Source organism: Equus przewalskii, chromosome 6 (genome assembly GCF_037783145.1).
Source record: "Equus przewalskii isolate Varuska chromosome 6, EquPr2, whole genome shotgun sequence".
NCBI lineage: Eukaryota > Metazoa > Chordata > Mammalia > Perissodactyla > Equidae > Equus > Equus przewalskii.
This window is the reverse complement of record NC_091836.1, coordinates 4,661,040-4,731,667: the sequence shown is the minus strand read 5'-3', so window position 1 is coordinate 4,731,667 and position 70,628 is coordinate 4,661,040. Positions and strand designations below refer to the sequence as shown.

The following is a 70,628-nucleotide window of genomic DNA, read 5'->3' as shown; positions in this document are numbered from 1 at the left end:
ATAAGTGCATTTCATAATTTCTAGGAGGATATGCCCTTTGGAACAGTGCAGTCTTTCAATGTGGCACAAGACGTGGTTACCAACAGATCCAAATTTATCTTTAGTTTCTTTGCAATAGAAAGCCAAAAGGAGATAAACCTGTGTTCAGTCATTAATGTTTTAGTATATTATCTTGTCTGGAAAAATGATTTAGGTATTCAATGACTGTCCATTATTTAGTCTGACTTAGCAGAAACTTTGATCTTATTTACATTTATTTTAATGACTTGTTTTTAACAATCATGCTTGGATTAGACATTAAATAGCCAGCCACCACCTCATGTTACTTTCTTGCTGACAAATTTCATAACACAGACAGCACGAGCCCACTTGACAAGTGGACTCAGGCAGAGAGAAAAGTTGCAGATTTACGTGACACCAAATATTAACAACTCTGAATCTGGTTTTCTGTTTTGTTTTATTTTATTTTTCCTTTTATTTATTTTTTATTATTATTTTACTGAGGTCACGTTGGCTTATAACATTGTGCAAATTTCACGTGTACATCACTATATTTCAGTTTCTGGATAGACTGCATCGTGTTCACCACCAATAGGCTAGTTTTTATCCATCACCATACATATGTGCCCCTTTACCCCTTTCACCCTCTAATCACCCCTTTCTCCCTTGGTGACCACTAATCTGTTGTCCTTATCTAGGTGTTGGTTTGTTTATCTTCCACATGCGAGTGAAATCATACGGTGTTTGTCTTTCTCTGTCTGACCTATTTCACTTAACATAATACCCTCATCGTCCATCCATGTTGTTGAAAATGGCATGATTTTGTCTATTTTATGGCTGAGTAGTATTCCATTGTGTATACAAACAACATCTTCTTCACCCATTCATCAGCTGATGGGCACTTGGGTTGCTTCCACATCTTGGTTATTGTGAATAAGGCTGCAATGAACATAGGGGTGCGTAAGTCTTTTTGAATTATTGATTTCATGTTCTTTGGATAAATACTCAGTGGTGGAATGGCTGGATCATATGATATTTCTATTTTTTACATTTTGAGAAATCTCCATACTGTTTTCCACAGTGGCTGCACCAGTTTGCATTCCCACCAGCAGTGAATCAGGGTTCCCTTTTCTCCACATCCTCTCCAACACTTGTTATTTCTTGTCTTAATTACACCCATTCTGATGGGTGTGAGGTGATATCTCATTGTAGCTTTGATCTGCATTTCCCTAATAATTGGTGATGTTGAACATCTCTTCATGTGCCTGTTGACCGTCTGTATGTCTTCTTTGGAAAAATGTCTGTTCGTATCCTCTGCACATTTTTTGATTGGGTTGTTCATTTGATCGAGTTGTACATGTTCTTTATATATTTGGGGAATTAACCCCTTGTCAGATATATGATTTGCAAATATTTCCTCCCAGTTAGGGAGTTGTCTTTCCCTCTCATTGATGCTTTCCTTGGCTGTGCAGAAGCTTTTCACTCTTATGTAGTCCCATTTGCTAACTTTTTCTTTTGTTTCCCTTGCCTGAGTAGACATGGTTTTTGAAAAGATATTGCTAAGACCAACGTCAAAGGATGTACTGCCTATATTTTCTTCTAATCATTTTAATGGTTTCAGGTCATCCTTTCAAGTCTTTGATCCATTTTGAGTTGATTTTTGTGTATGGTGTGCGAAAATGCTCTACTTTCTCCTTTGTCAAAGATTAGCTGTCCATAGATGTGTGGTTTTATTTCTTGGCTCTCAATTCTGTTTCATTGTTCTGTTTGTCTGTTTTTCTGGCAGTACCATGCTGTTTTGCTTACTATAGATTTGTAGTATATTTTAAAGTCAGGGAGTGTTATACCTCCAACTTTGTTCTTTTTCCTCAGGATTGTACTGGCTGTTAGGGGTCTTTTGTTGTTTCATATGAATTTTAGCATTCTTTGTTCCATTTCTGTGAAAAATGTCATTTGGATTCTGAATAGGATTACACTGAATCTGTAGATTGATTTAGGTAATATGGACATTTTAACTATGTTTATTCTTCCAATCCATGATGACAGAATATCTTTCCTTTTCTTCTTTGATTTCTTTCAATAATATCTTATAGTTTTCACTGTATAGGTCTTTCCCCCTCCTTGATTAAATTTATTCCTAGGTATCTTATTCTTTTTGTTGTGATTGTAAATGGGATTGTATAACTGACATCTCTTTCTGGGGGGTTATTATTAGTGTGTAGAAATGCAACTGATTTTTGTAAGTTGATTTTGTGCCCTGCTACTTTCCTGCACTCGATTATTTCTAATAGTTTTTTTGGTGGATTCTTGGGGTTTTGCATATACAGAATCATGTCATTCACAAATAATGACAGTTTCACTTCTTCCTTTCCAATTTGAATCCCTTGTATTTCTTTTTCTTGCCTAATTGCTCTGGCTACAACTTCCAGCACTATGCTAAGTAAGAGCAGCAAGAGTGGGCATCCTCGTCTTGTTCCTGTTCTCAGAGGGATGGTTTTCGGTTTTTCACCACTGAGTATGACATTGGCAGGGGGTTTGTCATATATGGCCTTTATTATGTTGAGGTACTTTCCTTCTATACCCATTCTATTGAGAGTTGTTATCACCAATGGATGTTGGATCTTGTCAAATGTCTTATCTGCATCTATCGATCATGTGGTTTTTGTTCCTCATTTTGTTAATGTGATGTATCACATTGGTTGATTTGCAGATTTTGAACCATCCCTGCATCCCTGGAATAAATCCCCTTTGATCATGGTGTGTGATCCTTTTAATGTATTGTATTCAATTTGCTAATATTTTGTTGAGAATTTTTGCATCTATGTTCATCAGCGATATTAGCCTGTAATTTTCCTTTTTGTGTTGTCCTTCTCCGGTTTTGGTATCAGGGTAATGTGGCCTCATAAAACGAGTTAGGAAGCATGCCATCATCTTCAATTTTTTGTAAGAGTTTGAGAAGGATAGGTATTAAATCTTCTTTGAATGTTCGGTAGAATTCACCAGGGAAGATGTCTGATCCTGGACTTGTGTCTTTTGGGAGGGTTTTATTACCATTTCAATCTCTTTACCTGTGATTGGTATATTCAAGTTCTCTATCTCTTCTTGATTTCGTTTTGGGAGGTCATATGATTCTAAGAACTTATCCACTTCTTCCAGGTTGTCCAATTTGTTGGTGTATAGCTTTTCATAATGTTCTATTATACTCCTTTGTATGTCTGTGGTGTCCATTGTAATTTCTCCTCTTTCATTCCTGACTTTATTTATTTGGGTCTTCTTTTTTTCTTAGTGAATCTGGTTAATGGCTTGTCAATTTTGCTTATCTTCTCAAAGAACCAGCTCTTCATTTCATTGATCCCTTCCATTGTTTTTTTAAGTCTCTACTTTGACTATTTTGGTTCTGATTTTTATTATTTCCTTCCTTCTACTGACTTTGGGTTTTGTCTGTTCTTATTTTTCTAGTTCTTTTAGCTATAGGGTAAGATTGTTTATTCGAGATTTTTCTTGTTTCTTGAGGTAGGCCTTTATTACTGTGAATTTCCCTCTTAGTACCACTTTTGCTGCATTCCATCAGTTTTGGTATGTTGTGTTTTAATTTTCATTTGTCTCCAGGCACTTTTTTATTTCTCCTTTGATTTCTTCTTTGACCCAATAGTTGTTAAATATGTGGTTTAGTGTCCACATGTTTGTGACTTTCCCAGTTTTTTTCTTGTAGTTGATTTCTCATTTCATAGCATTGTGGTTGGAAAAGAAGTTCAATAAGATTTCAACCTTCTTAAATTTATTGAAGCTTATTTCATTTCCAAAACTATGGTCTATCTTTCAGAATGATCCATGCACGCTTGAGAAGAACGTGTATTCTGTTGTTTTGGATGGAATCTCTCTCTATACATCTATTAAGCCCATCTGATCTAGTGTTTCATTTAAGGCCACTTTTTCCTTGTTGATTTTCTGTCTGGATGATTTATCCATTGATATAATTGGGGTGTTAAGGTCCCCTATTGTTACTGTGTTGTTGTCAGGTTCTCTCTTTAGGTCTGTTAATAGTTACTTTATACAGTTTGGTGTTCCTGTGGTAGGTGTGTATATTTTAATAAGTGGGTTTTCTTGGTGGAAGGTCCCTTTTATCAGCATATAATACCCATTTTTGTCTCTTGCTATCTTTTTTTTCCTGAAGTCTATTTTGTCTGATATAAGTGTAAGTACATCTGCTTTGTTTTTCTTAGCATTTGCTTGAAGCATCATCTTCCATACCTTCACTTTGAGCTTATGTTTGTCTTTAGAGCTGAGATCTGTTTCCTGGAGGCAGCATATTGTTAGGCCTTGTTTTCTAATCCATCCAGCCAATCTTTGTCTTTTGATTGGTGAATTCAATCCATTTACATTTAAAGATTTTTAAAATTTTTTCCTTTTTCTCTCCAAAGCCCCCTGGTACATAGTTGTATATTCTTCGTTGTGCTTCCTTCTAGTTGTGGCATGTGGGACGCCGCCTCAGCGTGGTTTGATGAGCAGTGCCATGTCTGCGCCCAGGATTCGAACCAACGAAACACTGGGCCACCTGCAGCGGAGCACGCGAACTTAACCACTCAGCCACGGGGCCAGCCCCTCCATTTACATTTAGAGTGATTATTGATCTATGAATGCTTAATGCTGCCATTTTATTTTTTGTTTTCTGGTTCATCTATATTTCCATTGTTTCTTTTTCCTTATATTTCTGTCTGTCATTTCAGTTTGGTGGTTTTCAATGATTGTTTTCTGTTTTCTCTTTATTTATGATTTGTGACTGTGACTTTTCATTTTGTGGTTACCATGAGGTTTGTACAGAAGATCTCATAGACGATGTAGTCCTTTTTCTGATAGCCTCTTATCTCCATTAGCCTATGCAGGTTCCATCTCTTTCCTCTTCCTCTTCTATGTTTTTGTTGTCACAAATTATTCTTTTTTGTGTTGTGGGTTTGTGACCAAATTGAAATGGTTATAGTTATTTTCAACGCTTCCTTTCCCTTGATACTTTGTGCTATAATTGTTTACTAACCTCATTTGACACAGAGCTGCAATTTTCTGATTCTCTCTACTTACCTCCTTCCCCAAAGCTTTGTAAATCTTTGCCTTTTTGTTTCAGGTAGGAGGGTTCCTTTTGACATTTCTTGTATGGCAGGTCTAGTGGCAATGAATTCCCTCACATTTTGTTTGTCTGGGAAAGTTTTTATTTCTGTCATGTCTGAAGGATAATTTCACTGGATAGAATATTCTTGACTGATAGTTTTTGTCTATCAGTATTTTGAATATATCATTCAACTCTCTTCTAGCCTGTAACGTTTCTGCTGAGAAATCCACTGAAAGCATAAAAGGAGTTACTTTGTAGGTTATTTTCTTCTCTCTGACTGCCCTTAATATTTTTTTATCATTGGCTTTTGACAGTTTTAATATTATATGCCTTGGAGAAGGTCTTTTTGCACTGAGGTAATTAGGAGTTCTATTAGCTTCATGTACTTGCATGTCCAATTCCTTCCCCAGGTTTGGGAAGTTCTTAGCTATTATTTCTTTGAATAAGCTCTCTTCTGGTTCCCTCTCTCCTCCTTCTGGAATACTAGAATCCTCATGTTACTTTTCCTGAGTCAGATATTTCTCAAAGAATTTCTTAATTTTTTAAAAAAACTAGTTCTTTCTCCTCCTGCACCTGAATCATTTCTAGGTTTCTATCTTCGAGCTCTCACTAATTCTCTCCTCCATACGGTCTGCTCTATTTTTCATGCTTTCTACATTATTTTTTCATATCATTAATTGTGTTCTTCATCTCCAGAAGTTCTATTTGTTTTTTTTGTTTTGGTTTTGGTTTTTTATGTTTTTTAGAGTTTCAATCTCTTTGGTGAAGTACTCCTGCTGTTCATTAATTTTATTCCTGAGCTCACTGAACTGTCTTTCTGAGTTTTCTTGTAACTCACTGAGTTTCTTTATGACAGCTATTTTCAATTCTCTGACAGTTAGAATGTAATCTTCTGTGACTTCAGGTTTTGTTTCTGGAGAGCTGTCATTCTCCTTCTGTCCTCTGTTACTGCAGTCTTCATGGTGTTCAATGAATCGATCCTCTAATGGTGCATCTGTGGGAGTAACCACCTGTCTTATTTGGGTACAGTTTTGGTTACTTTGGTTCTGAGCTTCTTCTGATTGTATTTGAGAGGCTGCCCTTTCCACCCTCCACTGCCTCTGCCAGAGGCATTGTCAGTGCCCTCCTTGTGCCACTTGTGCCTCTGAGGTTTCTGGTGCCTTGCTGCTTATGACATTGCTGCAGACTCAGGTGTTGCCATGGGGGTCACCAGGCTACAAGCACTTCTGCTGCTTCTGGGGTCAGCTGGGTCTCGTGTTCCTCCACAGGCTCTCAACAGGCTAAGATGCTGCTGCCCTGTGCATCACCTGCACTGCTGCTCCCAGGTTGTCTGGGGATGCTGGTTTCACTGCTGTCAGGAGTGCTGGTTTCATGGGGCACTGTTGCTGCCAGGGACCCAAGAACCCAGAGACTTGTGTGTAGTCCCTGCTGCTGGTGGAGCTGGCGTTGGGGGTGCTGCCACTGGGGGCTGGGTCACCAGCTCTGCTGTGGTTCCTGAAGCCTCTGGTCACAGGTTCCACCTGTCACCACTGGGTGGGGGCAAGCCTGCTTTTTCTGCCTCCACCACATCTGCTCACGGTCAGGCAGGCTGAAGCCAGCCACTGCCTCTCTTCCACTCTGCCAGAAGTTGCAAGAGACTGGAGAGCCTGCCACTGTCTCCTCTATGCTCTGCAGGCAGTCACACAGGGCCAGGCCACCTGCTGCTGCCTCTGCTCCATGCTGCTGGCAGTTGGGCATGCCTGGGTGCCTGCTGCCTCAGCTCACCGTCACTATATGAGGGTCTGCACCCTGGATTGCTGCTGCTGAGAGAGAGGGAGTGGGCTGCCTCCCCTGGTTCCACTGCCTCCTGGGAGTCCAGTCCACTCACCTTCAGATGTATAGATGCATGGATCTCTCAGGCATACTGTTATGCAGTGTAGGGAATCCTCTGTTCATCAACGGATGTGCGATAGAGTTTGAGATCTCCCCCTACAGCCCTTCCTGACTCCAATTTAGTTAAGGTTGCTTTTATTAATTTCCACAGTAAATTGACCAAGATCACACAGCTAATGCATTGACAGGAGACTAAGGACACAAAACGTGGGCCATCTGGTTCCAGAGCTGCCCTTTACCTCTGCGTGCACTGCCTCTAGACTCTGTGCAACCAAATATCTCCACCTTGCCCCCATTTGCTCTGTGAAAGTGGATAAGTGGCTTAACCTCTCTGTTTCCTTATATATAAAATGGGGGCCCTGTAAGGTCCTTGAGGATGAAATATGATAATGAATGTCAGCACTCAGCACAGTGCCAAGCAACATAGCCTCACTTTTCAGGGACTGTCCCTGAATCGAGGAGTGACCTCAGGTTAAAGACGCACCTGTGCACACACCTGGGGGCAGGCTCCCAAGATGCATTTCCTCCCCTGCCCCACCTCACCCTTTAACTAGAGCACCCAGAACCCCTTTTGGAGCTCTGAGAAGCTTTATTCGGTGGGGGCTGCAGGCATGGCAGAGGGCTGGGGAATCAGGCCACGGTCAAGGCTTCCTGCCAGCGGAAACAAGTCTAACTGGGGCCCAGATGAATAAATAGGCCATCCAGCCAAAGAAGGAAGTGGGGAGGCATTGCAGACTGAAGAAGTTATGAGAACAAGGCAGAGAAGCCCAGAATAACTCACAGGTCCCTCTGCCAAACTGGCTGGGGCCAGTGGGAGGGCGAAAGCAGCTAGCAGAAGCCTAAAGACGAGCAGACACACTTGGACTCCATTCCAGGCCCATGGGAGACAATGAAGAGATTAAAGCAGGAAGGGACATGGCCATGCAGGGTGGATGTTTTCCTCCACGTGCATGCTGGTGTAGGCAGAATCATGGCCCCGAAGATGCCCACATCCTTAACCCCAAAACCTGTGAATATGTTACATTACATGACAAAAGGCACTTTGAAGGTATGATTAAGTTAAGGATGTTAGAATGGGGGATTATTCTGGATCAATCGAGTGGTCCCAATGTCATCACAAGCATCCTTATAAGAGGGAAGAGGGTCAGAGTCAGAGAAGCAGATGTAATGATGGAAACAGAGGCTATAATGAGGCCCTTTGAAGATGGAGGGAGGGGCCATGAGCCAAGGAATGCAGGCAGCCTCTAGAAGCTGGAAAAGACGAGGAACAGATTCTCCCCTGGAGAAGGAACACAGCCCTGCTGACACCTTGATTTCAGACTTCTGCACTCCAGAGCTGTAGGATAATAAATAGGTGTTTGTGGTTTGTGGTCATTTGTTACAGTAGCAGTCAGAAACACATACCATTTAGGAGCACAAACTCTGGAGTCCGGCTGCCTGGGTTCCAATCCCAGCTCTTACCAGCTAGAGGATCCTTGGGCAAGTGACTGAGGCCCTCAGTTCTCTTCATCGGTAAAATAGAGATAGTAATAGCACCTACAGCATGCAGAATAAACAAGTGAAGATACGAGAAATAGACGAGATGCTGTCGCTGAGCCTCATGGCGGTGTTCACTGTCACGAGCGCGTACTCACGTATTACACATCTTCATTTTGTAGAAGGAATACAAAGGTGTGTTTTAGAAAAGAAAAGCCCAGTTGCTGTGGATGAACTGGAACAGGACAGTCTACAGAAGGGAGGCCAGGGAGCACGGGGATGGAGAGAAGGATGGGCTGGGAGAGGCAGTCCAGGGGGTGGTGACGGCTGGACACAGGGGGTGAGGGAGCGAGAGGAAGAGGGGACTCTGGTTTGGAGGCCTGGTGGGGCTGCCACCAAAATAAGGCAAGAGGGAGGAGGAGCAGGTGTGCGTAAAAATAAAAACATGGTTCCAGCATGTCCAGCGCTCACTGTGTGAGGGGCACCATGCCTAGCATTCTGCTTGCCTGATGCCACCAGTTTGTCATCTCAACCCAGAGGGAGGTTCCGTGGCTGTGAATTTCCAGTTTACAGATTAGAAACTGAGGCTGGGAGACGGCAGAGCTGGAATCAAAACCTCTGCCCCCAGTGTCCCCCAGGGTGGGGGGTCCCCTGGTGCCCAGGCCTCTGGGGAGTGTGCATGAAGCAGGGGAAAGGAGCCATAGGACAGATAAATCAATTCACCCAGGTCAAGGTGACCAGAGAGTTAATGAGTAATGAGAGGGAAGGGGAGCCCAGGCTGTGCAGTGGGAGGAGAGGGGCCCTGGTTGTGGGTCCTGGAGGGAAATCTCAGGAAGCAGTGTAGCAAGGACCCCATCCTTGAAATGGGGGGCTTGGAGGGAGGGGAGCGGTCCCTGCTGTTCCCAGGCCTGGCAGCATCTCTGTGGGGAAAGGACGGGGGCGGGGGTGTAGCAGAGAGATTATTGCACCTAGGCAAGGGTGAGGTGGGGAGGGGGGTGCCTGGCCTCGCCATCTAGAAATCATCCCCACTTCCTTCCCCTTATCCTCTCCTGCACCCCAGCTTGAGTTTTCAGACAAAATACAGGGCACCCAGTTGCATCTGAATGTCAGATAAATAACAAATGCTTTGTTAGCATAAGTGCAGCCCAGTTATCCCATTTGGCAACGCAGGCAGCTCCCTCTGCACCCTCCACGCCCGCCAGCCTGCTGACTGCAAGTCCCATCCCCTAAGCCTCCTACTTGCCTCCCCTGCTGGCTCGTCTTGCCCAACATCCTCCTCCCAAACATCTGGGCGCAAATGCACATCCCCCAGGAGAAAGCCATGAAGGATTCCTCCTGCCGCCTTCTTCCCTCCCCGGGGGCCTTACTCCCCCTTCACCTCCACCCCTCTAGTCAGTGACTGGAAGTCGGGGCCAGGACCCTTCCCAACCTCCACCACCACGGGGCATCTTACTACCTACTTCAAGTTTCAACGTTTTCGGAGAAGACAAAATGAGCACTGCCGTTTGGCCACTCCGAGCGGCCAGGTCTGAACTGTGCACAAAGAGGTGGCACCTGGGCCTCTCCCTGCCAGGAGGAGATCAGGTGGATCTGCTTCTGCCGAGGTACGTGGTGTGACCCCTCACAGCTGAGCTGAGGAAAGCATCTCTGCTCCTTTAATCATCAAAACAGCAGAAACCATCCTCAGTCCCATTGTTCAGAAGGATCAACTGAGGCTCAGAGAAAGGAGGAACCCAGCCTGGTGGGGAGACAGAGGCAGCTGGAATTCCCTCTCAGGGTTGTCAAACCACACAGCCCAAATGCTGAAGGTTATAATGAGACCAGGAAATGGGGTGGGTTTTAGGGGTGCTATGGGAGAGGAAAACAGAGGAAGGTACCAGCAGGTACCACTACCCACCCACCTCACCCCCATCCCCCTTTTCAGAAGTTGAATCCCCACCAATTCTGCAAAGTAAGCAGGTGTTTGCATTCTCTCTCCTCCTCTTTCAAAGAAAGGATGTTGCAATCAAAGCAGACAGAGGCCAAGTTTGTTCTATTTCTCCAGGCCTCCCCCACTCCAGGCATGAGGGCAAGGCCAGGAAAACAGCCTGGTTTACAGGAAATCAGACCAGTTCCCCGTGAACCCTTTGATGGGGCTTTGGAAACCAGTCCTCCAGGGATCAGGGGTCCCCACCCCCATCCCATTCTGCTCCTATGGCCGGACTTCACACACCCCCTACCCCAGGTGCACAGCCTTCCTGGGAATCAGAGAGATGCAAATGAAAACAACACCGGGGCAATGATCCATAGCTTTGCAGTGGGGAAATGCAATTTCCTGCAGGGCTGGCGAGTATGTAAATCAATGCAGTTAGGGAGGGGAATTCAGTGGTATCCAGCAAGATTACTAATCTTATAAACTTTGACCTAGGAATATCTGCTTTCATGGCAATAACAACTCTGTGAAGTCTGCGCTTTTATAACCCCACATTACGTGAGCGAACTGAAGCTCAGGTGGCTATCAGTAGCTTGACACCTCTGTTAAGTGTCAGAGCTGGAAACTGAGGCAGGCTCAAGATGACTCAATGGAGAGTGCATGGTTTGCAACCACGGAAGTCTGTCTGTCCGGCAGCAGGAAGCTGGTTACTCACACCATGTAATAGGAGGCAGGTGCCTGTAAGAACAAGGAAGCTCTCTGCAGTGAAATGAAACAATCTCCAAGATATACTGTTTATGAAAAAGCAAGGTGTAACCCAGGGAGGCCAGGAAGAATAATAGTATTGGAGCATACTGATAGTTGTTTGCAAAACTTGTGAATGTTTCTAAACGCATTAGATACCCATGCAAAGACACTCCAGATGTGCTTACATGGTGCCTCTGAGACCTGGATGGCTGGCAACAAGAATGGCAGAACGATTACCTTTTCCTGTATATCCACTTTGACCTTTTAGATATTGAACTGTATGAACTTATTAGCTACTCACACACAAAACATTAGATACAATTTATAATAATAATATCATAAAAGAATGTTGATTTAAGAAAGATACAAAAGCTAGCAATGGGGACTTTCCTCAATGATGACTTGCTTTAACCATCATAGCTACTCAGGCATCTTGAGAAGGGTAGGTAAAGGGAGCTCCAGGTTCCCCTTGCCCTAGGAAACACCCTCACCTGGGTAGGGACTCCTACACATACTTCAAAGCCCAGCTGAAATGTCCCCTCCTCCAAGAAGCCTTCCCCGACTCTCCAAGAAGCAGAGTTCTTCGTCTCAACTGGGGAAGACACTCCATGGGGCTAGGAGCGTCTGTGCTGGACTCTGTCCCCTGTCCTCAGCCTAGCATGGAAGTGAGACTCTAGCTACCAGCCAAGAGATGGACACATGGGAAGAATTTGGTTAATAAATGCATGGTTAAAAGTGGACGGGAGGCCAGGCCCAGATACCCGAGGTGGGGGGCTCTCTGGCCCTCACTATTCCTCCAGCACAAAGGGGATGTGACAGGAAGAGGTCCCCGTCCACCAGCTGGCCTTGACCCTGAGGGAGTCCAGCACAGGGGCAGTTCTGTTCATGCTGCAGGAGGACAGGCCCTCAGGTTATTTACCCCAGGGTGTGCCTGCCCCAGGCATTGAAAAATTTAAGAAATGGGATTGAGAAATCTGGGGCAGTCCCAGGGAAGAGGGGGGGGACGGGGGGTGGAGGGCTGGGCTCAAGGGGAGAAGGAGGCGGGCACCAGATAAGAGGAGGCTTCCAGAGGTCTCTGCTCACTCCTCCCCGTCCTCTCCCTCAGTCCCTCCGTCCCTCTGTCCCTCCACGGTCCCTGCACCATGGGGCCTGCCTCGGGTCCCAGCCTGCTGCTGCTTCTGCTGAGCAGCCTCCCCCTGGCCCTGGGGGACCCCCTGTGAGTAGTCCCGACCCCACCCCCATTAAGGCTGCTTCTGAGGTGGGAGTGGGCATTTGTGGGGAGCAGCCCCTTCAGAATTCAGGTGCATTGGGGTGTCTGTGGCTCACGGGTCAGGATGTTTATGAGTTGGGGCTGCCTGTGAGGTCGAGAGCTTGTGGAATTCAGGTGCTGTGGGACGGGGGTCGGGTGTTATAGAACCGGGGGCCTGTAGGTCCAGAGCTTATGGGGTGCTCAGTGATACTCCCGATGGGGTGATTGGGAATCTCAGAGACCTGGACCTCACAGGATTTGGGAGCATCAGCATTTGCAAGCTTAGGGATCTGCTGTTTGGTTTTTGTCGACTGGGGGGTGGATGTGGTTGTGTTTACAAGCTTGGTCTGCTAGAGGCTTAGGTTTAGAGTGTTTCTGGATTTGGGGTTTAGAGGTTCAGAGCATGAGGTGTTGGGCATGTAGAGGGTTGGGTGTTTAGAGACTTGCGGGAGTTTGAAGGTTTAGGGGTTAGGGCTCCAGGACTGTGGGCTTAGGCAATTATGGGTTTGGAAGTCCAGAGTCTTGGGGAGTTGCTGGTTAGGCTTTGAGGTTCAGGGGTCAATGGAATCTGCAACCCCTGGCTGTCGCAGGTCCTTGGAACCCTCCAGGACCAGGGGCCGGGCAGAGCCCCGGGGACAGCGCTGACTCCGATGAGCTGGAGTGTCGGTTCCCTGGGACGTCAGCTCCACCCCCATACCCCACTCTGGCAGGTTCTCCATGATCACCCCCAACATCCTGCGGCTGGAGAACCAGGAGATGGTGGTGCTGGAGGCCCACGAAGTACAAGGGGACGTGTCTGTCACTGTCACCGTCCAAGACTTCCCGGCCAAGAAGCAAGTGCTGTCCAGCGAGAAGACCATACTGACCAAAGCCAATGGCTACCTGGGGACGGTCACCATCAAGGTGGGAGCACACTGGAGCCCGGACCTACTGACACCCCCCCCCTTCTCTGAGACCCTCCCCCTGCTAATGCATTCCCCTCTGAGACCCACCCCTCCGAGCCCCTCTCCATCTGAGCGCCTTCCGTTTCTGAGCCCTCTCTTCCTTCAGCGCCCTTCCCATCTCTAAGTCTCTCCTCTGAACCCCACCCTTTCCCATCCGACCGTCTCTGAGCCCTCTTCCCCTTCTGAACTCCCGTCCTCTGACCCCCTGTCTGGTTCCCTCTCCCCATCCCCCTCTCGGATCCCTACCCCATCTCCCAGATCCCCTCCCCCCATTCCCCAAACCTGGGCAAACGGGGGAGACCAGGAGGGATGGCAGGCTCTGTTGTGAGGCGGGGCAGGTGTGGACCCAGCCCAAGGTCCAGAGGCTGGACCCGGGACCCGGGGCCCTGAAGCAGACCCCTAAGGATGCACTGGTCCTTGCCTAGATCCCGGCCAGCAAGGAGTTGAGATCAGCAAAGGGGCAGAGTTTCGTGACTGTCCATGCGTCCTTCGGGGGCACCACGGTGGAGAAGGTGGTGCTGGTCGGTGCTCAGAGCGGGTACCTCTTCATCCAGACCGACAAGACCATCTACACCCCAGGCTCCACGGGTAAGGGGCTGGAGGGTGGCTGGAGAGGGCGGGGGCAGGCGCGTGGGGAGAGGCAGGGCCTCACCATCTGTCCCTTCCTCTCTTGCCTCCTCCCAGTCCTGTATCGGATCTTCACCCTTGACAGCAAGCTGCTGCCCGTGGGCAGGACCGTTATCGTCAGCATCGAGGTACCAACCAGCCAGGGCCCTAAACACACCCGGGCAGAGACTCGGGAGAGACAAGACATGGAGACAGAGACAGAGACACTGGGTCAGGCACAGCAGCAGAGACCCAAAGGCAAAGAAACACATCGAGGCACAAACAGGGGGAGGATCAGAGATGAGGCAGGGACCTAGGGCGTGGAGTGATGCTCCCACCTGATTCCAGCTCTAGATAAACCCCTGGTCACTGCCTGACTCTGGACAGGTCTCTTCACCTTCCTGAGCCTCAGTTTCCTTATCTGAAGATTGGGATAATGACAAATAATAATAGTGCTATATAGTCTGTTCTGCCTACTGCAGCCAGAGTCAGCTCCCTCTCTTCTCTTCCCACAGCCCTCCAGGACTCCCACTTCCCTCAGGGTAAAAGCCCAAGTCCTCCTCAGGGGCCCCCCAGGCCCTACCCAACCTGTCCCGTCCCCTCCCTGCCCTACTCTCCCCCCTATCTCCCCCTCGCTCCATCAGCTCCAGCCACATGGGCCTCCTCACTGTTCCTCCAACATGCCAGCCAAGGTCCTGCCTCAGGGCCTTTGCACAGGCTGATCCCTCTGCCCAGAAAATCCTCTTTTTCCAAATAGCCACACAGCTTGCCCCCTCCCCTCCTTCAAGGTGAGGCCTCCCTGAGCCCCTTGTAAAATTGTAAAAACCCCCTACACACACACTCACACACCCCACTCTCCTCCCTTCCTGCCCTCTCCTGGCACCCTATAAACTGGATTCCTTCATTTCTTAACTGCCCTCTCTCCCAAACTCCACTGAACCTAAGTTCCATAAGGGAAGGGATTTTTATCTGTTTGTTCAGGGCCTTATCTCCTGAACCCCACACGGTACTTGGCATATAGTAGAGCTTAGTAAGAACTTACTGGAAGAAGGGAGGGAGAGTGGGAGGGGAAAAGGGAGGGAGGAGGGATGTCCTCCTCATAGGATCTTCACGAGTATTTGTTGAAATCATGCAAAGTTAACAGGGACCATGTTCTGATGGCCATGCGCTGGGTTTGGGGGCTGGTGGGATCCCTGGAGAACAGAGAACACACACCCCATCTAAAGGCACCGATCTGCCTAGCTCTAATTAGATGTCACCTTGTGCCATCAGACATGCATTATCCACAGATATCCCAATTTCCAAGAGAAGCCAGAAAACCAGATTTTTACTTGGTGTCTGCTGATGTCTCACCATTGACAACAATGAAGTAATATGTGTATTAGGTGAAACCACGCAAAATTGCTGTTCTTCTTTTTTTTTGTGCGTGAGGAAGATTGGCCCTGAGCTAAAATCTATTGCCAATCTTCCACTTTTTTTTTTTTATCCCTCCTCAAAGCCCCAGTACATAGTTGTGTATCCTAGTTATAAGTCATTCTAGTTCTTCTGTGTGGGATGCTACCACAGCATGGCTTGATGAGCGGTGCGTAGATCCACACCCAGGATCTGAACCAGTGAACCCCAGGCCACCGAAGCAGAGGGCATGAACTTAACCACTCAGCCATGGGCCCAGCCCCTGAAATTGCTATTCTTATGGGTCAAAAAGCTGAATGTAGGCACTTCTGTGTGGCTTAGCACACACTGCATGCTTAGCCCTGGGTCCAGCAGAAAAGTAGGTAATAAATGCTAGTTATTACTTGAATTCAGAGAGACACAGGTAATAATGAGCTTATATTAACTACGTTCCAAGTCAGTGAAGTAGGGGCTATATTTATCTTCTTTTACATTGAGCACAAAGAGGTGAAGTAACTTGCCCCAGGTCACACAGCTTGTAAGCGGCACAGTGGGGATTTGAACCCAGGCTGACTGACTGAGGTGCATGTTCTTAACCAACGTCCCTGTGGTCAGGACACAAGGAGAGTGCCCTACACAGAGAGGGAGAGGAGAGCCAAAGGGATAATGTAAAGGGCCACACCCCTCCCTGTCTCCCCACAGACCCCCGATGGCATTCAAATCAAGCGGGACTCCCTGTCTTCTCACAACCAGTTTGGCATCTTGCCCTTGTCTTGGAACATCCCGGAGCTGGTCAAGTATGTCCTGCCCTCCAGGAGGGGGTTCAGGGCCCCCCCAGCCCGGGCTGATTGGTGGGGGGCTGCCGGGCCCGGCCGGATCACTCGCCTGCCTTCTCCGCAGCATGGGGCAGTGGAAGATCCGAGTCCATTATGAAGACTCTCCACAGCAGGTCTTCTCCGCCGAGTTCGAGGTGAAGGAATATGGTAAGAGGATGAGAGACCCGGGCGGGGGTCCGTCAGGCTGGGCCCAGAGCCGGCCCCCCACCACCACTGTCTGTCCCCCCACAGTGCTCCCCAGTTTCGAGGTCCAAGTGGAGCCCACAGAGAAATTCTACTACATTGATGATCCGAATGGCCTGGAGGTCACCATCACGGCCAGGTGAGGGGTTAGGGGTGGGGCCAGGTGAGAGGCCAGGTGAGGGGACAGGTGAGAGTCAGGTAAGGGACTGGATGAGGGCCACATGAGGATGAGCTGAGGGGACAGGCGAGGGACCAGATAAGGGGTGAGGTAAGGGCCAAGAAAGGGCCAGGTGAGGGTGAGGTGAGAGACCGGGGGCTCTGGGTCAGTGCAGGTTTGGGGCAGAAACTCACCTTTTCAGGAGGGAAGAATCTGAGACTGTCCTCACCTTGCAGGTTCTTATACGGGAAGAATGTGGATGGAACAGCCTTTGTCATCTTTGGGGTCCAGGATGGTGACCGAAGGATTTCGCTGGCCCAGTCCCTCACCCGTGTTGTGGTACCTGACAGAGGGCCCCTCTGAACCCCTCCCTCCCATCTGAGCCCTTCTGCTCCCTGAGCCTTCATTTCCTCCCCCAGATCGAGGACGGCACTGGGGAGGCCGTGCTGAAAAGAGACGTTCTGCTGAATGGGGTACAGCCCTCACGAGCGGATGCCCTGGTGGGGAAGTCATTGTACGTGTCTGTGACCGTCATCCTGCACTCAGGTGAGGCCCGGTCTGAGGGTGGAGGCCCAGCACCACCATGTGGTCCTGTCTGAGAGGGGAGGCCCATCTGAGCGAGGAGGGGACCGAGAATGAAGGTGGGGTCCAGTCTGATAGGGAAGGCCAAGTCTGAGGGGGGAGGCCCAATCTGAAGGCAGGGTCCAATCTGAGAGAGGAGGCCTGGGCCTGAAGGGTGGCCAGGACCCCATCCTCATGGCTGGCCCCCTCAGGCAGCGACATGGTGGAGGCGGAGCGCAGCGGGATCCCCATCGTGACCTCCCCCTACCAGATCCACTTCACCAAGACGCCCAAGTTCTTCAAACCAGCCATGCCCTTCGACCTCATGGTGAGACCCAGGATGGGGCTGCACCCCCCACCCTGCTCCTGAACTCTGGCCACACCTCTGGTTCCGCCTCAACCCCCTCCACCTGCCCCTGCACCCACAGGTGTTCGTGACGAACCCCGACGGCTCCCCAGCCCGCCGCATCCCCGTGGTCACCCAGGGCAGCAATGTGCAGTCGTTAACCCAGGATGATGGCGTGGCCAAGCTGAGCATCAACACCCCCAATAGCCAGCAGCCCCTGACCATCACTGTGAGTCTGCGCCAGCCTCGGGACCCTACACCGGGGAGACGGGGACTTTATTGGTACAGCAGGGTCCTGTCGTTTGTACAAAGGGATCCTGCCATGTGCACGGTGGGGGTCCTTTTATTTGCATAAAGGAGTCTTGCCATGCACATAGAGGTGTTTTCTTTGCCGTAGAGGGGCTCCTGTCTGCAGAGTGGTGTCCTGCCATCTGCCTAGATATCTTATAAGGACCCTTGTGACTACATTTGACGCACCTGACTAATCCAATATGATCTCCCCGTGTCCAGATCTTCAGCTCAATCCCATTTGCAAAGTCCCACATTCCCAGGTCCCAGGATTAGGATGGGGACATCTTTGGGGGACCCACATGCATCCCTCTTTCCCTGCCCAGGTAAAAACAAGGAAGGAGGGTATCCCGGATGCCCGACAGGCCACCAAGACCATGCAGGCCCACCCCTACAACACCCTGGGCGGCTCCGGAAACTACCTGCACCTTTCCGTGCCTCGCACGGAGCTCAAGCCTGGGGAGACCCTCAATGTCAACTTCCACCTGCGCACGGACCCGGGCCAGGAGGCCAAGATTCGCTACTACACCTACCTGGTCTGTGGCTTCCCAGAATCCCCAGCCCCTCCTCCTCGCTTCTCCAGCACCCCCAGGAGCACTCCCCCATCCTGGATCCCCTCCATCCTCCCACCCATCTTCCCCATCCTTATGCCAACCTGCCCCCCCAGATCATGAACAAGGGGAAGTTGTTGAAAGCAGGACGCCAGGTGCGAGAGCCCGGCCAGGCCCTGGTGGTGCTGCCCCTGACCATCACTACGGACTTCATTCCTTCCTTCCGCCTGGTGGCTTACTACACGCTCATCAATGCCAAAGGCCAGAGGGAGGTGGTGGCCGATTCCGTGTGGGTGGACGTCAAGGACTCGTGCGTGGGCACGGTGAGCTTCCCTGCATCCCCCTCTCTCTGCCCATCTTACGACTCTCCGCCTGGCCATCCTTTCTCTGTCTTGTGCCTCTGGCTCTGCCTCTCTCCAGCCTTCTGAATCCATTTCTCTCCAACGTTCGCAGAGTTTCTGCCTCTCTCTTCTCCTTTTCCATCTTGTTCTTTCTTCCTTTTCTGATTCAGTCTCAGTATCTCTTTTGCTCCCAGTTGTCTCTCTTTCCTTGCCTTTCTGCCTGATCCTGGTTCTGTGCATCTCCCTTCTTCTCTCTCTGTCTCCACCTTTCTGTCCTTCCAGCCCAGCCCAGGATCTCCTCTGTCCTCGGCTGACTGACACGGGGGCCTCACAGGACTGACTTTACCCTCCCCCCTCCACCCTCCTCACAGCTGGTGGTGAAAGGTGGTGGCAAGGAGGAGAAGCAGCATCTGCCTGGGCAACAGATGACCCTCAAGATAGAGGGTGACCGGGGGGCCCGAGTGGGGCTGGTGGCTGTGGACAAGGGCGTGTTTGTGCTGAATAAGAAGAACAAGTTGACACAGAGGAAGGTACGCCCCACAAAACTGAGGGGTGTTGACAATGGTGCAGGCAAAGAGGTGGCTTTGGGCTGAGGTGAGATTGGCACTGGGGAGAACAGATGAAGTGGGTTTAGGTGAGGGTTGAAAGAAGAGGTGAGAATGGACATGGACATAGGGATATGTTGGTGGTCAGGGTAAAAATGGGAATCTGAATGGTCAAGGGTCCAGGTTGGAGATGGTCATGGGAATGGACATGGCTCTATGCCACGTAGTCTGGAACCATCCACTGTGGACGGCCAGGGACCGGGATGAGGATGGAGGTGGGTTGGATGGACATGTTAGTGAATTGGTGAAGGCACTGTTGGCCTGGCCTCATGCTCCCCTTGACCCCCTTCCCACCCTGCAGATCTGGGACACAGTGGAGAAGGCAGACATTGGCTGCACGCCCGGCAGTGGGAGGGACTATGCCGGCGTCTTCATGGATGCTGGGCTGGCTCTCAAGACCAACAAAGACCTGCAGACCGCCCAGAGGGCAGGTGAGGATGCGGCCAGCGCTGGGCCAGGGCAGGACCGTGCCTCCACCTCTCAGATGCTGAGGCATGTTGAGGGCAGGACTCTGGGCTCAGGGGACCCCAGGTTCAAGTCCTGCCTCCACCACCGTCTAGCAAGTCACTTCTCTTACTGAGATGGAGCCTCAGTTTCTCCACCTGTCAAATTGGAGCAGTGGCATCCTTACCTCACAGCCACTGTGAGGAGTAAGCCAAGGATGTCCAGTAGGTGCTTAATCCAGCTTGTTCCTGGTCCCCCTGCCCCCCAGATCCTGAGTGCCCGAAACCAGCCGCCCGGCGACGCCGCTCCGTGCAGCTCATGGAGAAGAGGATGGACAAAGGTGGGACCCCTCTGCTGGCCCTCGCCCGCCTCCCGACCCTGGGCCTTGCCCATCAGGATCCCAGCCAAAGAGGGAGGAAGGGAGGGCCGGGCCCTGAGGCAGTCCTCCCCGGGGTCTGTCCTGAGTTCCTCCGGCTGTGAGTGGGGTCTGTGCCCCTGCAGCGGGCCAGTACAAGGATAAGGAGCTGCGCAAGTGCTGCGAGCACGGCATGCGGGAGAACCCCATGGGCTTCTCGTGCCAGCGCAGGGCCCAGTTCATCCTCCACAGCCAGGCGTGCGTGAAGGCCTTCCTGGACTGCTGCACCCACATCACCCAGCTGCGGCTCCAACACAGGCGGGATTATCCCCTGGGCCTGGCCAGGAGTGAGTGACGGGGGCCGGGGGAGGAGGCCCTGTCTGATGGGAGGGAGGAGGCCCTGTCTGATGGGGGAGGAGGCCCTGTCTGATGGGGGGGTGGAGGCCCTGTCTGATGGGGGAGGAGGCCCTGTCTGATGGGGGAGGCCCTGTCTCATGGAGGGGAGGAGGCCCTGTCTGATGGGGGAGGAGGCCCTGTCTCATGGAGGGGAGGAGGCCCTGTCTGAGGGGGGAGGAGGCCCTGTCTGATGGGGGAGGAGGCCCTGTGTGAGGTTGATTCATTACCACCATGAAATTCTCAGACCCCATTCAAGTTTCATCAGTTGTTTTGGTTTGGACTTTTATAGGAAAAAGACGGGGTCCAGAAACACAGGTTGCGTTTAATGTCAGGGTCTCTTTAGTTTCCTTAGATCTGGCCCATCCCTAGCACTTCTTCGTCTTTCTGTGACTTCCATGTTCTTGATGTACGTTAAGTATACAGGCCAGATATTTCGGGATCACCCCGCAACTTGGGTCTGTCTGATGTTTCTTCATAATCACATTCAGGTTTTGCCTTTTGGGTAAGACTATCACAGAAGAGAGATTATGTCCTTCTTGGTGCATCCTATCGTTGACGTTGAGGCACATGGCACCAATTTGTCCCGTTATTGCTGATGCAAACCTTGATCTCTTAATTAAGACAGGGTCTGCTGGGTTTTGCCATTGTGACGTTCCTCTTTCTTCCTTTATAGGTTTTTTTTTTTTTTTTAGTGTTTTTTGTTTTGTTTGTTTGGGTTTTTTTGCTGAAGAAGATTGGCCCTGAGCTAACATCTGCTCCAGTCTTCCTCTATTTTGTATGTGAGCCACCGCCACAGCATGGCCACCGATGGGTGGTGTAGGTCTGCACCTGGGATCCAAACCCAGGCCACCAAAGTGGAGCATGCCAAACTTAAACACTAGGCCACGGGGCTGGTCCCCCTTATATAGTTATTTTTTAAAATTTCTTTTAATTATCAGATCACGGCAAGATTTAAGCCCAGGGAGATTTTCCCCAAAACCTGTTTTTGCTTAGCATTTAAGATAACAGATAAGGACTCCTTACATGGTAATGCATGATTTTTTTGTGCACACCTCTATCTCTTTTTTCGGCTTAGAAATAAGCAGCCGCCTGTCCAAAGCAGCCATTGCCAAAATGGACAGATATTTCTAAATTCTTTTAGCCAAAAAACTAGCACCCCTTCCGTCCTCCCACCCCCAAAAAAGACACAACGATTCCCAACACACATGAGCAAAGTACACTACCTTCCACCTTTTTGCAAATTATACTGACTTAGGCATGCTGCTTTCCATTCCAGTGACCCAGAAACTCTTTTTGACAAAGATAGAAAGGGCTACTGGGAAAGGGAGAGAAAACCTCTGACCTACTGGGATATGGTTTATAAGCACATGGATGCTTTTTTCCCCAGCTTTGCACAATTTCTTTAGCCAATTCGGGGTGACAGAGGGTGGCTTACATGTTAGCACCCCAAAGACACTTGGATAGCTTATTCTAGAGTATGAGCGGGTATAGCATTTACGGAATCCTACCTACTTTGTTGTTAGGGAAACCCAGAGACAAATTAAAATCTGTCCATCATTTCTTGAAGAAAGCTCAGCCAGTGTTGAATTCTACCCCAGCCTGACTTTGCTTATTGGCTGATGGTATCGAGCTGGCTTTTAAAGGCTGTCATCTCCTCAGCAGTCTACATCAAGTCTGGGGAATCTCTCAGTTACTTTCAGGATCGATATGACCATCAGACACAGCGAGCCTGGTGTTGGGGGCGGGGGTGGGGAGCTGTGCCACTTTTCGAGGTGCACACAAATGCTTTCATTCCTTTGAAAATCAGAGGGGGAAAAAAAGGGAATGTAACCCAGCCTGAATTATTTTTGCTGTTACAGCAACACACTTGTAAAATGTGATTCATTTTTATTTATTTGTTTTTTTTCCTGAGGAAGATTCGCCCTGAGCTAACATCTGTTGACAATCCTCCACTGTTTTTGTATCTGGGTCACCACCACAGCATGGTCACCCACAAGTGGTGTAGGTCTACTCCAGGGATCCAAACCCAGGCTGCTGAAGTGGAGCGTGCCAAACTTAACCACTAAGCCACGGGCCCAGCCCCTAAAATCTGATTTTTAATATTTTTTTTATGGAGGAAGGATCCCCCAAAATCAAACATGCCTGGCCCCCCCCAAAAGTCATCATACAGCTGTGGGTGTGTTCCCCTACTAAGAACCCCTCCAGGGCTGCCGAGATGAATATTTAAGGGCACAGTGGGGAAAGTGGGTCTGTTGTAAACCCAGATTGCACCCCCAACCTTCGCAGGTGACCTGGATGAAGACATCATGCCAGAAGAGGACATCGTTTCCCGAAGCCAGTTCCCTGAGAGTTGGCTGTGGACCATAGAGGAATTAAAAGAACCAGAGAAAAATGGGTAAATCTTGAGTACCCCCCACTTCAATCCACCCCTGGGCCAGCTCCTATCAATGCCCCAGACCAGATTCTTTAATTTGCATGCACCTCCAATCCCCCCTCTTTTCTGGAATCACTGTGGAACCCCACAGTCCAGCCCAGAAAAACCAAGAATGTTGCTACCTACATGTGCTCCCTTCCAACTGGGCCCTTGGGGCCCCTCCATACCAGCTGTCCCCCTCCACTCTGCTCGATGCCTTCTCCTGATGTCCCCTTCTCTCCCCCATCCAGAATCTCCACCAAGATCATGAATGTGTTTTTGAAAGACTCCATCACCACTTGGGAGATTCTGGCTGTGAGCTTGTCGGACAAGAAAGGTGAGGGAAGGTGGGGGCCCCGACCTCAGGAGGCAGGGCCCCAGGGATCCTGGGCATTTTCTCGTCCCACCCTGACAGAGCCTCTGTTTCTTGGTGGCTCGTCCCTTGCCCCCTGGTTGCTGAGGGGAGTCAAGAGTCTAGAACTGTGGGTGACGTAGTCAGTGCTTTTTGTAAATAGATTTTCTTTGTAAAGGAGTTTTCGTTTCACAGCAAAATTGAGTGGAAAGTATACAAATTTCCCACATACTCTCTGCCCCCGCCGCCGACACACACACACATGCACAGCCTTCCCCACTGTCGACATCCTGCACCAGAGTGGCGCAATTGTTACAATCAAGGAATCTACATGGGGTCATTGTCACCCCAAGTTCATACTTGACATGACGGCTCAGTTGGTGTCATACATTCTATGCATTTGGACAAATGTGTAATGATTTGTATCTACCATTACTGTATCATACAGAACAATTGCAACAACAAAATCCTTTAAGGGGGTGATGTCGACGTGAGAGTGGGTTAAGCGATTAAGAAAAATAGGAGAGGAAGCAAGATGCAAAGAGCTATTGAAACATTAGTGGTCAGATTGGGAAACAGGCCAAAAAGGTGTTGCCTGTCCCACTCGCTGCTGACAGCTGGATGTGAGACCTTGACAAGCTCTGGCCAAATGCGGTGTTTTATAGAAGAGGAGAGAGTTGGGTGTTGAAGGCGATGCACTGATTTTGTGTGCAAAATATAAGTGGGTGCCAAAAAACTCAGCCATCAAGAGTTTACTGCAACATATTTTTAAAAATCAAAGCAAATGCAAAGGAACCCATGATGAACAAAATATCCAGTTTTTAAATAGAGTTCAGCACCGCGCCGAGCCATATTGGGGTCTGAGGCAAGAGAGAAAAGGTGTGCCCCATATGCATGCTTTATGTATATTTTAAAGGTTAATATTTTTCAAAGCATTAAAGTAGTTGAAAAAATGTTGAAACATGAAAAAGCAGGTATATCAAAGCTCGCAACAGTAAGTATAAATATTTTATTTATATCAAAGTCACTATTTATTATACTGTATTATAATTTTGCTTAGTTCTAATTTATAATAAATTATACTTTACTATCATTTTACTTTCCTGGCTTCAAGATTTTCTGCTTCTTTGCCTGTCTTGTTTCTAATTGAAGGAATTGAAATTTTCTGACAATTCCTCTTGAGCAAGTGATGAGCTCAAATAAAGTCATATACATATAGGTTTCTTTTTGCCTAGGACACCAGTACAGCTCAGTATGGTTCTGGTTTGTGGCTCCCATCCCTGTTTCAAGTCAGAGCATCTTTATATTTCCCTGCTGGATATTTTCATATATTGAGGTCTGTGTGAGGATCCTTGCTGGTTGAAGCATGTGCCCTGGAGCAGTAGCAACCTGATAAAGTAGCTTTACCTGAATTTGGTTAGAAATTCGGAATCTTGGGCCCCACCCCTGACCTGCCAAATCAGAACCTGCATTTTAATATGATCCCCGGGAGATTTGTGTGCACATGAAAGTTGGAGACGTTCTGCCCTGCACTAGCATTTCTCGACCTCATCACCGATGTCCTTCTGGGCTGGATTGTAATTTGTGGTAGGATGCTGCCCTGTGCAATACAGGATGTTGAGCAGCATTCACGGCCTCTACCTGCTAGATGCCGGTACCCATTCCCCAAGTTGTGACATCCAGAAATGTCCCCAGACATTGCCAAATGTCCCCTGGAGGGGCAGAATCCCAAAGGGCCCTGTGGTTTTAGAATCTGCTCTCTGTGCCTTTGCGACATCTTTGCAATATCATTGTCTTGCCAAGCACTGCGGTAACGCTCTACATCCTATCTCACTTAATGCTCACAAGAACTCTATGAAGTTGGTACTATTATTCTCTAAACGAAGGTACTGAAGCCAGGGAAGGAAGGTGACTTGGTTCATCCAAGACCACCAGTCGATGGCCCTTTCAAGAAATCAACTTTAGAGCTTCAGAATTTTAGCATTGTAATCGATGGAACTTGGAAATTTTTCATCTCCTGAGCTGTTAGGAATTGAAGAGTCAATAGGATTAGAAGTGGGGAGCTTCCTAAGCTCAAGGGCTTGGGTTCCAACCTCAGGTCGTCCCCTGGGCAGCTGTGTGGGCTGAGTCAAGTTGCTCAGTCTCTCTAGCTCATCCATAAAATGGGCATGAGACAAATAGTACCTACTCAAAGCGTTGTTGGGTGGATTTTATGAATTAATACATGTAAAACCCTTATAATAGTGCCTGGCACATTATTAATGTTTAATGAATGAGCCATTATTATGATGATGATTGTTATTGGAGTCAAATGTATTTTAGAGTCCAAGGGCAGATGCCTTTCAGAGCTGCATAGATACTTTCTTAAATAATACAAATCATGCATCAGAATCGCTCCTTTTTTAATTAATAGATTTTATTAAACAGTCTTAGGTTTACAGAAACAATTGAGGAAAAAGTGCAGAGAATTGCCATATACTCCTCACTTTCCCCAAGTTCCCGTATCGTTAACTCCTGTTTGCATTAATGTAGCCCATTGGTTACAATCGATGGGCTAATATTGATACGTTGTTATTAACTGGAGGTGACAGTTTAGGGCTCACTCTTGGTGTTACATTCTGTGGGTTTGGACAAATGTATCAGGACATGTACCCACTGTTACAGTATCACACAGAAAAATTGATTGACTTCCTTAAAAATGACACAAATTGGGTGTCAGACGTCAATGCTTTTTAGTTCTCTTTCCATCCTTCCACCTCCTTCCAGAAGAAAAACTAAGTCTGGTGCAAGGATGCTATCACCTCCGCTCCAATTCTTGTTTAACCCCTTTTATTTATTTATTTTTTAACAAAGAGAGGGAAGAGGTCTAGCTTTCTGCAGGCAACATGAACTAGCCAGTATTTAACAAAATTGTTTTGTTTTCCTTGGGGTAACCTCCTATTTATGGCACAGGAAGCTGGGTTTCTCATGTACCGTAATGATACCATGTTAAATTTGAGTTTAAAAAATGTAAAAACAAATTGTTGCTAAGGAAGGTAAATAGCACCAGTGACTATAACAGACCTTGAGGGTGATGAATAAATGGCTGTAGGTTGGAGAATAGGGATTCTGTTCATGCCTCTGGTTATTATTTTCTTTCACCATTAAATAATAAGCAAAAGGGTTGGCCTGGTGGCATAGTGGTTAAATTTGTGCTCTCTGCTTTGATGGCCTGGCATTTGCAGGTTCCTATCCCAGGCATGGACCTACACATCACTCATCAAGCCATGCTGTGGCGGTGTCCCACATACAAAATAGAGGAAGATTGGCACAGATGTTGGCTCAGGGCCATTCTTCCTCAAGGAAAAGAGAGGAAGATTGGTAACAGGTGTTAGCTCAGTGCCAGTCTTCCTCAGCAAAAGAAAAAAAAGAATAAACAAAGAAATTATTATTAAATCAATAGATTTCTTAGTGTAACATTACTTTTAATGTGATAGTGGTTTTGTAAGTTTCACTTGCATCAACACTTTGCTCTAATTTGATCTGGTAACTGTTGTATCACAAGTAACCATGTTTGTAGCATCATTTTTTCTCAAGGCAGGTTGGCACTTTCCAACAGAAATATAATGTGAGCCATATATGTCATTTTAAATTTTGGGGGAGGACCATAAAAAAAGTAGATGAAATCACTTTTAGTAAGACATCTTATTTAACCCAAATATATCCAAAATATTATCATTTCAACATTTGTAAAAATTTACAAAACCACTATGACACTAATAATAATGTTACAAAAATAAATCCATCAATAGTTAGGAATACCCTATTAATATCTCAAAATTATGAATGATATATTTTACTATTATTTGTACTAAGCCTTTGAAATCTGGTGTGTGCTTTATACTTACAGTGCATCTCAGTTAGGATTGCTAACTTTTCCTTGGGAAGACTTTGATCCATATTTTAAGATTCGTAAAATTTACAGTTGAAAAAGTAGCTCGGCATACTCACATTGTCTGAAACTTACCTAAAAGTTTGCAATCACTGAATCAAGCATGATTTTAAAAATGGAGATATAATTCACATGCTATAAAAGTGACCCTTTGAAAGTGCACAATTCAGTGGGTTTTAGGATATTCACAGTGAGCACTGGTTTTTAAGTTTAAATCTGATTAATTAAAATGAAATAGAAGGAGTCCAGTGTCCGCTCAAGCTAGCCATATTTCAGAAGTGCCCAGTGACCAGGAGGGACTTGGGGCTTCCCTTCTGGGGAGCACAGATGTGGACCCTTCAATGATGCCTTCTTCCCTCCTGCACATCTATCTATGAATAAAATCACAAAGAAAATGAGAATCACTAAATCACGGAAACTCCCAGCCACCATCCCCCTCTGTGATTTACCACCATTAACATTGTTTATAGTCTACGGGCTCCTTTTTCAAAGACAGGCTGAGCTTGAGACAGTTCCCGTGGTCAGGGGTAAGCTCTGAGACTCTGGGGCGGGGGGGGGGGGGCAGGAAACTTGGACTCAAACTCGGACCCTGTCCACCCCATCCATCCCACACCCCTGACACCCCGCGTTCTGCTTCCACCTGGGCAGGGATCTGCGTGGCTGACCCCTATGAGGTCACAGTGATGCTAGACTTCTTCATTGACCTGCGGCTGCCCTACTCTGTCGTGCGCAACGAGCAGGTGGAGATCCGAGCTGTCCTCTACAACTACCGGGAGGCAGAAGAGCTCAAGGTGGGCCCTGCGACAGCAGAGGCACGGTGGGGGGCTTGGAGGGGGACCCACGGCACGTGCCCCTGGCTTGATACTCTCTGCCCCCGGCAGGTGAGGGTGGAACTGCTCTACAATCCAGCATTCTGCAGCCTGGCCACCTCCAAGAGGCGCTACCAGCAGACTGTGACCATCCCGCCAAAGTCCTCGCTGGCTGTGCCTTATGTCATTGTGCCCTTGAAGACCGGCCTACAGGAGGTGGAGGTCAAGGCTGCCGTCTACCACTACTTCATCAGCGATGGTGTCAAGAAGACCCTGAGGGTCGTGGTGAGTCCTTGGGGCACCTGTTGCCCCTTGTCCTTCAGGAAAGGCTGCTGTCCTCCCCGTGCTGTCAATCCAGTTTGGAGACCCAGGCTCTGAGCCACCAAGAATGTCCAGCTTAGGAAATTTGGGAGTCCTAGAAAATCGGAAGCAGGGCCAGGATTAGGGTGAGCCAATTCTGGGCATGGAATTTTAGGGGATGCCAAAAGGTCGGTAATAAAGACCAATAATATATCTTTTTGTTAAAATATATTTTAATATCAAATATGATATTTTGTGACACATTTCAGTATAGGAGTTTTCTTTTGACTTTAAAAATCTTGGGAAAACATATTTTACAGAACAAACTTTATAAAGCAATAATATACGATGCAAGAACATAGAAAATTTCTATTTTTACCTATGAATTTACCCTTAATAATATGTTAACAGTTAGGTCTACTATTTTTCACAGTGTGGAACACTTTCAAATAGAACAAGAGATAAAATCATCAATAAAAATGTCTCATCATGTCTTACTGATATTTTAAAGCAAAATGTGTGATCATAAGCAAGATCATATTTTAATGCAATATTTTAAGAAATCAAAATTAAGGCCAAAATATGCGCAACCAACAAAATATTAAACTTTCCAATAGAGGCAGGATCTGACAGTGTCAAGTGATGCCAAACTGGAGTCCGAAGCAAAAGGAAAAATGAGTGCCCCCATAGATGGGCCTATGTGTATTTTTTTTACTGATTAATTTTTCCCCAAAATGTTAAAGTAGTTGAAAAAAATATTGAAACACCAAAAACCAAACATATATAAAATCGATGGTGTGATTTTACATTAAAATGTTTTATTTATACCCAAACCAGAATTTATTATAATTTTTCTATCCTGGCTTTCAGGGAAACAGATTCATATATTTCCAACTACTTTAATGTTCTGGGATAAAATTGGCCATTAAAAAATACCTAAAAGTATTTAGGTTTATTTAGGGACACACTTTTTCTTTTCCCATCTGGCTCCAATATGGCTCAGCATATTGGGAGAATTTCCAGCAGTGTCCACGAGTCTGCATGGCCCAGCTTCCAAGAGCCAGTGTGCCCCCCACCTCCCCTTCTGCCCTGGTAGCTTGAAATCCATCATGGTGGGGATATTTACACCATGGAAACTGACAGCACAAGACATCAGCATCTTTTCTTCCTGCAAACGTGGATGTTAAATATTTACCAGCATGCTCCTGGAGGAAAATCAGTCTGCAGAGGAAAGTCTGGGCATTACTACCAGGTGAAAGGAGAAGAGGTTCTCAGAAGGCAAAAACAGCTGCTGTCCAGCGTGGAGTTTTGTCTGTAGACACACAAGAGCTTGAGTTGGGCCTTTGATGCTAATTAAGATGGCCCCTGTTTTAATTGAGTGCTTACTATGTGCTAAGTACTTAAGCACATTCCTTTACTTATCTTCATTTTCTTTTTTATATTTTTATTTATTACTTATTATTTACTTATATTTTTGCTTTTAAAATTTTTTTTTGAGGAAGATTAGCCCTGAGCTAACATCTGCCACCAATCTTCCTCTTTTTGCTCAGGAAGACTGGCCCTGAGCAAACATCCCTGCCCATATCCTCTGCTTTTTATATGTTGGCCGCCTGCCACAGCATGGCTTGACAAGCGGTGTGTAGGTCCGCACCCAGGATCCAAACCAGCAAACCCGGGGCCGCCAAAGCAGAATGTGCAGACTTAACCACTTGAGCCACCAGGCTGGCCTCCCAAAAAATTTATTTTACTTTTTAAAATTTATTTTATTTTTATTTCTATTTTATTAACCCCCATTGAGAGGCAGTGGGCTAAAAACAGACTCTGGAGCCAGACTACAAGGTTCAAACCTCAGTTCTGTTCTAGTAGCTGTGTGACCTTGGGCGAGTTACTTTACCTCTCTGTACCCCAGTTTCCCCATCTTTAAAATGTGTGTGATAATAGCAATATCCTCTTCATTGGGGGGTGGTTGTGGAAACTAATAAAAGAAACCTTAACTAACTTGGAGTCGGGAAGGCCTATAGGGGGAGCTCTCACGCCCCATCACACATCATCAGTTACTCCAAACAGGAAGAGACATAAGCTTGCATCTTGCAAAGGAAGTTAAACTACTTTCCTGGTGAAGGAAGATTTCTCTCCCCACCTGGCAACAGCTCAGCCAATGAGAAAGACTGCGGCTCAGCCAATGAGAAACGCTGCAGCCCAGCCAATGAGAAGCTGTTGCCACCCTGAGCTGTTACTTTCCTCCAATGGACTTTCTTTAGGGCAGCCCCACCCACTCCCCTATTTCTCTGTAAAAGCAGCTCCCTCCTTTGTTTTCTGCATTTGTCTATGGTTTGCCATAGCCCACACATCCTCGATTGCAATTCCTTTGGCTTTTCCCAAATAAACTCATTTTAAGGGTAAAATAAGTGACAAATTTGCTGAAGTTGACATTGTGAAGATCAATTGACTTAACATGAGTAAAGCTTCTAAGCACAGAGGAAGATTTCAAAAAGGTTTTCTTATTTTGTTATTAATTTCTGATTTAATTCTCATGACAACAGCATGAAAGTAGGTGTCTGTGTTGCCTCTTCCTTATAACAGAGGCACAGAGAGGCAAAGCGACTGGCTCCCAGTGACACAGCTAAGACAGGGCAGATGCCACCATGTCTCTGGTATGGTAATCCCAAACAACAGCACTCTGCTGACCATCTGTCTGTCTGTCTGTCATTTCATTCACCTGATCCCCACACCATCTAGCCGGAAGGAATCAGAGTCAACAAAACCGTGGCAGTTCGCACACTGGATCCAGAACACCTGGGCCAAAGTGAGTCAGCCATGGGCGAGGGCATGGGACCTGGGGGGTGGTGCAGGGTGGGGTGGGGGGGGGGCTGGTGCCATCGGAGTCCCCCGTTCGTCTGGCAGATGGAGTGCAGCGAGAGGAGGTCCCTGCCGCAGACCTCAGCGACCAAGTCCCAGACACGGAGTCAGAGACCAAGATCCTCCTGCAAGGTGAGATGCTCTTGGCCCTGAGCCCACGGGGCCCAGGAAGGTGTCAGGGGGGCCATGGCCCCAGAAGGGAACCCAGTTCCATCTATTCCGGGGATACCTAACCACCGTGCTTGCCTCTTTCGCTTCAGCTAGAACAACTTCTCCCTGATCTGTTTTATAAAAGGTTCCAGGCAGTATTTAGCTCAGAAAATAGCTTTTGCTGATGAAGATGTTTAAATGAGAAGCTGTATAGTTCAACAGCAAAAATTCTGGAACCAACTGCCCAGGAGGGAGGACTGGGGTGAGAAGGGACAAGAAGGAGCTGGAAAGGCACCTTGCAACCTGTGAGCTGTAAGGTTCTGAGGAGAGACCCTTGGTTTCCTCATCTGTGATGGGGGAAAATAATAGCATCTATATCAAAGGGTTGTCAGGAGGATTAAATGAGATACTATAAGGTGTTCTCTTAGAACAGAGTCTGGCAAATAGCGTTAAGCACATATGAGTAGTCATGACTGTGGTTACTGGAATGAATTTACTAATGGTGTCACAAGACGACCCCAGACTGGAGTGCGCCTGTGAAGTGAAAGCCCCTGCCCCCACAGAGGCAGACCCCCCCGCCACTCCAGCCACTCAGTCCTGCAGCTCCGCCTGCAATCACGTGTCCCTCAGCTGTCCCTGACCCCTTGGCCCTGGCTGGTCGGAGCCTGGGAACAGCGAGGGCAGCCTGTCCCTCCTCATCCCACCCCACACCAGGGTGGGACATCTTGCCTGAGCACCCACCTCCTACCCGGCTGCAGGGACCCCGGTGGCCCAGATGGCAGAGGACGCCATCGACGGGGAGCGCCTGAAGCACCTCATCGTGACGCCCTCGGGCTGCGGCGAGCAGAACATGATTAGCATGACGCCCACGGTCATCGCAGTGCATTACCTGGACCAGACCGAGCAGTGGGAGAAGTTCGGCCTGGAGAAGCGGCAGGAGTCCTTGGAGCTCATCAAGAAGGGTAGGCGCCCTCAACCCTCTTGGTGACCACCCCCCCCACACACACACACCAGCCCCGTCTTTGAGCTCTGTGCTCCCTGAGACCCCGCCCCCTATCCAGGCCCCACCTTCCTCTGAGAGCTCCTCCCCCTCCGTCCTCTGAGACCCCGGCCCCTTTGAGCCTCATCTCAGAGCTCCCTCCCCGACTGAGGCCCCATGGCCCCTGAACCACTTTGAGAACCCTCCCCTCTCTGAATCCCGCCTCCTCTGAGAACTCCTTCTCCTTCCTCTCTCTGGCACCGCCCCCCCCACCCCCCGTCTAATTCCCTCTCCCCTTAAGCTCCCCCTTCCCCCCAGATACGCCTCCCCTGAGCCCCCTCTTTCCTCTCTGAGCCCCTGTCCTGCCCCTCATAGCATCCTTGTCCCCTCTCTAAACCCCTCCTCTCCCTGTCAACACCGCACCAGCCACCCCCCTCCTCTCAGCCCCCGCTCCTCTCCCAACACTTCTCCCTTCCCTGCAGGGTACACCCAGCAGCTGGCCTACAGACAACCCAGCTCAGCCTATGCAGCCTTCCTGAGCCGGCCGCCCAGCACCTGGTGAGACGCGTGGTCAGCTTGCCCATCCTCGGCCTGAGCAGGGCCCGGATCCTGGCCTCGGGTAGTCTAGGCGGCCTCGCCCACGCAGCCCTGTGTGAATGGATCCCTCCACCCGCAGACCCAAGGTGCCCGCTGGCTGAGTGACATGCAGTCATCAAGCTTTAAGCACCCGCTGCAGGCAATACCCGGTCCTGAGCTCCAGGAAGGGAAACGGGCCCCACCCCTCTCTGCTCATTGGTTGGCTGGGATGTCAGTCTCTGGCTCCCAGAGCCGATTGGCTCATGCTCTGTACCCACCCCCAGGCTGACAGCCTACGTGGTCAAGGTCTTCGCTCTGGCCTCCAACCTCATCGCCATCGACTCCCAGGTCCTCTGTGGGGCTGTCAAATGGCTGATCCTCCAGAAGCAGAAGCCAGATGGAGTCTTCCAGGAGGACGGGCCCGTGATACATCAAGAAATGATTGTAAGAGGCAGGGATTCAGGCCAGGCTCCGGGAGAGGGGCATCTGAACCTGATAGGATGGACAGGATAAAGACTCCCCCAACGGCCCACTGCCCAATTTGCTGTGTGTGTGTGTGTGGTGTCGGGGAGGTGGGGGCTGACAGGGAAAGAAAGGAGCCGAGAGTGTCACTCCTCCTTCACAAACCAGAAACCTGCAGGGTCCAATGCAGAATGAAAGCCCCCTTGTTCCCCATTGCTCTTAAACACAGACACAGAACTCCTTAGGGCCGTGAAGCTCCAAGTGTGGTCCCCAGGCCAGCAGCATCAACACCATCTGCAAACTTATTAGAAACACACATTCTCAGTCTGGACCCCAGATGCAGTGAATCAGAAACTTTAGGGGCGGGGTCTAGCAGAATTTTAACAAGCACCCCAGGCAATGTGTGCTTAAGTTGGAGAACCCCTGCCTTAGCCTGACCTTCCAGGCTTCCAGCCTCATGGCCTTGCCCCGTCTCTCTACACTCCATCTGTGATGGTAGGAGCCTTTCTCTCTCCAGTCACAGGGCCTTTGCACATGCTGATCCCACTGCCTGGCAGGCTAACCCCTGTTCTCTTTCAGAGTTGACTCCTACTCACCCTTCAGATTGTGGCTCCATCTGTCATCTCTCAGGGACACCTTTCCTAACCTCCCCAATTGAGTCATATTCCCACTGTCCATTCTCACTGCCTCATCTGCTTCTCCTGCACAGCACTCAGCAGTTTGTAATTATGTATCTGTTGATAAGCTGGTTGGTTCGTGTCTGTCTCCCCTACTAGACAGGGAGTTCTGTGAGGGCTGAGGCTGGCATCTGTTTTTGTCCACCATCATATCCACAGCCCCAGAAACATTTGCAGAATGAATGAATGAATGAATGAATACTAAAGAGTTTGGCCCACCTGGGGAGGCACTGGGGAGAGACCCAGGCCTGCTTTGAGCTGCTGATCCTACAAGGGAGTTGGTCAGCATGCAAGGATACGCCAGTGACCCTATTTTTGCTTCCTGCTCCCCACCCTAGGGTGGCTTCCGGAATGCGGAGGAGAAAGACGTGTCCCTCACAGCCTTTGTTCTCATCGCACTGCAGGAAGCTAAAGATATTTGCGAGGGACAGGTCAACGTGAGTGTCCCCCATTCTCCCCCTCCCTCCCCTCTTCTACCCAAAGCTCGTCCACCTTGAAGAGTGAGGTGTTGCATTCTCGTGATTTCCAGTCCTCCTCAGTGCAATAACAGCCACCATAGTGGCTTTAATAATCCATAACATTTATTGAGTAATTAGCACACTCATCTAACAGCTTCACATGTTTAAGTTCTTTGTAATCCTTCAAACAGCCCAAGAGCTAAGCTACTCTTATTTTCCCCAGTATACAGATGAGAAAACAGAGACACAAAGAGATCAAAGTCCTTTCTTCCTGCTTTACCGTTTTCAGAGAGGTTTACCCAGTTTCAGCAAAAGCCCCTTTAGCCTGCTTTCCACATCACTCCTACATGAGCAGTACATTTGTGTCTCTGCTGTTTCTCTAAGGAAAATTCAGGACACAGAGCTATAAAATGTCAAGACTATTTCCTCAGTCTAGGGGATCTTTCAGGAGATTTTTCAAAGGGATCCATGACCCTAAAAAGAAATTATTAAAAATATTACCTCATCACTGTCCCCTTTTCCTCTGATTATGTTTTTGAAGCAGAGAAGCTTGGAAAGATGGGTTTCTGAGAGTCTGTGTTTGCTCCATCTGCTTCATCCTGGGGTTTTGAGAGAGGGTTGTTTGACCTTTAGCTTCCCATATGGGGAACTTGAGGATCCCACCTCCATCCAGTTGCTTCTCCCTCCTCAGGCCCCCAGAAAAGAGATGGAGGGAAGGAGGCCCTTGAGGAGAAAAGCAAATGCAGGGGCTGATATCTTTAATACCCAAGAGGGATCTGGGGCTTTCTGGTTCAAATCTTGCAGATTGGAGAGAAATTATGGCAGAAAAGAGACACAGCTGACTACACCTGTGGGATGAGACAAATCTGACTTCAAATCCTGATTCTCAGGCACTCTCCTTCACTGTGCCTCAGTGTGTGCAACTGTAAAATGGATATATTAATCTTTGTATTTTTGAGGACCCTCTGAGTTGTCCTAGATGTAACACACATGTGACCTAGATTTTGCAAAAATAGATGTGGATTTATTTTAAGGATCAGAGAATTTATCAAGTGCAAAGAGGAAAGTGGCCTGAGGGACTCTGACAGGATGCTGTGTTCTCTCCTGTGTCATTCATTCCCTTTTGCCCTATAATTCAGCTTTCCCTGTCACTCAGCCTGCCAGGTAGGACATGACTGCCTTCCTTGGGGAAATAGCCAGACCAAGGCTAGAGATTTCAGATTCCCATGGAAGGATTCTGATTGGCTCAGCCTTGGTCAGGTGATCACCCCTGCACCAATCAGCTGAGGCCAGAAAGTAGGTCTCAGTTGTCCAATATGGCTGCTTCCATGGTTGCCATGTGAACGAAAAGGAGGAGAAGAAGTTCCTACAGAAGTCAAGGGTAGATGAGGGGGAGACAGCTTGGCAGGCAAAAGGACTAGTTTCTACTACAACATAGCAACATTATGTTGCTGCACAAAATTGGGGTTCTGTTGCCTGATGTGCATAACGAGCCAATTATTATGACATCTGCTTTTGAAGTGTCTCTGTTGATGTCATTGGGGGTTCAGGTATCTTTCTGAGTGATTTACACAGTAACAGGCATGAATTTCTCAAGTTTATATCAACTTTCCCAGCTTCAGTTTGCAAGGCTTCAGGAAAAATGATGGTTTGAGCTCTCGTTGATTCTAAATGAAAAGGATGGGAAAAATTGAAAACATTAGTTTGGAGATTTGTAGCCAGATATTGAGGAGAGTGGGAGAATTCAGGATCCAGTCTAGTTTACAGATAGAAAACAAAAATATCAAAGACAATTAACAGAACCAGAATCTAATCTCCATAAATGTGTACTATAGTTTTTATTGAAACATAATTTTTCTCTCTAAAATCACCCTCATTTGTACCAAAGGTAACGAAATTAAAGCTAATTGTTTTGCAGAATGTCTAGTTTCAATAAACTTGGCCCAATTGTTTACATACATACAGAAAGAATAATAATTGTCATATAGGCTCTTTTAAATCTGCTTTGCTGGAACTTTTCATAAGCAATCTCAGATTGAAATTTAAAGACCTCTCACAACCAGGAGACCCAACCCAAGGACTTGTCATCAGTCTTCCTGCAATACCTATAGGTTTGAGTGGATTCCTCTCTTCTCTTGATGTTCCCCAAAATATCCTGAGGTTCTTGCACCTTCCAGGAAGTGACCTTCTTTACTCACCTGGTAAGGTTGCTAGGAACCCTGTAAGCAAGGTACCAGGCCAGTATTTCCAGGTTGCTTTTTTTGTCTCATAAAGTCAATCCTGTTCCTTAAATCTGTTTGGTCATATCTGAGTCTATGTATGTTTCTCTCAAATATGACATTCTAGTCAAAGACTTGGTAATATAACCAATGTTTCCAATTGTGTCCTGTTATAAGGAACACAGATTCTTATTGAACTTATGCAAATAACTATATTGCCATGAAAATAAGAATATTCACTCATCAAGGGTTTCCAAATTTTGGAGGGATCTAGTAGGGAGAAAGAGATGAATATTTTAATTCTGGTTAGAAAGGTATAATTTACCAAATTGCTATGTATAAGTCATAGCTTAAGAGAAACGAGAAAAATATTTCCTTAAATATGGAAAAACAAAACATTAAAAAATCAGCAATATTTCAAATGAAAAGTCATAAAAATTATAACCATCCTCATCAGTTCATTCAATCCCATGTAATCAACTCTTGATCTTGATCTTCTGCTAGTAGTTTTATGAGGCCATCAGCTTCTCTGTTAGAATTCTGTGATTTCTTACCCAGTTTAGTTTTGTACTCTGAAAGTTTATCAGACACCTGTATTCTAGAGTAAGTGTCAGGGTCCTTTCCATGAATCTTTCTGAAGATGAAACATATTTGCAAAAGTATCAGAGTAAAGCAATAACTGTCTGCAAATGACAGAAAACTTAAAAATGGCAATTGACAAAGAAATTTGGTTATTTCTGTGACATATAACATTTGAAAATAACTAGAATTATGACTTATAACCAGGACAGATCAGAATTTTGAGAATGTTGTATAATTTTTTAAAGTTATATTAATAACATTTAACCTGCACAATATAACCTAAGAAACGTTATCATCATTTATTTGACAATGCTTCCCATGTAATTTAACACACCAAATAAGCCTACTTAGTTTAATATCTCCCTCTTTATACAAAGAGAGAATACATTCTTTGAGAAGTCCCAGGGCCCCATTGGAAATTCTCAAAGTTGCTTTCATGTCAAAAGAAAGACTTTATTTAGGATTTGAATTTGGGGGGAAGTTTGTCAAAAATATCAAAAGGTTTAAAACACTTGGTCAAATAGGATCTTAGCTCACTGTGAAACAGTGCTTAGTTATTTATTTAACCAAGGTGACAACAGAAGATGTTTAAGGCAAGCATACAGAGTTAAACAGTTAAAAAAAAAAAAAAAAACCTTAGTTTTCTTAATAGAGAGACCTCAGCTTTTTAGAACATAGGAAGTTATTTTGACAAAACATAGAATTTCCGTCTTAGGTAGATTTACTCAAAAATAAAGAAAAACCTTTTATAATCTCTCTGTCAAGAGTGGACTAAGAGCCCAAGGATAGGAGAAAGAAAATCAAATTTTAATTTTTCACCAGCTTACTTTTGACGTTAAAAACTTATCCACTTAATTAACTTCGTTTTGATCTTAGCCAGCTTGACCATACACAAAACTCTTTCCTTGTGATTTCTATTCCACAAACCTTCTATAACTTTCTTTTTACATTCAGAATTTGTCCCATGCCTTCTTTCTTCTCTTCTAGTACTTTAGGACAAATTTATCTTTCTTAACAAAACAAACAAAAATATCTTCATTCCTTGAATCTTCTTTACTAAAACATACATCTTACTTTCCTTAATTTTTTTATATATTGACATCCTGTGGAATGTCAGGTCCACAAGTACTGTCTAGAAACATGTGCTCTCTCATAGAAAATTTCTCAGCATGGCACAAAATATGTTTATCAGTAAATCCAAGTACTTTTCAAGTTTCTCTGTGAAAGAAGCCAAAAGGTAGATAAATCTATGGTTAGTAATTAATATCAAATATTATATCTTAGGTAGAAATGACCTAGATACTCAATAAATTTTATCTTTAACTTAATTTAACAAAACTCTAAGGTTTTAAGTTACCAAAAGGTTTTGGAGTTATTTTAAGTACATACACCATAATACAAAATTACTATTAAAAATTTACCTGAAACTTTTATCTTTTTCACATCTATTTAGTTTCTTGTTCCCAATAATTATTTAGATTGCCTATAAAACTTAATGAGACATTAGGCAAAATCAGCTATCATTCTGAGTTATTATTTTTGCTAATGAGTTTTGTAACAGAGATAACATGTCTGTATTATATCCAGTGTTGATAACTCTGAAAACATATTTATTTTAATCAATCAACAAGCTTAAGTAGGCTTTCATTTACCAAAGATTATTTTATATCATGTTAGCTTGAAAAACATTAGGGTTAGTTTCTATTACATTTATGTAAGTGCTTACTCTAAGCCAGTTGAACACAGCTCTTTTAGAAATACCATCTGGATGTAAAAATATCATACGTCTATAAGATATATAGACACACATACACAGAGATTCCACAGCTGTTGTTTTAAAAGTACTGCAATGAATCAGATCACCTGATTACTAGTTATGAAAGCTCACTAGTTATGAAAGAATAATTGAATCCAAATTTTGTTTTAAGCTTTTTCTTCTAATATTTTTCCTAGATTTTGGGTGAAGGCACTCTTGTGGCCATTTTTCTTTCCTTTTTTCCTTTTTTTCCCCCTTCAGTCTTAGGAATTGGTGATGGGCTAGATAACAGCTGCCAGAGAGGTTACAAGCTTTTTGAGATAAAGGAAATGGGTGGAATCTGAACTTCCTCTAGAATTGCATTTCCAGTCTTGCAAGACTTCTTTCAAGGACAGTTGCTGCTAATTCCTCAGAAATTGGGTTGTAACTTAAATGAAATTATGGGTTGATCTGCCTGTTCAACCACATCATTCCTAATTTGCTTCTTTCTCTCTGGGTGCTTAGTTTTATTTTAACTTAGGGAAGAAAGCCTTGAAAAATTTCTATCAGGCTCTGAACATCAGCTTCCAGTTTGGCCAAACTTCTGATCATAAGTTGCTAAATCCTTTCAAAGATCTTTTTCAGGTTTCAGCCCAGACAAACAGTAACTATGCCTAGCAGTATTAAACAATTTCGGTTACCTTTGATGTAGCAGTTTTCCAGAAAATCTCTGAGTCTTGTTAACTCTGGGAGGGGCTCATTTGGGGCGCTCCTATGAAGGTTGATCACAGGGGTGGCTATAAAGCCATGACCTAATATATTTTTCTTTTAGGTACATTTTATAACTGAATTTTTAATTAGCTTTTTGCAACAAAACTTTCCATAAGGTTACTTTGGAATTTTGAAGTCTTTGCTTTTAACGCACTTCTTAAATGACCTTATCTAATTAGAACATTCCTTTTAATGGTCAGTGTAATGCCCCTGAGGCTGACAGCAGACTGGTAGGACCCTTAACCACAAAAGGGAGTGCAACCCACATCTCTGACCACAAAATGGGGTGCAACTGCACTTTTGTCTGACCGTATTTTGGGGCCTCCAACCTGACAATTATTAAGCCAAGCCCTCAGGACGTGAAACAAGCTTGGTAAGATTTTGCAGTTCTTTGTAAATATTTACAGCTTCTGGGATCTTTAGGCTTTGAACAATTGTGCCAGAAGGTCGAACACTAGACTCTTGAAAGATTACGAACTTAACCACTTGGCCACGGGGCCAGCCCCTAGACTCTTGAAAGATTAAATGTTTTCCTTATTCCTCGGTTTGGAGGTTCAAAAAGAGCCCAAAGTTGCTACTGCAATTTTAAATTATCCTGAGTTATCTTTCCAACCATCTGCTGTTACTCCCTTTTTACGGGATTTCTCCAGGGTGGCTGAAACAAACAAGGTAATTTCTAAAGAGAGTTTCTTAGATCACTGAGAAACTCAGTCCCCAAACAGAAATTTTAACAAATAAAACAGTCAGAAAATAGACAAACACAAGCAGACACAGAAATCCAGTATTCTGGGACTCTCACCCAGAGTTCAGGATTCTAACCCAATCCTTGAGTGCTCCAGCAGCTGTAACCCTTTTTTATTATCTTCTTTGGAGTGTGGCTCGAACCCACACTTCCAGCCTTGGAACTTCTTTTTTTTTTTTTTAAGATTGGCACCTGAGCTAATATCTGTTGCCAATCTTTTTTTCTTCTTCTTCTTCTTCTCCTCCCCCTCTCCACCTCCTCATTCTTGTCCTCCTCCTCCTCCTTCTCCACAAAGTCCCCTAGTACATAGTTGTGTATTTTTAGTTGTAGGTCCTTCTAGTTGTGGCATGTGGGACACCACTTCAGCATGGTTTGATGAGCTGTGTCATGTCCACACCCAGGATCTGAACCGGTGAAACCCTGGGCTGCCTAAGCAGAGCGTGCAAACTTAACCACTCGGCCATGGGGCCTGGCCCCCTGGCCTTGGGACTTTAACCCAGCAAAAATCTCCCCAACAGGGACTCTAACACACAATTCTGAAGAGATTATTAGGCAGTTTAGGCTCAGGCACATTTTAACAAGTTTACTTACCTGAAGATGTCTGGTCCAGAAGCTGTTTCTTCTCTCAAAAGAGAAAAGAGTGCCAAAGGGCCTGGGGCACCACAGCGGGAAACAGAAATCCAATTGGCCAAGCCTCCAGACAAAATTGTCTAGGCAGATGCTAGGATCAGTGAAAAGACCCACAGGCCACCAGGGACTCCATAGCCTCAGGCGGGTGGTCACAGGACCTTGTCCCTTCATGGTCACCAAAATGGTTACAGCACAAAATTGGGGTTTTCTTGCCCAATGTGCATTAAGAACCAGTTATTACAGCATCAGCTTTTGAGAAAAGAAAAGGCTTGATTGCAAGATCAATGTGCAGGGAGACAGGAGGCATAAGCTCTCATGTCTGTCTCCCCGATCCAGCGCTTGGGGCAGAATTTATGGGATGAAGGGCAGGGTGGTCTGAAGCGTGGAGTTAGATGACTGGAGGTAAGGAGGAGTCAGGTAATTGATCTGCATAAGCGTAGTCAAGCTTCCTGGCTCTCTATAGGACGCATATTCACAAAAGGATGGTGTTAGTCTGATCTTAGGGTGGATTTTTCAACCCCTTGACGTCAAAAGGGTCATTTATGGGGCATTTGCACAGACCCAGTTGATAGGTTGGCGGTCTCAGCCAGCCTAAACCGGACAAGCGGTCATGTCTCAGTTCCTGTACACTATCTCTCAATTACTGTGTCACTAAGATGGGGTCAGTTGAACTGGTCTTGGAGGGCCTGTGGCTACAATTATAACGGAGCATGGCACAGGCTGCAGAACGAGACTGCTGGAGTCCAAGTCAAGAGTGCTGGAACCAGCTTGCAAAAGCCAACTGTTAATTTCCAGGAATTTTACAAGCGGGTTGTTGAACACAATCATTATTAAAAATTAAGCGGTATGAACTTACAGTTAAATAAATTAAACTATAAGCGTTAAGCATTAAAATCCAAGATAATAAACAGTTAAAATGCATCACTTCCTAACTGTTTTACTGGCTTTTATCATTACCTATGCTCATGAGGTTATTTAGGTCTATTGTATCCGTATGATGGAAATCCTATATAACACTCTGCTACTGCCCACCTCTTCCCAACTCTACATTCAGTGATGCCACGTTGGTAGGTTGAAATCAGCCATGGTGGTATTTACACCATGGAAATCAGCAAACACTACAAATGATGTCTTCCTCTGCCCTTCAGCTCTCTGGATCTCAGTATTCTCATCTGTGCAGCAGGGATGATAATGAAAATAATACTTACCTCTTAGGATTTTATGATGTTAAGTGAGTGGATATATGACTGGCACGTATAAGTACTGATGATGATGATGATTATGATGGTGATTGGGTAAGACATGTTCCCAATGGTGTGCTGAACCTGCTCATACAAGCTCATGAGCACCTATTTGGTGTATCTCTTCCCCACTCCATGTTCAGGGAAGTCACATTTGATAGCTTGAAATGGGCCATCGTGGGAGTATTTATACCACGGTATTTGGCAATCTATAACCACCCCTTCCACCACTGAAGAGCTGGTTGTTAAACATTTACCAGCACACCATGGGGTATGTAGACTCCTCCAGGCACATTGTAGGGACTCAGCAACAAGGCAGGTCACAGTGGTTAAAATGTCTGCGAAACTTCAAAAATGGACACATCCAAGACAGGTCCCAAGGACAGAAACCATCCTGGTGCCCAGAAAGTCGTGCTTGTGTGATCCTTACCAGCTCCCTGTGGCAGCAATGCTTTCCTCATGAGAGTACTCTATCCTTTTTCTTGTAGAGCCTGGCACGCAGCATCATTAAGGCAGGAGACTTCCTTGAAGCCCACTATAATAACCTGCGGAGACCATATTCTGTGGCCATTGCTGGCTACGCCCTGGCCCAGATGGGCAAGCTGGAGGACCCCCTCCTCAACAAATTCCTGAGCGCAGCCACAGGTGAGGGGCAGCCTGGTGGGATAAAGAGGGGTGCATGGCTTTGGTTTGAGGGTGGCGATCTTGAGGTGGGATGCATGGCTCCAAGCTGACCTGGGATGGAAGCCAAGCTGGAATGGATGGTTGTAAGGTGTGAAGTCCTCATTGTAAGCCCCACAAGAATGTCCATCGCGTCATCCATTCAACAAGTGTGTGTTGAACACTTGCTGTGACGCAGGAGCAAGGACATGGGTTCTGATATCAGACTGACCCAAGTTTAAATTCCACTCTGCCACATTCTCACTGTGTGACCTTATACAAGTCACTTAACCTCTGTGGACCTCATCTTAAACTGATATCTACATCAAAGGTGGTTGTGAAGATTAAATAAATAATGCAGGTGGTAGGGTCTAGTACAGAGTAACAGCTCTATAGCTGGTGTGCTTACTACTGTTAGTATTGCTAATAACATTTTCATTATCTCAAGGGTAATTAGGATTAGATAAGATAATGCCATAGGGAATTTAGCACAGTGCCTGGCACACAGTGAGTGCTTAAACATTGGTCCGGTGATGACATTGTGTCAGGTTTACACTCACTGATGTAACATATCTGAATGTATACTGAAGAGATTTGACACAACAGAAGTTTGTTCCTTGATGTGGAACGGTACTGTGTGTCTTCCAAGTTGGAAGGCAGCTCTCCTCCACACAGTGATGCAGAGATCCAGGCCTCTTATCTTTTCATGGCTCTGCCACCCCGGGGCCTTGGAATCCATTCCATCCAGGCAGAAGGAGAAAGAGTCAGAAGGATTGTGCGAGGTAGGTGGACCAGGCATTGAAGTGGCCCCATCACTGCCGTGTACATTGCGTTGACCAGAGCTCACTCGTGCAAGCCATACCTACCTGCAAAGACTTCTGGGAGATGTAGTCCAACTGTGGGCCCAGAAAGAGGAGATAATGGTTCTTGATAACAGTCTCCTCTTCCCTGCGTACTTTCTTAGGCACTTGGGATATCATGGTGAATACAGCACAGCACCTGCCATCATGGACTCACACTCCAGTTGAGGAAAGAAATGAGTTAACAGATTTCTATAGAGCATCATAGTGCTGGGATGGGAGAAGCACAGGATGCTTTGAGAGATGGAAGGAAGGGCCTCACTTAGTCTTGGGGTGCCATTGAAGTTGAACTGTGCAAGATGAGTGAGAATTAACAGGAGTAGATGGATAAAAGTCAGCCCTGGTGGTCTAGTGGTCAAAATTTGACTCTCTCACTGCCACAGCCCAGATTCATTTCCCAGTCAGGGAACCACAGCACCATCTATCAGTTGTCATTGTGTGGCAGCTGCATGTTGCTGTGATGCTGAAAGCTATGCCACTGTTATGTCAAATGCCAGCAAGGTCACCCATGGTGGACAGGCTTCAGCAGAGCTTCCAGATTACGACAGACCAGGAAGAAGGATCTGGCCACTGAATTCTGAAAAATTGGCCATGAAAACCCTATGAATAGAAGGGGACCATTGTCTGATACAACACCCGAAGATGAGAGGATGGCGCAAAAAGATCAGGCAGGGTTCTGCTCTCCTGTACACAAGGCCACTAGGAGTCAGAATCGACTCAATGGCACTAACAACAAAAATGGAGAAAAGGTGCTCCAAGTAGAGAGAACAGAATATGCAAAGGCCCAGAGGTAAGAAGGAGCATGGAAAGTTTAGGGAATCTCCCATAGATCAGTGGGGCTGAAGTTCGGCATTCAAATGGAGGGGTGAAGGGTGATGAGGGAAGAGAGTGAGGCAGGAGCCGGCAGACTGAGGGCCTCAAATGTCAGCCAGGACACCTGCACACCAAGAAGTCTAGCATGACTCTTTCTCTGAGCTTTCTCTGAGCTGTCTCCAGGACTGAGGGACTGAGCAGTGAGCGTGAGTGTGGGGGTCTTCTCTGCAGACGGGAACCGCTGGGAGGAGCCTGGCCAGAAGCTCTACAATGTAGAGGCCACATCCTACGCCCTCTTGGCCCTGCTGCTGCTCAGAGACTTTGACTCTGTGCCTCCGGTGGTGCGCTGGCTCAACGAACAGAGATACTACGGAGGTGGCTATGGCTCCACCCAGGCAAGTGGCCCTCCATCCTCCAGACACCTGCATCCCTACTTCCCCTGGCCTCCCACTGGCCTCCCAGGGAAGACACTGAGACCAAGAGAGGCAATTCTGACCCACAAGCCAGGGTGATTGGAGTTGAGAAATCAATTTTTTTAGTTGTGCATCCATCTATGGATTCTAGAAAACATTCTGGATGTCCCAAACTGTGTTCTGAGCCTCCCTTTTGCTCCTGGTGTCTAGATCATGTTCTCATAGCCTAGGCTCAGGTATGAGACTCTGTCTCCCCCTGATGGTTTCTAGACCATGTTCTCAGTTCCACCATGTGCCCCATCTTATCCTATCTCCCTGCTGGGTTCTAGACCAGGTTCCCAGTTATTCAGCGCATCAGCTGAGCTTCTGTCTCCCCCCTGGTGGATTATAGGCCATGTTCTCAGTTCCACCATGTTCCCCATCTTATCCTGTCTCCCTGGTGGGTTCTAGACCAGGTTCCCAGTTATTCAGGGCATTACCTGAGCCTCTATCTCCTCCTGGTGGGTTCTACACCACTTTCTCATTTCTACCAGGTTCCCCATCTTATCTTGTCTCACTGTTGGGTTCTAGACCAGGTTCTCAGTTATTCACGGCATTACTCGAGCTTCCATCTCCCCCTGGTGGGTTCTAGACCAGGTTCTCAGTTCCATATGCCTCCCAGAGTTACCTTGTCTTGCTGTGGGTTCAAACCAGGTTCTCAGTTATTCTAGGGCATTAACAGAGCCTCTGTCTCTCCTTGATGGGTTCTAGACCGTGGTTTCAGTAACCTTGAGCTTCAATAACCTCAGGTTCCAGTTTTACCCCCTTCCCTTCTGGTGGGCTCCCAATCACATTCTCAGTGTCACTTTTGGATTCTATAGCATATGTCCAGTGTCCCCAGGCTCCAACTTTATTCTGTTTTCATGAGTGGGTTCTAGACCCATTCTCAGTGCCCTCAAACCCTTGCCTTAGTTTCTCTCCTCTGATGGATCTAGATCACATTCTCAGTGTTGCTAGACCGTCAGTCTTATGCCTACACTTTCTGGTGTATTCTAGACATGTGTTCAGTGTCTCCAAGCTCTGGTATAGGTCTCTGTCCCTTGGGGAATTCTAGAACATGTCCTCAGTGTCTAAGAACTCCCAGTCTTACCTTCATGCTCTCTAGTGGGTTCTAGGCCACACTCTTAGTGTCACTGAGACCTAGTCTAATCCTCTCTCACTCAGAGAGTTCTAGGACATGCATTCAGTACCCAACAGCCCCATTTTATCCTCACCCTCTCTGGTGAGTTCTAGGCGGCAGTCTCAGCGCCCCACCTCTGACCATCTGAGCCTCTTCATTCCCAGTGTGTTCTAACCACTTCCTCAGTCTCCCAGCTCACTCTCTTTTTTTCTCATGGATTCTAGGCCACCTTCATGGTGTTCCAAGCCTTGGCTCAGTACCAAAAGGATGTCCCTAACCACAAGGACCTGAACCTCGATGTTTCCATCAACCTGCCCAGCCGCAGTTCTGCGGTCACGCACCGCATCTACTGGGAATCTGCTAGCCTCCTGCGGTCAGAAGAGGTACAGCCACCTGTCCAAACCTTCCTCTCTCTCACCCTCCATGCCAGCCAGGGTTTGCCGGGAGGTAGGAGGGAGGGAAGATGACCATCACAGCCAGGGGAAGGCTTGGTTCCCATCACTCTCTTCTCTCTCCCCACTCCCTGCAGACCAAGCAAAACGAGAAATTCACATTAACAGCTAAAGGGAAAGGACAAGGCACCTTGTCGGTAAGGAAGGGGAACCCACACCTGCATGGCCCTGCAGGGGCCCTCCCCTTCCCAAGTCAGGTGGGCTGATACCTAGTCTTCTGTCTCATCTTGCCAGGTGGTGACAGTGTACCACGCCAAGGTCAAAGGCAAGGTCACCTGCAAGAAGTTTGACCTCAAGGTTAGCCTACGACCAGCCCCTAAAACAGGTAAAAGGAGTAAAGACCCTATCTGTCACCTTTCCTCCACCCCCATTCTGATGTCTGCCCCCCCTCCTAAATCAGGACCCAGGGACCCCCTTCATCCTTCTGTCTTCTGTCTTTCTAGTCAAGAGGCCTCAGGATGCCAAGAGCACCATGATCCTTAACCTCTGTACCAGGTAAGAGATGGGTCACTGGGCTTCATCTTGGCCATCCCTCTGTCTCCAGCAAGACCTCTTACTAATAATATCCATGGTACCTAATAGTTTCTGGGAGTGTATTGTGCATCTATTACCGTCTTAATTACCTGCCAGGAGGTAGGTAGCATGGGCACTCCTCACTTTGCATGGCATTTGAGTCTAGAAATGACCACGTTAGCTGAGACCGTGCAAAGCAATCTTAATAATCAGTGAGGGAAATTACAATGGTTCTAGGACCTTTACAATTTTTTATCACACATCAAAAGCTCCCATACTGCCAGTTATAAAGGCATAGAGAAATAAGAAGTATAATAAAATGAGTATTTGTTGACTACACTGTAATTTAAAATATTAGATTAAAGTTGGGTCTTTTCTTCCTCTGTTAAACACTTTCCAAAGCACTGAACTTTGGACAGTGTCTCCTTTCCTCTTTTTGTGTGACCTATCATAAGGAGCAAGCATCCTTTCTATGCCATAGTGAATTGTCAGGTTCCCTTCTAAGTTTGAGTCAACTTCCAACATTTTATCCTTTGAGCTCTCAATGTCACGGTATATCTCTGAGAGTTCCTTTAATGTGAAGGTTTTTGCTGGCATCACTTCTCCTAGGACATCTTCATCTTTTTGTCAAAACCACTTTTCTCATGTATGTCAATAAGTTCACCTTCACCGAATTCCTCTAGTGCATATCTAGTCTCTCAAAAGGCAGCAGGGTCCACATGCCCCCACTCCATCTGCTATTTCCTCTGTAATTCCGTTTATGTTCTATTTGAATTTCACCTCCAGCATTATCACTCTTCATTTCTTTACTGTGCTCCCCTCTTTGTTGGCCAATTCCCTCTTTCAATTATCCAGTTTGTAAAACGTCATGTGGGTTTATCACTGGAAGATAAGGAAGCAGCACAACTCCAGGCTTTGCTCTCTGTGTGTGAACGGAATAATGGATGCTCAGCAACCCATCACCAACAGGCTTGAAACGAAGTGCTGTGATTGGTCATTGATTGTGAGGTGCATCTGTTATTTATGTCATGATGGGTGGACTGAGAGCTAGTAAAAATACAATTACTCATGACTAATATCTGTAAATTAATTTGTATATATTATTAATATTTGTGTATATTAATATTAATATACACATTTCAGTGGTACTGAGGTTTGAACTGTGTTGCTGGGGAACTAGACCATGGTAACAGAATCATGCAAAGTGAGACTGTTTGTATTCTTGTCTTCATTTTTTAGAAGATCTGAGGCATGGAGAAGTCAAGTAACCCATCAAAGGTTACACAGAGCTGGGATTTGAACCAATACAACTGGGTTCCAGAGCCTGAGCAATTAGTCCCCTAGACCATTATGCTACCTTTTCTTTAGTCTCCTTGGGGGAGTGTTTCCAAATTCTAACATGTGATTCTAGGTGGGAACCAGAAGCCTCAGTCCCCGTCAGATCCCATTAACCAGGCACTGACCCCTAAGGCTGAGCCCATCCTGGAACTCAACCCCTCTCTCCCTGCCCCATCCAGATACCTGGGAAATGAGGATGCCACCATGTCGATCCTGGATATATCCATGATGACTGGCTTTGCTCCTGACACGTGTGACCTTGACCTGGTATGAAAGTCTTGGACTCGGGGGCTGGGATCAGTGGAAAGCAGCCTGGGGTCTGGAAGAGGCTAGAGGGAGGGAGGGGGTTCCTGGAGGGATTTTCACAAGCCCTCTCCTTTCCCAGCTGAGCAGTGGCGTGGACAGATATATCTCTAAGTATGAGTTGAACAAGGCCTTCTCCAACAAGAACACCCTCATCATCTACCTGGACAAGGTAAGGCTTCCATTAGGACCTTGACCCCTATCTGGCTGGTCTTCCCTTCTACACTGGGCTTTGTCTGTGGGTGAAGCCGGCCCCAAGCTAGAAGACAGGGTCAGTGCTTCTGGGTGGTAGAGGAAGGAACATATAAAACAAGATGGTCACCCAGGTCAGGAAGATGGTCAACCCAAGTCAATGAGATGGTCAACCTAGGTCAATAAGGTGGTCAACCCAGATCAATAAGGTGGTCAACCCAGGTCAACACACCTCCTCTAAGCATCTCACCTTCTGACCACTGATGTTCAACCTCATTTTCACACCTGCTTCCTCCAACTTATTCTCATCACAGGCTTAAACAACCACTGAAAAGAGCCACTTTGGTTTCAAAAAGAAAAAGAAAAAAGTGCTCAGTGAAGAGAAAGAACTCCTCTTGCTCCCCAGCCCTAGTGTTTCTCTCTTCTCTTACTCTCTCTCCATCTGGCTTTCTCATGTGCTCTTCATCTCTAACATGACTTGGGTTCCTCCTCTCTTCTGCTTATTTCTTCCCATTCTCCTATCCTCATATGGTCCCTGCTAACTCCTAATACTCCCCATGCCCCTCACCCCATGTTAGTCAGTATAAGTAACACTAGCTACTATAATAAAACCTCTAAGTGTATGGGGGTCTCAACACAAGAGGCTTGTATTTCTCTCTCAAGTCAAGTCCAACTGGTGTGAGAGGTGAGAAAGGAGACTTCTGCTCCACATGGTCACTCAGGGATCCAAGTATCTTCTATCTACATCTAGAGGCTCTACAATCCCTAGGACCTTGGAGTCCTCTGCTGGATCCCTTCTTTCCAGAAGAAAAAAAGACTGTCCATGAGATGCGTTTTTTTTAATGATTTTTGTATTTTAATTTTTGTACTTTTAAATTTTTACATAATTTCAACCTTACAGAGAAATTGCAGAACCGTATAAAGAAGTCTCATATACCCTTTACTGAAATTCACTAATTGTTAGCATTTTTCTCCAAGTGTACATGACTGTCACATATACATACATACACATACATATATACACATTTCCTATTTCTTTCTTTTTTCCCTTTATTTTATTCCAGTTTTATTGAGATATAATTGATATCTCACATGTCAGTTGAAGGTGTACAGTGTAATGATTTGATTTATGTATATATTGGAAAAGGATTACCACAATAAAGTTAGTTAACACATCCATCACTTCAAGTAGTTAGAACTTGAGCTTGTGTGTATATGTGTGTTTGTTTGTGCATGGTGAGAACTTTTAAGATCTACTCTCTTACCAACTTTCAAATAGACAATGCAGTATTGCTGGCCATGGGATGTTTTTATAGGTACCAATAGCAGTCTATTGGCCAGAATTCAATTGCATGGTTACACCGAACTGAAGAGGAGGTTGAGCAGAGTGCCCTATCCTTTTGAGACTCGGAGCAAAAGAAAATGGATTTGTTGAGCTGCTCATTAATCTTTTGCCAAAGATTCCTACCCTCCCCGACCCATTTCCCTCCTTAGTCCCTCAGTTTCCCTACCACTGTTCCAACCCCCATATGTGCCCTATGTTGGACTGCCTTCCATGTTGCCCCCACTGACTAACCTTCTCCTTCCCCCCAGATCTCCCACACCCAGGAGGACTGTCTGTCCTTCAGAGTTCACCAGTACTTTAATGTGGGGCTTATCCAGCCTGGGATGGTCAAGGTGTACTCCTATTACAACCTGGGTGAGCAGCCAACCTAGGGTCTGGGGTCTGGGGGTCCCAGGGATGTGTGAGTTAGGGGTCTGGTGGTCCCATGTTTGGGAACCTGGTATCTCCAGGTCTGAGGAGTTGGGACTCTGAGTGCCCCAGATGTGATCTCTGGATAGAGGTCCTCTCCCTCTGACCCCTCCCCACCACCTCTGCCCACAGATGAGACTTGCACCCGGTTCTATCACCCAGAGAAGGAGGATGGAATGCTGAGCAAGCTCTGCCAAAAGGACATGTGCCGCTGTGCTGAGGGTGGGTGCACAGGAGCCAGGAAGGGGCAGGCCATGCCCACTGGATCCCCCATCCCCATGGGGGTGACCCACGGGGCCCTGAAAGCCCTCACCCAGTGGACACTCAGAAGGATGGCCCTGGGGCTGCCCACACCCATGGGAGGTAGGCTCTGGACAAGAAGTGGGACTAAGACCATGTCCCCTACTCACCCACTCCGCAGAGAGCTGCTTCATGCACCAGGCGGATGACAAAGTCACTGAGGAAGACCGGCTGGACAAGGCCTGTGAGCCAGGAGTGGACTATGGTGAGTGCAGGGAAGGGCGTGCATGCATGTTTGATTGTGTGTGAATGATAGTGTGTGTGGCTGTGGTTGTGTGTGAGACTGTGTGACAGTAGGTGTGGTTGTGGTTGTGTGTGTGACTGGCTATAAGTGGTCGTGGCTGTGTGTGGCCGTGCTTCAGGTTGTAACTGTGGGCTACTGGTGTGTTTGAGTGTGTGAATGTGTTGTGATGGGCCATGATTGTGTGGAGAACCACGGTTAAGAGTGGACTGGGTATGTGCGAGTGTGTGAGAGAAGGTGGCTGTGAGTGGATGTGGTTGTGTGCCTGGGTATGTGTATGACTGTGAGGTTATAGTTGTAGACAGCCATGATTTTGTGAGACAGTGGTTGTGGGTGACAGTGGATATGGGTAGCTGTCATTGTGTATCTGACTGTAGTTGTGGGTGGCCGTAATTTTGTTCATGGCTATGTGTGTGACTGTGAGGTTGTCGCTGTACATACCCATAGTTGTGTGCGATTGTGGATAGGAGTAGCTGTAGCAATGTGTACGGCCGTAGTTGTGGGCATCTGTAATAGTGTGCATGGCTGTGTGTGTGGCTGTGAGACTGTAGTTGCGCATAGCCATGGTTGATGAGACTAGCTGTGGATGACTGGTTATGAGTAGCTCTTAAGTATATTACTACAGTTGTTGGTAGCTGTAATTGTGTGCATGGCTGTGTATGACTGTGTGAGATGGTGGTTGTATGACTGTATGTGGCTGGGTGTGTTACTGGGGGACTGTAGCATGACTAGCTGTGATCCTGCATGGATCTGCCTGGGGGGAGCCATGCACCTAGGTGTGCATGCAGGTGAGGATGCCCCATGGTCACCCCTGCCCCAGACCCACACTGTCCTCCTTCCCCCACAGTGTATAAGACCAGACTTCTCAGGAAGGAGCTGTCAGATGACTTTGATGATTACATAATGGTCATCGAGCAGATCATCAAATCAGGTCAGCCCTGTGCTCTGTCTTCTGTCTTCCTGCCTCCCCCTCCCCCATTTCCCTCCATCCCACCAGCTCAGCTTCCCTCTCCGTCCCCTCCAGGCTCCGATGAGGTGCAGGTTGGACAGGAGCGCAGGTTCATCAGCCACATCAAGTGCAGAGAAGCCCTGAAGCTGGAGGAGGACAAAAAATACCTCATATGGGGCGTCTCCTCCGACCTGTGGGGAGAGAAACCCAAGTGAGTGCTGGCCCTGTGCATGCGCATGGTCACCCCCTCCTGCCCTTCCTCTGGCCCCTCCTGACCTGTCATCCTTCCCCAGCATCAGCTACATCATTGGGAAGGACACCTGGGTGGAGCTGTGGCCTGAGGCTGATGAATGCCAAGACGAGGAGTATGAGAAAAAGTGCCGGGACCTTGGCAGCTTCTCCGAGAACATGGTCGTCTTTGGCTGCCCCAATTGAGCCCCCATCTTGGTCCCCCCAATAAAGCTTCAGTTATATTTCATGTGTCTCCCAAAGTCTGGAGGTCTTTGAGAGAGGGAAAGAGGCAGCTGTGATCCCAAGCTGCCTCACCTACAGCTCAGCGCCATCCCACCTGAACCTCACTTGCTTGCACTTCAGTCTCTCCTGTCGTTCACCTGCAAGTTCACTGGCTTCTCCACCCAAAGAGCACGGGCCTGCGGCACCTGCATCTAGCCTGAAGTGCACCTGCTGCTTCTCCTGCGTCTCAACTGCACCTCAGCTCCATCCTTACCTGAATTCTCATTTGTATTCTCACCTGCATCCTCACTAGCAGCTCACTGCCCCTTCACCTGAGTTCTCACTACTTGCTTACCAGCCTCCTTACAGCCTCATCATCTGACTTCTTACCAATATTCTCATCTGAATCTTTACTCTCTCACCTGCACCCTCACCTGTCACCTATCTGCATTTTTTCTGCATCCTCACCTGGCCCCCCACCTACATCTTTATCTGTAAACTTGCCTGTATCTTTCCCATTCTTACCTATTCTTACCTGTCTGTCCATCTGCATCCTCACCTGTATTTTTTCTGCATCCTCCTCTGGGTCCTCACCTGCATCTTTGCCTACATCCTTCTCTGGATCTCTTCTTGTCTTCTTACCAGCATCCTTACCTGCACTCTCACCTGCATATTTACCTGCCTTCTCATGGGCACCTTCCCCTGCACCTTTACCTGTGTCTTCACCAGCCTCATAACCCTACAGTCATTCTCTGCCTTCTCACCCTCTTCCTCACCTGCATCCTTACCTGCCTCCTCACCTGTTCTCACCTCCATCCCATTTTCCCCTTATCTGCAGCTCTCACTCCATTTCCTATCTTACCTGCATTCCAGTTGCCCTCCTGTAGGCTCGCCCCACTCTCCCGTTCACTACCTCCTAGATGAGCCCGAACAGACTCAATGCTTCTGTAGGATCGTGTGGGGCATCTGTGCTCAGGAGGGGGCGGTAAGAGGCAGGCAGGGCGATATTTCCGGCTGGAGCTCCGAGTGAGCTAGCAAAGGGAAGGCATGAGTCAGCAGTCAAAGAGGGAGTGTGGGGGCTGTTGCGGTCACAGCATCACCAGAGCTGCGTGGGGAGCGGTGGCAGCCACAGGCGAGGGGGGCCACTGGCTGCCAAGGGGGACTGGGGCCCCAGGCGCATCTTCTACCTCCACCTCTAGTCCCTTGAGGACTGTTCAGGTTGGGATCCAGGCTCCCAGCTCTGGATCAGTTCATCTCGTGCAAATGCCCTGAGCCTAGAAGTCACTCCTGAATACAGCCCCCTTCCCCTAAGACCCCCAGGTCCTGGAAACCCCCACCTCCCAAATCCAGGAATATGGGGGAAATAGAGTCACAGCCCCCAATTGCCAGAGACCCCTGTCTAGAGAAGACTCAATGAGCCTCATCTCTCACAGATGTCTCAGGTGACATCTGCCAGGCCCCCTGCCCTCCTCTATGTCCATCTTCTCACTTCTTCTCTTGCTTTTTTCTCCTTTCTCCTGTCCTGGGATTCAGTTTCTTCATTTCTTTAACACATGGGGTGTTGTTTTATTTGAGCACCTGTGGTTCTAGGCTGTGAACAGCACAGACAGGATCTCGTGAAAGTTACATTCTAAAGATGGAATAGAATGATTGCAGACGATGAGGATGTCCAAAAAGAATGGAGAATAGGGTGATGTGTGAAGGCTTACCTGCGGTGGGGCCACAGGTAATGGTCACTTAGATTGAGTGACAGTTCACTTGATGAGTCAGCCTAGTTAGGCTATGGTGACCAGTCGTGTGGTTGAACACCAGTCTAAATGTTGCTATGAAGGTATTTTTTTTTTTATATTTGCACCTATAGTCAGTTGACTTTAAAAGCAGATTACCCTTGAGCCAGCCCTGATGACCTAACAGTCAAAGTTCGGTGCGCTCTGCTTCAGCGGTCTGGGTTCAGCTCCTGGGCATGGAACCACACCACTTGTCTGTCAGGAGTCATGCTGTGGTGGCAGCTCACATAGAAGAACTAGAAGAACTTACGACTATCCACAACTATGTACTTGGGCTTTGTAGGGAGATAAAAAGAAGAAAAAGGAAGAAAACTGGCAACAGATGTTATCACAGGGCAAAATCTTCCCCTGCAAAAAAAAAAAAAAAAAAAGAGTATGTCTGAAACACAAAAAGCAGATCACTTTTGATAATGTGGTTGGGCCTCATCCAATCAGTTGGAGGGCTGAAGAGAAAAAATTAAGTTTCCTGAGGAAGAAAGAATTCAAAATGGTGGTGTAGAAATTCGGCCTGTGTTTCTAGCCTTCAGACTCAAGACTGCAACATCAACCCTTAACTAAATCTCCAGGCTACTGGCTTGTCTTACAGACTTTGGACTTGCCAAGTGGCACAATTGCATGAGCCAATTCCTTAAATATCAGTGTGTGTGTCTGTGTCTGTATCTCTCTATCTGTCTCTCAATAGATTAGATTGGTGGATGGATGGATGGATAGATAGATAGATAAATAGACAGATAGATCGAGATAGACAGATAGATATAGATAGATTGATTAGATAGATGATAAATAAATACATAGGTAGATAGAAAGATATGACAGATGGATGGATGGATGGATGGATGGATGGATGGATGGATAGATGGATGGCTGGGTGGGTGGATGGATGGATGGATGGGTGGATGGATGGATGGGTGGGTGGATGGATGGATAGATGGATGGATGGGTGGATGGAAGGATGGATGCGTGGATGGATGAATGGATGGATGGATGGATGGGTGGGTGGATGGATGGATAGATGGATGGATGGGTGGATGGAAGGATGGATGCGTGGATGGATGGATGGATGGGTGGATGGATAGATGGATGGATGGATGGGTGGATGGATGGATGGGTGGATGGATGGATGGGTGGATGGGTGGATGGATAGATGGATGGATGCATGGATGGATGGATGGATGGCTGACTGGATGGATGGATGGTTGGGTGGATGGATAGATGGATGGCTGGGTGGGTGGATGGATGGATGGATGGGTGGATGGCTGACTGGATGGATGAATGGATGGATGGAGACGTATTATTGGTTCTGTTTCTCTGGTAAACCCTGATTAATACAGGTGGCCAGGGAAGGCTCCTGTGAGGAGGGGGCTTCTTGAGTCAAGACATAGATGACAAGGAGGAGCCAGCCATGGGGGATCTGAGAAAGACTGTTCCAGGCAGAGGGAACAGTAAGTGCAAAGGCCCCAAGACACCTGGGGCAAAGTGAGCAAGAGCATGAGGGCTTCAAGATAGTGGCGACCACTTAGTGTCTATTCTAAGATCAGGGGACAGCAAACTTTTTCTAAAATGGGCCATATAGTAAATATTTTAGACTTTGAGGGCCAAAAGGTAAAGTCAAGGATATTATGAAAGTACTTATAAAACAAGAGAGGAAATGTCTGCCCTGCGGTGCTCTGTTCTCTTAGGATAGGCCATCCGGGGTGGTGGGCATGCTTTGCTCCAGGCTGCTAGAGACCTTCTCTGGATAAAGAGTGACTGATCTGAGGCTTGGAGGTCCAGGCAGCTGGAGGGGGTGAGGGGTGACCCCCAAGGCCAGTTTCTAGCTCTCTGCTCCAGCAATACCCAGACCCCAGTCAACCTCTCTGTCTCAAGGCCCAGCTGTCTCACCTGGGTTAGGTGGCCAGAGGCAAGAGGACATGCTGAGTCACACCAGCCCCAAGAATGAGAGTCATCCACTCAGTGCCCAGCAGTTCCCAACAGAGGGGACTCCAACGAGTACATGTGGGGCTGTGGATGATGGTGGGGTGTTGGCTGCAGGCCAGAGAGGCAGGCCCTGGGAGCAGAGTGAGGAACAGAGGGCAGAGGAGAACACCCTAGTTGGGTCTTCAAAGCTCACTAAAGTGCCGGCTGCTCCTGCGGCTGTACAGAAATGGGGTGGGGGGGGGGCAGATTTGTCCCGTGGCCGTAATTTGATAACCCCTGTTAGTTCAGTGGGAAACACTGGAAGATTTTAAGCAAGGGAGGGATGAGAGCTGACTTACATGTTTAAAAAGCTGATGCCAGCAATTCTGCTCCTAGGTACATACCCAAAAGAATTGAAACCTGGTACTCAGACAGGTATATATTCATGCATGGTCACAGAAGCACAATTTGCAATGGCCAAAAAGTGGAAACAACTTAAATGTCCATCAACAAATCAACGGATAAGCAAAATGTGGTCCATCCATACAATGGAATATTATTCAGCCGTAAAAAGGGAATGAAGCACTGACACATGGTGCAATGTGGATGAACCTTGAAAACATACTCAAAGTAAGAGGTCAGACACAAAAGACCACATATCACATGCGTCCATGTTTATGAAATATCCAGAACAGGTAAATCCACAGGGCAGGAAAGCAGACTAGTGGTTGGCAGGGGCTGAGGGTATTGGGGAACCAGGAGTGACTGTTTATGGCTATGAAGTCTCCTTTTGGGACATTGAAAATGTTTTGGAATGAGACAGAGTTGCACGACATTGTAATTGTACTAAACGCCACCGAGTTGCTCACTTTAAAATGGTTAGTTTTGGTCAAAGCCTGGGTAGGTCAGTTGGTTAGAGCATGGTGCTAAAATGGTTAGTTTTATGTTGTGTGAGTTTAACCTCAATAAAATAAAAATGAATAAACAAGTAAAGAAAAAGATTAAATAAGTAAATAAATAAGACTAAATAAGAATAAAGACTAAATAAATTTTAAAAATGAATGAATCATGAAGAATAAATGAATAAGAGCTCACCCTAGCTAGAGGGTAGAGAACGACTTGTAAGGCAGCAAGAGATAGAGCAGGACGTCTAGTTGGGAAGCTACTGCAACAGTCCAAGCAAGAAATGATGGGTGCTTTACTGTCTCAGTCTGATCCGGCTGATGCAAGAAGATATCTTAGACTGAGTGCCTTCAACAACAGGCATTCATTTCTCACAGTCTGGAGGCTGGAAGTCTCAGATCAAAGTGCCAACACAATTTGGCTCTGGTGAGGGCTATCTTCCCGGTTTGCATGTGGCCACCTTCCTGCTGTATCCCCACACGACAGAGAGAAAAAGCATCTTTCCCGTGTCTCATCTGATAAAGGCACTAATCCTATCACTAGGGCCCCGCCCTCATGACCTCACCACCTCCCAAAGACTCCGCCTCCAACCACCCATCATGTTGGGGGATTAGGGCTTCAACATCTGGATTTGGAGGGGGGCGCAAACATTCAGTCCATGGCACTTAGCTAGCAGTGTAGCAATGGGCATGGAAACAAGTGGCTGGATTTGAGATCTGATTGGGAGGTTGAAGAGACAGGGCTTGCTGAAGGGTGGGATGCAGGGGAGAAGACAGAAGAGAAGTCCAGGATGACACCCAGGTCTTAGGCTTAGTTAACTGGCTGGGCAGAGGTTCCATCCCATGGCTGTGAGTTCCAATTAAAACTTGCATGCATTCCACACACGTGTGCACACACACATGCATGCACGCATACACACTGGTGCACACTCACGTGCACCTGTAAATACATGCATGCACACATATGCTTGCACGTGCATGCACTCACATGCATGTGCATGCACACATCCACATGTGCACACATGCAAGCATACTTGCACCTGCACACACTTCCATGCACACACATCATGCACATAGCATATACATGTATGCACATAGCATACACATGCACGTGTGCACCACACAAACCACCCTTGTACTTTCCACTGTTCTTATCAACATCTAAAACACTGTATATTATTTTCTTACTTATTCGGCTCATTGTCTTTCTCACCCCACTAGAATAGGAGCCGCGAAAGACAAAGCGCTCTTGTCTCTCTTGTTCACAGCTGTACCCCTGAACCTAGAATAGTGCCTGGGACACAGGAGATGCTCAATAAATACTTGGAAACTGAGTGAATGAAGCAGCCGGAAGGGATAGCTGGGGCCTCCCCTCTCTGACCCCCACCTGAGTCACATCTTAAGAGGCCTCTGGAAAGAGTGAGAGACCATGTGAGTGAGAGTGAGACAAGGCCAGGCTGGGGGTGGGGGGACAGGAAGAAGAGGAGGACGAGTGGGGAAAGGGGAGGGGCCGAGCCCCAGCTTTAAAGGCAGCTGCGGGACCCACCGGCGCCTGTCTGCAGCGTGCAAAGCCCAAGAGCGTTGGGCAATTGTGGTTTCCTCCCTGCGCAGGACCCAGCCCAGCCCGGGGCATCTCGGGGCCTCATCCGCTCAGGCATGGAGGACACAGTTGTGCGGCCCTCAGTGTTCGTGGTGGACGGACAGACGGACATCCCGTTCACGAGGCTGGGGCGCACCCGCCGGAGACAGCCCTGCAGTGCCGGCCAGCTGGGCCTGGGCTTCTTGTTGCTGCTGCTGGCGGCGGGGCTGGCGGTCCAGGGCTGGTTCCTGCTGCAGCTGTACTGGCGTCTGGAGGATATGGTCACCCCTCTGCCGGTGAGTGGGGCCTGGGGTCATGTGGCGGGGGTGGAGGGGGTCTCCTGTGTCACTGTGTGTCTCCCTGCGTGTATGTGCAGGACAGGGGTTGCACTAAAAGCAGCCCAGAGCAAGTTAATCCACCTCTCTGAACCTCAGTCTGCTCATCTGTAAAATGGGCGTGATAATAAGAGTACCCATCTGCTAGGGAATAAAACAATATTGCATGTGTGGTGCCAGGCGGTGGCTGGCCCACAAGCATTCAACCAATCAGAACCAATATTCTTTTCTTTTTTTTTAATTGAGATATAATTGACATATTACATTGTTTAAGTTTGAAGTGTACAACATATTGATCAGGTACATTTATATTGCCATTATATTGATACATTTATGCTTGATACATTATATGATCGCCATTGTACCGTCAGCTAACACCTTCATGGCGTGGACACAATTATCATATCTTCTAGTAGTGGGAACAAGTAAAATCTAGTCTCTTAGCAAATTTAATGTTTAGAATACAGTTTCATCATCTGTAACCCCCAGAACGGACATTCTGATATTGCTAATTATTATTAGCCACATCCCTCCGCCACAGTTGGGACTGTCACTAATCGACTTTGTCCAATTCGGAGAGAATCTCCCCCTGCTTCACTTTTCAGTTGGCTGTGGATGTGTCCGTCTGTCTGTCTGCCACACCTGTGGGTCTGTGTGCCCCACACCATGACCATGTGGTCTTGGTCTTTTGTGTCTCATGTTTTCAGGTCATTTCTCCTTGTGAATGGATCTGACGGCCACACGTGTGTGTCCACATGCCCACATGGACCTGTGCTGCTCTCCTGCATACATGCGCCCACACGTCCATGTACTCACCTGTCCATGGCCCATGTGTCGACGTTTCCGGGTCTCTGCATTTGCAGACCTACATAGATCCATAAACCACGTGTCCACATAACTGTGCCCATGTGTATCTTGTCAGCCTGTCACGCAAGTGTCCAAGTCTGTGTCCAGTGTCACGCATCCATATCCATAGGTTGGCACTTACATCCACGTGTACAGTCATACGGATGTCCATGTAGTTAATAAACCCTTATACATCTTACTATGTACCAAGCATAGTAATACACTTTTTACACATAAATTCACTGAATCCTAAGCAGATACTATTCATATGTCCATTTACAGAGGGAAAACTGAGGCACGGAGTGGTTACAAGGCTGCTGTGGGGGGGTGGGGGGCGGAGGAGGGTGTGCACATGGCCCTAGGTACATGTCTGAGGGTGGCATCTGAGCCTGTGGTCAGCATGGGTCTCTCAGGCATGAGTCTGAGCCGTGAGAGGCGTGGGCCCCGCAGGTCCTCACCACGGGCTCCTCTTCATTTTTCAGGACAGAGATGCAGGATCCTGGGAGGAGCTGATGCAAGGTGAGTCAGAGTCCTGGTCCACAGGGAGTGGATAGGAACATTCCCACACTGCCCCCACCCCCTCAGCCCATTGCCCAATGCCATTTGCACAACTAGCCCAAGCCCCACCAGTGCTCCTCCCCGAAGCCTGAGAAGCAGAAGTTTGGGTCACTCCGGAAAGGGTGGGGTTGACACCAGAAGATGGACTGGGTGACCCCTCGGGAGGCTGTCCCTTACTCTCCACTGCCTTCATATCTTATCTAACCTCTGACCCTCTCTTCCCAGAGCGGAGGTTCCACCAGGCGAACCCAGCAGCACACCTCACAGGTGAGGGGGACCCCAGGGTCCTGGTATGGGGTGGGGGTCAGTGTGTCCTGAGGAGACAAGACAGATGCCCCAACATGTCAGAGTATCCATCCATTCACTCGATACTTATTCTCAGAGTCACTCAGAGCGCAGGCACTGCCCAGGTCCGTATATTTCTAATTTTATTTACTGAATAAACCTTTCTATGGTGCTTACTATTCTTTGTACATATTGATTCATTAAATCCTTAGCAGGTACTATTCATAGCTCTGCCTTACAGAGAGGGAAACTGAGGTACACAGAGGTCATAAGGCTGTTGGACCAGGGCGTGTCCTGCCTCCAGTCCTTAGTTCTGCCACTTACAAGTTTTGACGCTTTTGGCAAGTCCCTTAATTGCGCTGTGCCTCCGTTTCCCCACCTTCGAGAAGGAGACAAAATGAATTAAGATGTGTAATAAGCAAATGACTTGTGGCTCACTTTCCAAACCTGCAAAGTGAGGATAAAGTGAATTAATACACATAAAGCTCAGAGAGGGCAGGACTCAGAGAGGGGTGGCGACTGGCCTAATGGCACACAGCAAGCATGGGACACGAGCTGATCAGTCCCCTTTGTCTCCCTCCCCAGGAGCCAACTCCAGCTTGACGGGCAGCGGGGGCCCACTGCTGTGGGAGACGAAGCTGGGCCTGGCCTTCCTGAGGGGCCTCGCCTACCAGGACGGTGCCCTCGTGATTGTCCACGCCGGCTACTATTACATATACTCCAAGGTGCAGCTGGGCGGTGTGGGTTGCCCACAGGGGCTCACCGGTGGCCTGCCCATCACCCATGGCCTCTACAAGCGCACGCCCCGCTACCCTGAGGAGCTGGAGCTGCTGGTCAGCCGGAGGTCACCCTGTGGACGAGCAACCAATTCTCGCGTCTGGTGGGACAGCAGCTTCCTGGGCGGAGTGGTACATCTGGAAGCTGGGGAGGAGGTGGTGGTCCGCGTACCAGATGAGCGCCTGGTCCGACTGCGGGACGGCACCCGGTCCTACTTCGGGGCTTTCATGGTGTGAAGGAAGGAGTGATGGTGGATGGAACGGGGGTCTGACAGGCAGAGACCTCAGAGGGTGCCTCAGGAGACAGAAAACCCAGAAAGCAGAGATTTGGAGAGTGCTCTGGGGAACCCAAAACTTGGCTGGTGGAGAGCACAGGGGGCACCACCAGGGGTCAAGAACCCAGACACCCCGAGGGGTTGAAGACCCAGCAAGCACCTTAGAGGACCAAATTAAACTGCAGACCCCACCACGGACAACACTGCAGACAAAGACCTGGAGACTGGGTCTGTAAGCCCCCAAACAGGGTGTAGAACTGATCTGCCTGATATTCAGGAAGAAGGGGTGAGGGGTGGGTATTTATACTTTTAATTCAGAAGAAAGTGAGACTTGGGGGTCCAGGGACTTGTCTGAGAACGGAAAAACTTATCACCCTCTCCACTCTCACAAGTGTGGGAGGGAGATTTATCATCAGGACTCATCCATGTGGAGAGCCCAGCCCAGCCCAGCCCCACCCACGGTCACAGTCACTTACTCAAGTCCCACCCACAGGCTTGTGGCCACACCTCAGCCTGGCCACAAAAAGTTACACTCAGAGACACAGGCACAGGGATGTGCTGGTAAATGTTTACCAAACAGCTCTGCATAGGAGAGAGGTTTCACAGTGTTTGCTGATTTCCCTGGTGTAAATACTCCCACTGTGGCTGGTTTCTGGCTACAATGTATCATCCACCAGCTGGCTGTAGCCCAGCACCGCTAAACACTCACGTCCCACTAGGGCCCAATGGCGGTTTCAGCACCCAGGCCAGAGCCTGGTACACAGCAGGCACTTGGAAAATGTTTGCAGAAAGAAGTAGAGAGAGACAGAAGAAGGAGGGAGGCGGGGAAGGAAGGGAGAAAGAAGAAAGAAAGAAAAAAAAAAGGAAGAAAATACATTTATACCTACAGCATCACAGAGAATCGTTCAGCTGCACAATCTCAGACACTCTTTCATATGCACAGATTCATACAAAGCATCCGATTCTCTCGCAAACACACATGAGTCATAGACAGCACACAAGCAGTCATAAGCATTGCATGACAACCACCCATGACACAAGTCATCATCACAAACTCAGTCACCCACACGGTGTCACCCTCGTGTGACACACGGGTTTCGATGCTCATCACATCGGACTTCCACATGCCGCGTCACGGTCAGACCCATCTCACACGTACATGGCATCACAATGACACACACATACACACATACACAGCCTGAGGTTCCTCCCAGCCAAGACGAGCACATCTTGGGGTGAGGACCAGACTTTGTCCACAGCCCTGGGCCCCTTGACCACTAGTCTTGGAAATAAATGGCAAATGTTGCACCGGGATCCGTCTGGTTCTTAGGGGAAGGGTGGTTTGCAGAGGTGGATGGATGGATGGAATGACCCACGGAGGTCACTCTACAAATGAGAAGCCAAAACCCAGCTGGCATAGCTCTATGCAAGAAGCTTGGGGAGACATCAGAGACCTCATACCCGCGGTCTGCCTTCCCCTTAAATCTGAATTCCTGAGCAAGTGGAAGCTACATCCTGCCAGGCACCCTTTACATACAAATCAGGTGGTCTATGCAAACGAGCATATGACCCGGTATGGCTGGAGGAACATTTCACCTCCCAGGACCCTAGAATAAGGGCTCAGACCCCAGAGGTGAATGAGTTATTATTGTTATTGTTGATAATATTGTTGTCATTGTTGCCCGGTACAGGGTGAAAGGAAATAGGCTTTGCAATCAGATGGTCCTGGGTTGCAACTCCACTCTGGCACTTCCCGGCTGTGTGAACTTAAGCAAGTCCCATCACCTCTCAGTGCCTCAGTTTCCTCCTCTAAAAGGGGAGGTAACAACAGTCCTTGCCTCCTAGGTTTGTTGTGAAGGTTAAACCCAGATCAGGCATAGAAAAAAACCGTTTGGTATGGTACCTGGTACACCATAGGAGCTCTGTAATTGTGCAAGTGCCATTAAGTGATTTAGAAATAATAAGAGCATTTGTCAGGCACTTTCTCTATGACTACCATCTCGTGCGAGTCACATCTTTGTATACATACGTGGGCAGAAGCTGTTGTTGCCCCTATGTTCCAGATGTAGAGACTGAGGCAGGAGTGCCACCCCCAGCCACCCCTACCGAGGACCCACGGATTCATGCCTCTCTGCCCTTGCTGGGCTGGTGGGAAGTGGGACGGCCCCAAATGCTCAGCCCAGCCCCCGCTGGAGTTTCCTTTCCTCTCATCACAGTCTTTTTGTTTCCGTGGCTTTGATGAGAAGACTAAGGTGTGGGGACGGTATATTTATCAAAGCCACCAGCAGCCACCAGCTTCCGCCTGGGGATGGAACCTCTCACTAAGTTTAGCCTCCAAAGATCATTCCTGGGAGGGGCCTCCCAGCCTTGAGGTGGAGGAGAGAGGGGAGGATGGAGGGGTCTGGGTAGGAGGGAGATGGAAAGAGAGGGAGGGGAAGGAAAGACAGAAGGGGAAGAAGGAGGAAGGAGGCAGAGAGAACCCTGAACGTGTAGAGGCTGGTACAGCGGGAGATCGAGACTCCCAACTTGATTTCAGATAAGGTGTGAAGGCAGGAAGCCCCTAGCCCAGACCACTGGCCTACTTTACAGCTTCTGAGAAGTTTATCTTATCGATTTCCGCCTTCACCTCCTGTGCTCCAGCATCTTTTCAGATTTCACCCTCCTCTCTCACCCCAATCAACTCTTCCTCAAGACCCAAAGTCGAACATGCTCACCCTCCCCCCAGCCCCCCTCCCCCTTCTCTTCATCTCTTGCCAAGACCCAGACGTGCTAGAAGTAAAAAGAATGATGACAAATCATTTACTAGTTTCCTATTATGATGCTGTGCCCCTCTGGCTAAATGCCACTGGGTTCAAACACTGAGATGCATTGTCTCAGAGAAACAGAAGGGTTTTTACACTGGAGCCAGACTACCTGGGTTCAAATCTTCACTCTACCATTTCCCAGCTGGGTGATCTTGGGATCCATCCTTGACTTCTCTGGGCCTCCGTTTCCTTATCTATAAAAGAAGATAAATTGTGACCTCTACCTTACCCTGGTTGTTGTGAGATGAAATGACTTGAGAATTTAAATATTTTTCTGGAGCTTGGCCCACAAGCTCTTTAAAGAGTGAGCTCTTTAATCCTCCATAGATATTATTTTTGTAAGCATCATTGCAATCATATGCACATTTAAATTATGGATGCTCATCACCTATTACATCAAAGGTGACCTTACGTTCACAGGCCACGTCTAGTCATTAGGTATGTTCTTAAAATGGGAATTAGTAGCCAATATTTAAACATTACAAAACTTGGCACATGGACAAATCCAGAATTCTGGATTTTCTTGGAAAGTTGGAAGCCATGACAACAACCTGGGTTGGATAGCAGCTGCCCTCTTTCGATACGATATGAGCTCACCAGCTCACCACAGTTTCCACCACTCCCAGTTGTCTCCCACAGCAAAGCTGAATGTCCATTGCTTTCAATATCATGCTTGTCTGGTTGTTTTTCTTAAAGTAATAGCACTCATTAATTATAGGTCACACTTCTAATGTACTCTCTGCATGGCAGTCACTGTGCCAAGGGCATTAATTCACAGTAACTCATTTAATTCTCACAATGACTCTGTGTGTGGGAGGAGGGGAAGATACTGTTATCATATCCACTATATAGATGCGGAAATCCAGGTACAGGGAGGGAGAAGTCGCTTCTCCATCAAAAGTGGGAAATAGGGCCGGCCCTGTGGCCAAGTGGTTAAGTTTGCACGTTCTACTTCAGCGGCCCAGGGTTTCGGCGGTTTGGGTCCTGGGCGAGGACATGACACCACTCACTGGGCCATGTTGAGGTGGCGTCCCACATGCCACAACTAGAAGGACCCACAACTAAAATATACAACTATGTACTGGGGGGATTGGGGGAGAAAAAGCAGGAAAAAAAATTGGCAACAGTTGTTAGCTCCAGTGCCAATCTTTAAAAAAAAAAAAAAAAGTCTTTAAAAAAAAAGTGGGAAATAGACGGCAGTTTGAGTTCCAAGAAAAATGAGTGTTCATAGTTGTATCAGTTTTCTACAATACTAATCTATCATCTTACAGTGCTGGAAGTCAGAAATCAGAAATGAGTCTAATGGGACTCAAATCAAGGGGTCAGCAGGGCTGTGTTCCTCCTGGAGAAAGGATTGTCCCTGAACCCTTTTCTGCCTCTGTGGGAACCCAAACTCAGACGCACGTGGAGCGTACACGTGTGAATCTCAACTCGCAAGGAGAGCAAATAACTCAACTTGCTTTGTATTCGTAATGCAGCTTAATTTAGGCAGAGATCCCTTTGCCCCAGGATGCTGAGAGCTTGATATCAGTCCATTTGGAGTCATCCCTCCCCACAGGCTCCTTTCCCAAGACTGTCAAAATTCCAGGCAGCTTAGGAAACGCGGAGGCATTAAGGGATGGAGGGGGTGTGCATCTGATTCTCGCGCTACACGTCCACACGTGTGCCCAACACCAGTCTGATTCTGATCCCTCAGCCCTCCATTTCAGTACTCGTGCCCTGTCAAGAGTGGTGCACTCTCTGCTACTCCTGAGCCTTGCACGAGGCTGATTTTTTTTGGCCAGATTGAGGTACAGGAAACTCTTTGAGGCTTTCTGTGGCTTCAACTGCCCAGAGACACCATTGAGTCATTTCCTCTTTGGGGACCTGCGAACTTCTCTGGGCTCTGCAACGGGGTGCAGGACTCAAGCCTCTTCTAGTTCTGAGGCCCCCTGGAACTTTTCTGAGGAACTTTCCGTGTTTCTAGGGTTTTTCTTTTTCGAAAAGCGGGGCACAGGAACTTCCTCCTTGTCATGGGTGCTGAATTGTGTCGTTCCCCCCCAAAATTCGTATGTTGAAACCCTAACCTCCAGGCCCTTAGAATGTGACTGTATTTGGAAATAGGGCCTTTCCAAAGGTAACTAAGGTAAAGTGAACTCCTTAGGGTGGGCTCTCATCCAATATTACCAGAGTCCTTGTAAGAAGAGGAGATTAAGACACAGGCTCGCACAGAGGGAAGACCATATGAGGACACAGGGAGAAGATGGCCATCTACCAGCCAAGAAGAGAGGACTCACAAGGAACCAGCCATGCTGACACTTTGATCTCAGACATCCAGACTCCAGAACTGTGAGATAGTACCTTTCTGTTGTTTAAGCATCCCAACCTGTGGTACTTTGTTATGGCAGTCCTAGCAAGCTCGTACACCCCCACCTCTCCTCTCCCGTCTGTCCTGGATGATCTTGTTCTTGACTGGGAGGGTGGGGACAGGCATTGGAGGTGGGATCCTTGTCCGTAAAAGAGGGAGGCGAAGAGGCAGAGAAGATGTGATGACGGACGTGGAGGTTGGAGCGACGGCTGCAGTGAAACTGATTTGGACTCTGAGTCTTCCTGGACTGTTAAGAGAATAGATCTGTGTTGTTTTAAGCCTCTGAGTTTGCGATAATTTGTTACAGGAGCGATCGCAGACTCCTAGAGCAGGTTTTGGTTGGTCCACCACAGCATCCGTGACAGCCCACCCCTCGTGCCGCTTGGATCCAGGTGCTTTGTGAAGAGGTTCACTGCATCTGGGGACAGCTACTGCAGGAGTCTTGTTGGTGTCTGTTGCAACCAGAAAATGGAAGTCACCGGGATGAGCCCCAGCTCCCTCTGCTGCAGCTGAATCTAAGAACCTCGCATCATCTCCCTCCCACCGTCCACTCTAAGTTCTCTTCATCCTCAGCTGGCACTTCTGCTGGTCTATGTGGCTTACCCTCTGGGGTGACCCTGTTCCTCGTTCCTGTGGGGTCTGAGACTCTGATCACTATGCCTTTAGACCTTCAAGAGTGGCGCTAATTTCTGCCATTCCACTGTGACGCAGTACTCTGTTCAATTGACTACCTTGGTTGGTAGGAGTATGAAGGGGGCCAATTTTGGAGGCTCCCACTTGTCCTTATCCACAGAAAAAGCTTACTGACACCCGGTCTGCTCAGTGACTTGCCAGTGCCAAGGGCTTAACACTCATCATCTCCCTAAATCCTCAGAGTCAACCTATGTTGTCAGTGCAGTAATTTTCCCCTGATTACAGAAGGGGAGACTGAGTCTTGGAAAGGGAAAGTAACTGAAGGTCCTTCGTCTAGGAAGTGGGAGAGTCTTCTGAGCCCAGAGCCCTCGCCCTAAGCCACTCTCCAAAATGGACTGCGTAGGACTCCAGCCTCTGCATGGACCCCATTTTAATGTTCACTCCCCTACCGATGGACCCATAGGTGGTTTCATACTATTGTACACAATGCTGTGAGGAACACCCTCATGTGTGTCTTTTTGGGGCAGGTGGTCCTCCTCTCACAGGTCCTGGGTGCCCTCAGATGAGAGCTGAAAGAAGGGTCCTGAGCCTATGTGTGTCGACCTCCATCCTGAAACATCGCATCTGAGATGTCCCACCAGTCTTCCTGTCTCTCCCACCCTTTCTCCTCCATGCTCCCCCCTGCCTCCCTCTTGAGGACACTGTCACTAAAACTTGGCCCTAACGACCGACTTACCACATTCCTTGGGGGCTCTCCTATGTCACCATGGTCAAGTCCCTTCACCTCACTGAGTCTATGTTTCTCCAGCTGTACAATATGGAAAAAAAAAAAATAGCTCAACCAAGGTGTTGGGAAGACTCAAAGATAGCATGCCTGGAGGGCTAATAATTTTGAAATAATAATTTAAGATTTTTTTTCTTTCCTTCTTCCAATCCAAATCTTCACTCTGTCAGTTACTGGTTGAGCGACCTTAAGAAGCTGACTTAAGCTCTCTGTGCCTCAGTTTCCTCATCTGTAAAATGGGAATAATAATATCCCCACTACTTCATACCTCATGATATCCCCCCACCTCCTGGGCATAGTTAAGACACGGCGAATGCCATGTCTATGGCAAGTGCCAAGTTTATGTCCTTCTGCCCCATCCTGCTGCCCTCGCTCCCTCACAGGTGTTGAACTTAACAGCATTCTTCAATTAACCTTCAGCATGCAAATCTCCATCTCAGAGTCTATTTCCTGAAAATTTGATCTCTCTAGAGAAGCATCAGCTGACACACACAGACCTTGTTCCTACTACAAACACCTAGATACGCTGAACAAAGTATAATAAAGTATTGTTATATACAGATGAGCTTGAAATAAAGGGGAAAAAATCCTTAGATGCCAAAAGTAAGAGAGAAAGTAAAGATGGAATGGCAATGGTGAGCTGTCACTGCAATGGACTAGGGGATTTAGTCCCCAAAGTAGACTCTATGGGGCAAAGAAATGGGGATCTCATGACCTCTAGGGTCAGAGATGTGACTTACATCTGTGGGACACAGAGGAAGGGAAACTGAGGCCCCTGCCCAGAACCTGAAGCCTGGAAAAGCAGTCCATCCTGATAAGAGTGATCTAGAAAAACCTATCTAATTTGGGTGGGGAGAAAAGTCACCCACAAGAAATCAAGACTTCAGACCTGCATCACACACAAGTGAAGACGGAGTCTCTTCTTAACAGGAAGTGCAGGAACCAGGAGGTAAGCTCTAAGGGGGCAGAGAATTTGTCTGTTTTGTTCACCTCTTATCTCCAGAACCCGGAACAGTGCCTAACACACAGTAGGTTCTTGAACAATATTTGTTGAATAAATGAGCTGTGACTTACTTTGACCAATAGATTGTGACAGAGGTGATATTACATGAATTCTAGGATTAAGCCTGAGGAGGTCTGGTAGCTTCCCTCTTTGCCTTCTTGGAAACCCAAGTGGCCATATGAGGAAGTACAGCTACCCTGTGAGAGAGGACCAGTGGACAGAGAGACCCTGGAGGATAAGACATGGGAGTGAAGCCCTAATAGTGCCACCAGCCTCTGAGGAGCTGCCCCAGCCTGCGAAGCTGAGAAGAACCATCTGTGCCAAGACCTGCCTGGCCAACTCTCAGAACTGGGAGCAAATAAAACAGTTGTTGTTTTGGACCACTAGGTTTTGGGGTGGTTTGTTATGTACGCATCAATAGATAACTGATAGACCTTGAAAGCTCTTTTCTATAACCATTGTCAATCTATAACAGATTGTCAGCAGGTTGACAGAGAGGTGGATAGATGGATATATAGATGAGAGTTTGGATGGGTGGATAGATGAGTAGTGGATGGATGAATAAATGAGTAGGGGAGTGAAATTGTGGTTGGATGGGTGGGAAGATGCATGGGTGGGTGGATGGATAGATGCATGGATGGGCTGTGGATAGGTGAGTGGAGGGATGAGTAGATGGATGGATGGAAGGAGGGAGGGAGGGAGAGAGGGAGGGATGGATGGATGGAAGGGTGAATGGGGTAGATGGAGGGATGGATGGATGGAGGGAGGGAGGGAGGGATGGGTGGATGGATAGATGGATGGATGGATGCATGAATGCATGGATGAATGGATTGATAGATGGCTGCATAGATGAGTGGTGGATGGGAGGGTGGGTGGATGGGTGGGTAGATGGAGGTTGGTTGGATGAACGGATGGATGAGTATGTAGATAAAAGAGTGAGTGAATGGATGGATACACACATATATTTTAAATCAAACTCTAAACTTAGTAACAGCCTATTTTGGCATAAAATAAAGAAACACTAACTCGTATAATGTAGGCCTCCATTGTAGGATGTACCCTGATTTTAGGTTAAAATCTAAAGAAGCAAAAAAGAAAAAAGAAAGAAAGACGGGGCTAACATGTATTCCAGATTTACAACTAACTTAGAGGAAGCAATAAGTTGTCA

The 70,628-nt window shown here is 47.5% G+C and overlaps 2 protein-coding genes across 3 annotated transcripts; both read left to right on the top strand.

Annotated features, from left to right (window-relative positions):
- Nucleotides 1-12,053: 12,053 nt before the first annotated feature.
- On the top strand, nucleotides 12,054-52,675 carry LOC103565542 (complement C3-like). Its single transcript, XM_070622759.1, has 41 exons — nucleotides 12,054-12,327; nucleotides 13,071-13,263; nucleotides 13,730-13,892; nucleotides 13,989-14,059; nucleotides 16,005-16,099; nucleotides 16,203-16,285; nucleotides 16,370-16,460; nucleotides 16,715-16,817; nucleotides 16,898-17,024; nucleotides 17,252-17,367; nucleotides 17,468-17,614; nucleotides 18,000-18,209; nucleotides 18,341-18,547; nucleotides 18,937-19,095; nucleotides 19,472-19,601; nucleotides 19,883-19,954; nucleotides 20,116-20,316; nucleotides 22,652-22,760; nucleotides 23,030-23,115; nucleotides 27,710-27,852; nucleotides 27,943-28,155; nucleotides 30,910-30,976; nucleotides 31,075-31,161; nucleotides 31,938-32,141; nucleotides 32,641-32,716; nucleotides 33,019-33,178; nucleotides 34,212-34,310; nucleotides 42,740-42,896; nucleotides 44,816-44,979; nucleotides 46,381-46,539; nucleotides 46,686-46,745; nucleotides 46,843-46,933; nucleotides 47,052-47,103; nucleotides 48,639-48,726; nucleotides 48,845-48,934; nucleotides 50,548-50,653; nucleotides 50,840-50,929; nucleotides 51,129-51,212; nucleotides 52,096-52,179; nucleotides 52,273-52,408; nucleotides 52,491-52,675. Exons 1-41 carry the CDS (start codon nucleotides 12,254-12,256, stop codon nucleotides 52,630-52,632), a joined length of 4,989 nt encoding a protein of 1,662 aa, XP_070478860.1. The 5' UTR covers nucleotides 12,054-12,253; the 3' UTR covers nucleotides 52,633-52,675.
- A 5,828-nt stretch (nucleotides 52,676-58,503) lies between these two features.
- TNFSF14 (TNF superfamily member 14) lies at nucleotides 58,504-63,203 on the top strand. Of its 2 annotated transcripts, XM_070622761.1 has the most exons (5): nucleotides 58,504-58,666; nucleotides 58,847-59,110; nucleotides 60,478-60,514; nucleotides 60,779-60,820; nucleotides 61,424-63,203. In XM_070622761.1, exons 2-5 carry the CDS (start codon nucleotides 58,892-58,894, stop codon nucleotides 61,849-61,851), a joined length of 726 nt encoding a protein of 241 aa, XP_070478862.1. In that variant the 5' UTR covers nucleotides 58,504-58,666; nucleotides 58,847-58,891; the 3' UTR covers nucleotides 61,852-63,203. The 2 variants fall into 2 exon arrangements, with proteins under 2 accessions (XP_070478862.1, XP_008539839.2); XM_008541617.2 differs by lacking the exon at nucleotides 58,504-58,666 and having other exon boundaries at nucleotides 58,776-59,110.
- The last annotated feature ends 7,425 nt before the right edge of the window (nucleotides 63,204-70,628 follow it).

Bases quoted from the DNA above. Each gene is read 5' to 3' on its own strand.
- TNFSF14 (XM_070622761.1), top strand. From the start codon at position 58,892: ATGGAGGACACAGTTGTGCGGCCCTCAGTGTTCGTGGTGGACGGACAG. The intron at 59,111-60,477 runs GTGAGTGGGGCC...TTCATTTTTCAG, and splicing joins ATATGGTCACCCCTCTGCCG to GACAGAGATGCAGGATCCTG. The intron at 60,821-61,423 runs GTGAGGGGGACC...CTCCCTCCCCAG, and splicing joins CCCAGCAGCACACCTCACAG to GAGCCAACTCCAGCTTGACG.
- LOC103565542 (XM_070622759.1), top strand. From the start codon at position 12,254: ATGGGGCCTGCCTCGGGTCCCAGCCTGCTGCTGCTTCTGCTGAGCAGC. The intron at 27,853-27,942 runs GTGGGCCCTGCG...TGCCCCCGGCAG, and splicing joins GGGAGGCAGAAGAGCTCAAG to GTGAGGGTGGAACTGCTCTA. The intron at 52,409-52,490 runs GTGAGTGCTGGC...ATCCTTCCCCAG, and splicing joins CTGTGGGGAGAGAAACCCAA to CATCAGCTACATCATTGGGA.